General features: G+C 42.2%; 4 protein-coding genes, 1 long non-coding RNA gene and 1 pseudogene across 11 annotated transcripts in view; 3 read left to right on the top strand and 3 right to left on the bottom strand.

Annotated features, from left to right (window-relative positions):
* The first annotated feature begins 11,219 nt into the window (after positions 1-11,219).
* ptprna (protein tyrosine phosphatase receptor type Na) lies at positions 11,220-32,659 on the top strand. Of its 2 annotated transcripts, none has more exons than XM_089002004.1 (24): positions 11,220-11,563; positions 14,567-14,617; positions 20,895-21,005; positions 21,282-21,384; positions 21,521-21,653; positions 21,916-22,108; positions 22,195-22,344; positions 22,458-22,586; positions 23,270-23,304; positions 23,810-24,069; positions 24,534-24,620; positions 24,755-24,834; positions 24,977-25,041; positions 26,315-26,524; positions 27,424-27,636; positions 27,716-27,863; positions 27,984-28,057; positions 29,314-29,391; positions 29,611-29,730; positions 29,843-30,009; positions 31,101-31,154; positions 31,445-31,509; positions 31,765-31,838; positions 31,933-32,659. In XM_089002004.1, the coding sequence occupies exons 1-24, from the start codon at positions 11,488-11,490 to the stop codon at positions 32,002-32,004; spliced, it is 2,748 nt and encodes a 915-aa protein (XP_088858130.1). In that variant the 5' UTR covers positions 11,220-11,487; the 3' UTR covers positions 32,005-32,659. The 2 variants fall into 2 exon arrangements, with proteins under 2 accessions (XP_088858130.1, XP_088858129.1); XM_089002003.1 differs by having other exon boundaries at positions 11,221-11,563; positions 27,376-27,636; positions 31,933-32,657.
* Positions 32,660-33,285: 626 nt separating this feature from the next.
* On the bottom strand, positions 33,286-42,733 carry dnajb2 (DnaJ heat shock protein family (Hsp40) member B2). The gene is made up of 11 exons (XM_089002009.1): positions 42,490-42,733; positions 38,872-38,971; positions 38,553-38,662; positions 37,095-37,148; positions 36,841-36,957; positions 36,387-36,461; positions 36,156-36,279; positions 35,519-35,589; positions 35,114-35,410; positions 33,753-33,820; positions 33,286-33,632 (listed from the first exon to the last, which is right to left on the bottom strand). The coding sequence occupies exons 2-10, from the start codon at positions 38,934-38,936 to the stop codon at positions 33,792-33,794; spliced, it is 942 nt and encodes a 313-aa protein (XP_088858135.1). The 5' UTR covers positions 38,937-38,971; positions 42,490-42,733; the 3' UTR covers positions 33,286-33,632; positions 33,753-33,791.
* Positions 42,734-43,006: 273 nt separating this feature from the next.
* LOC148894700 (uncharacterized) lies at positions 43,007-48,491 on the top strand. Of its 5 annotated transcripts, none has more exons than XR_016115703.1 (5): positions 43,007-43,312; positions 43,506-43,518; positions 45,648-45,774; positions 46,479-46,606; positions 46,704-48,491. It is a non-coding gene; the product is annotated as an uncharacterized LOC148894700 (long non-coding RNA). The 5 variants fall into 5 exon arrangements; XR_016115702.1 differs by having other exon boundaries at positions 46,042-46,606; XR_016115701.1 differs by having other exon boundaries at positions 45,648-46,166.
* On the bottom strand, positions 43,526-46,180 carry LOC148894701 (tubulin alpha chain-like; annotated as a pseudogene). The gene is made up of 3 exons (XR_016115699.1): positions 45,932-46,180; positions 45,576-45,793; positions 43,526-45,516 (listed from the first exon to the last, which is right to left on the bottom strand). The product of XR_016115699.1 is annotated as a tubulin alpha chain-like (transcript).
* A 137-nt stretch (positions 48,492-48,628) lies between the features above and the next one.
* LOC148894699 (tubulin alpha chain) lies at positions 48,629-51,197 on the bottom strand. Its single transcript, XM_089002005.1, has 4 exons — positions 51,055-51,197; positions 50,028-50,250; positions 49,794-49,942; positions 48,629-49,698 (listed from the first exon to the last, which is right to left on the bottom strand). The coding sequence occupies exons 1-4, from the start codon at positions 51,055-51,057 to the stop codon at positions 48,721-48,723; spliced, it is 1,353 nt and encodes a 450-aa protein (XP_088858131.1). The 5' UTR covers positions 51,058-51,197; the 3' UTR covers positions 48,629-48,720.
* Positions 51,198-66,059: 14,862 nt separating this feature from the next.
* The window catches only part of LOC148894698 (tubulin alpha chain), an 11,911-nt gene continuing 6,597 nt past the window's right edge, over positions 66,060-71,373 (top strand). Inside the window, exon 1 of the mRNA XM_089001924.1 lies at positions 66,060-66,218. Coding sequence (XP_088858050.1) covers positions 66,216-66,218 — 3 coding nt within the window. The 5' untranslated portion in view covers positions 66,060-66,215. The remainder of the gene's footprint in view (positions 66,219-71,373) is intronic.

Raw genomic sequence — 71,373 nt, 5'->3', positions numbered from 1 at the left:
CAAGGACCTCTATATCACCTTCATTGACCTTACAAAGGCATTTGACACAGTTAACCGTGACATTCTCTGGACCATACTGCAGAAATTTATCCTTCGGCAGCATCCTGTGCGTCAGGGTCCGCACTGCTCACCCCTTATAGGGGAAGGGTCTAGAAAAGGTGACCTAAACATTGCTTGTTCCACCACACCTGGGTGGCCCACCGCAGCCACCAAGGCATCCCCCCTCTGCGGTCGAAAATGAAATATAATCAAACCCATGACTATGAACCTGGCTTCCTGGAATGTTCGCACCCTCCTCGATGCTCGAGACGGGATGGAGAGACCTCGAAGACGAACTGCCCTCATCGCACATGAGCTGAGAAGGTACAACATCGATATTGGCGCACTCAGTGAGACTCGGTTCTCAGACAAGGATTCACTCACAGAAGTTGGTGAAGGTTACACCTTCTTCTGGAAGGGTCTCCCAGAGAATGAGCGAAGACTCCATGGAGTTGGCTTTGCTGTGAAAAGCAGCTTACTCAGTAACATCCCTGAGTCCCCCCAAGGCATCAGTGAACGGCTTATGACCTGGCGTATTCCCCTGGTAAAAGGTCGCTTCGCAACTTTAATCAGCGCCTATGCTCCCACCTTGGATGGTGACGATAACACCAAAGATGCCTTCTACGAGTCCCTGGATGCTACCATATCCAAAATCCCTGCCTCTGATAAACTTGTTCTGATGGGTGACTTCAATGCCCGAGTAGGTACTGATGCCAGGCTCTGGAAACAAGTAATCGGAAGGCACGGGACGGGGAAAATAAACAGCAATGGCCTCCGACTCCTCACTCTGTGCTCTGAGCATCAGTTGATTGTAACTAACACCATCTTTCAGCTGAAAAAGAAATACATCACATCATGGATGCACCCCAGGTCCAAACATTGGCACTTACTGGACTACATTATCACAAGGCAACGAGACCAAAATGATGTCTGCATCACGCGGGCCATGCGTGGGGCTGAATGCTGGACTGATCATCGACTGATCAAGTCCAGGCTCAAGCTGAGAATTCGACCTCCTCATAAGAAACAGCAACCCCAAAGGCATCTTAACACCAGGGCCCTGGAGTCCCCAGAATATGCAGCCAGCTACCGCCACAAGCTGGCAGAGGGACTTGCCAGCCTGGACAACGACACCAGTAACGGTGACCTTGATGTTGAAAGCAGGTGGAAAAAATTGAAGACAACAATTCATCAAGCTGCCTCTGAGACCATCGGCTTCACTCAGAAACGTCATCAAGACTGGTTCGATAACAGCTCAGCTGCCATACAGGAGCTTCTGGAAGCCAAGCGCAAAGCCCATACCACACTTCTCTCCAACCCTCATTCTCCACTTCTCCTCTCTCACTACAAGGCCATCCATGGTGAAACACAGAAACAGCTGAGGATGATGGAGAACAAGTGGTGGCTCAGCAAGGCCCAAGAAATCCAGAGGCATGCAGACAACAACAACACACACGCCTTCTCTGATGCTGTAAAATCCCTGCACGGCCCACGAAGACAACACATTGTCCCAGTTAAATCTGCAGACGGTTCTGTACTACTGAAGGACAAACAGCTAATACTTGAGCGCTGGGCAGAGCACTTTGACTCCCTGCTCAACCAAGTAAACCCTTCAGACACATCTGTCCTTGACTCCCTCCCACAGCTTCCATCAGTTCCCTCCCTTGATGAACCTCCTCAGTTCACAGAGGTCCTCTCTGCAATCCGGAGCCTTAAAAACAACAAAAGCCCTGGACCTGATGGACTTCCAGCTGAGGTCTTCAAGAGCGGCGGTTACCTCCTGACACGGAAGCTTTACCACCTCATCTGCAACATCTGGCAAAACGGGACACTTCCTCAGGAATGGAAAGACAGCAACATTGTCACCATTTACAAAAGGAAGGGGGACAAGTCAGTCTGCGGCAACAGCCGTGGCATCTCCCTACTTTCTGTTGCTGGCAAGATTCTTGCAAAGGTAATGCTGTTCCGTCTTACATCGCACATTACCGAAGACATCCTCCCAGAGACACAATGCGGCTTCAGGAAGGATCGAAGCACTCTGGACATGATCTTCGCTGCGCGCCAAGTTCAGGAGAAATGCAAGGAACAAAACAAGGACCTCTATATCACCTTCATTGACCTTACAAAGGCATTTGACACAGTTAACCGTGACATTCTCTGGACCATACTGCAGAAATTTGGCGTCCCCTCCAAATTTCTCGGCATCCTAAAACAGTTCCACAGCGGCATGCAAGCAACTGTACTTGTTGGTGGCCAGCAATCTTCCCCGTTCCCTGTGGAAGTCGGGGTGAAGCAGGGCTGTGTACTGGCCCCTGCTATATTCAACCTGTTCCTGATGGCAGCTACGCTCCTCTTCCATAAGTCCATCCAGGAAGGTGGCGGCGTACAAATCCAATTCCGCCTGGATGGTAACCTGTTTAACATCAGACGCCTACAGGCCAAGACCAAGACCCTGATCAGCGGCATCCACGAGCTACAGTATGCAGATGATTGTGCTCTGCTGGCCCACAGCCCAGCTGCCATGCAAAATGCCCTTGATACCATGTCCTCCGTCTACCGATCACTCGGTCTCGTGATCAATGTAACCAAAACGGAGGTCATGGCAAAAGAGAGTTCTCCAACCCCAGCGTTCACCCTCAGTGGCACACCCCTCAAGGTTGTCCAACGATTCAGCTACCTCGGCAGCATTCTAACACCCTCCTGTCTAATTGATGATGACGTCCAGGCCCGCATCCATCAAGCCTCCAAAGCTTTTGGCAGATTGCGTACTCGTGTGTTCGAAAACAACCACTTAAGAACTCCAACAAAAGTCGCAGTCTACCAAGCAGTGTGTGTGTCCACGCTGCTATATGGCGCAGAAGCCTGGACCATCTATCGACGCCATGTGAGACGCCTTGATGCATTCGACATCAGGTGCCTCCAACGAATCCTTGGCATCACCTGGCAGGATCGTGTTCCACACACCGACATCCTTCAACGCACTGCCTCCACCAGTATCGAGGCCATACTGGCAAAGAGGCAACTTCGGTGGGTTGGACATGTCATCCGGATGCCTAGCTGCCGCTTGCCTCGACAGGTGCTTTATGGACAACTCTTGTCAGCGAAGAGGAAGCCTGGTGGTCCTAAGCTGCGATACAAAGACCAGCTTAAACAGACTCTAAAGAACTGCAACATCAAGCCCAGCGATCTGGAGTCTGCTGCAGCGAACAGGCCACTGTGGCGCTCCTTATGCCACGAAGGGGTGACACAACTTGAAGACAAGCGCACCCAGAGGAGGATCGTGCGGCACGAGCAAAGACACCTTTGTGCTGCTTCAGTACCGTCTCGCCAGCCCGGTCCTGGCCTCACATGTCCTGAATGTGGCAGGATTTGTGGCTCCAGAATCGGGCTTCATAGTCACCTACAGTGGCATCGCCGCCAGCGCCAATAACCACTGTCCAATACCCCACAAAGCAATGGAAGCGACGTCATCCTCGACTTCGATGGACTGCCAAGAGAGAGAGAGAGTGTGTGTGTGTGTGTGTGTGTGTGTGTGTGTGTGTGTGTGTGTGTGTGTGTGTGTGTGTGTGCGTGTGTGTGTGCGTGTGTGTGTGCGTGTGTGTGTGCGTGTGTGTGTGTGTGTGTGTGTGTGTGTGTGTGTGTGTGTGTGTGTGTGTGTGTGTGTGTGTGTGTGTGTGTGTGTGTGTGTGTGTGTGTGTGTCAGTGATTGCATACAAATGTGTAATGTGCAAAGCAGTTCCAATTCTATTTCAGTGTATCTCTGGGCCGTCGGCTACTCAGTCTGATGAGAAAAGCAAGCGGGGGACTTTAAAACAAACCCTGTGATCCATGAGTCACAAGAGCTTAGACCACATCCTCCGTTATTTCGGTGTAATTGCAACAGCTCAATGCACACAGTCAAAAAAAAAAACAACCTGGATCACGGGCTACAGTCTGTACGGTTTGCTGATATACAAAAACCAATATTTTTAAGCTATTTTATTAAGCAATTGAAACAATGCTTAAAATACATGTGCTTGTTTTGGATACCACGCCCACCTTCACATATAGTACATATGCATTTCGAAACCAAATTCCTCTTGCATGCATGCAATTCCATGATATAATAGGGCATTCATCATATAGTGCCTCTGGAAACCCTAAAATAGGACAACTGTGTGAAGAGCAGGCTCAACGCCAAGAATTCGGTGTTTGAAAAGGCAGGCTTTTCCTGGTTTTACACTGTTCTAAAATTAAAACGCAGTGACTGATTTTTTTGTTTAGAATCTCTCTAACACAAGAAGCAAGCTCTGTGTTACCTTAAAATACAGTAAAGTCTCATTATATCGATATCGGATATATCGATAGTCCCGGTTATATCGATACTATTTCTATGCACGCACGGAGAAAATTACATGCAAACAGGGTCGGATATATCGATTATTTATTTACTGTATACTCAATCCTTGCCAATGCCAGACATGTGTTGTCAGCTTCAACACAGAAGTATTTATCTGGATTTTATTTAATGATAAAGCTATGTCTCTTTTTCGTTTAACCTTTAATAGTTTCATAGTTCATCATGTATCATTTCTTACACAAGTCAAATTGACAGAATCAAAAAGAGAAAATTCTGTTGTGAGGAGGGACATAAATTTAGTCCACACTTTTTACATTTCAAAAACAGTCGTGGATTTCACTTTTCTCCACAACAAAGACGTTTGTCAATGTGGTTTCAATGTTCTTATTTCCCTTTGTTATGAAAAAAGTATTTATTTAAAGTTAAATTGGAATTTTAAACTACAACTATTATCATCATCATAAATTTAGGAACATACAACAACAAATGCAAGAACTCGAGAGTCAATTTTCACTCATTACAAATTACTGTAATTAGTCCTCTTCAATTAATGATTTATTTGAATTGATTTAAATGTACTGCTTTTTCTTTTTGGCCTGAAATTAATTATTCGTGATAATTACTTTGAAATGATTACATGACGACCGTTTATTTAACAACAATGTGGCACTCTGTCCACTAGATTGGACCCTCGCTGTCTTGCTGGTTCTCCGAAGCGCAAAGCTATTTCAGAATCATCTTTGACTGTATTGCCCATACTAGCACATCCCGAAAGTGCTCTATGGCATGATATCTGAGGAACATTGCCATTTTAAATGTGCCGTGTCATACTGCTGCTCTCAAACAGTGATACATTGTGGCCATAATGTACAATGACAGCGCAAATATACAAAACAAGACTGCCACGAATTTCACTTCATCGTTGCACGGAGACTAAATTCTGTTTTGTTGACCTTTCTAATGTAGTCAGACAAAAAAAATCTCAGTTCAAGTCTTTTTCTTCAACCCATGACCACCGGAACGCCTTCCTAAAACTCATATCTATTATGTATATTAGCTTGCCTGAGCGAGTTGCTTGTTCTGTAGCCACAAAGGGACATAAGTCTTCTTGTGCCGGTCCCAAGCCCGGATAAATACAGAGAGTTGTGTCAGGAAGGGCATCCGACACAACATTTGTCAATCAATATCCAGATTAATTTTAGGACATTTTCCAGAGGAACTTTCGTGAATATATTAAAACCCGGAGTGTCGGTCGACTTTCATCACCGCCTGATAAACACACTACACCATAGTTTTTGTATCTTGTTGTCTTTAATATGGTATGTCATGCTCTTCTTCAATTATTTTTTTACCACAAATCGGGATTGGGACTCCTCATGACTTTTAAAGGATTATTTCTGTTATGAGAGAAAATCCAAAAAGACAGTTCAGTTCTTGGACAGTTTGGTATGAACACCATTGTATGATTTTTTTAACCCAGTTAAAGTGGATTGTATACTGTATTCTCCACTGTCCCATTTGAATTTGCCAAAGTTTGGAGTGTTAGTATGATAATACTAACAGTACAAAGTAGTATCTCGACAGTGGATCACATCCGTATGTGTAAAACAAATGATTCACATGAAAGTAATGATTCAACTCATGCACTTTGATGAAGGAAAAGGGTACAGATCCTGAAATATGTTTTCCTTTGTCACTTTGTGTTGTGTGTCGTGTGGACCGGATGTGGATTGCTTTTCATCATTTTTGGCCACAATATTCATCAAGGAGGAGACTGTGCTGAACGGTTCCGCCTTCTCGGCAGCAAATATGCCAGCACTGTTTGTGATTGGGAGCAATGTCGGTGCCATTTGACTGTCATCGCAGGACAGCTTTGGGGCAATTGTGTTTTTTTCCGCCTGTAATGGGCAGCATTTTCACAGCCCCGCTTTGTTCAGCAGAAAGGTCGGTGCTGTTGGACAGTCAGCAGCGGGAGGGATGCATGGCTTGAGGGGCCCGCAATGAGAAGAAAGGAGTGTTAGCGCAGAGCGCCGATGCGTATGTTGGAAATGAAGTGGATTTACTTGGGACAGGAGATGTGAGACAATTTCTTTTCGTCAATAGATGCTACATCTTCGTGTTTACTTTCAAAATTTAGCTTGTAGCAAATGTGCACATTCCACCATGACACTTCTGATCCACTGGTGAAAATGAGGCTTTCTTCCTCTCCTCTTTCATCTAGAACTGCTTCATGTAACAATGAGGGTGCAGAAAGTGCTTAAGATTTGAAAAGGACACCACCATTTTCCCGGTCTGCCCACCATTACCAGAAACTACCGTATCTCCGCCCTCTGCCCTACAGATCCACGAACTGGACGTTAGACGGCTCTTCAAGCAGCAAAAGATCAAGAAAGCTGCAGGACCTGACAGAGTGTCCCCCTCCTGCCTGAGAGTCTGCGCTGACCAGCTGGCTCCGGTCTTCACACAAATCTTCAACAGATCCCTGGAGCAGTGTGAATTCCCATCCTGCTTCAAACAGTCTACTATCGTCCCAGTTCCAAAGAAACCAGCACCCTCGGGATTGAACGACTATAGACCTGTCGCTCTGACGTCTGTGGTCATGAAGTCCTTTGAACGCCTCGTGCTGAACCACCTAAAGAACATCACCGGACCTCTGCTCGATCCTCTTCAGTTTGCCTACCGGGCAAACAGGTCTGTGGAGGATGCAGTCAACATTGGACTGCATCACATCCTCGACCACCTTGACAACACAGGAACCTACGCAAGGATCCTGTTTGTGGACTACAGCTCTGCGTTCAATACCATCATCCCAGAACTCCTCATCCCCAAACTTCTCCAGCTTGGTGTGTCCCCCACGATCTGCCAGTGGACCCTCAGCTTCCTGACAGGACGGACACAACAGGTCAGACAGGGAAATATATCATCCACAACACGAACCACGAGCACTGGAGCCCCGCAGGGATGCGTCCTCTCTCCATTGCTCTTCTCTCTCTACACGAACGACTGCACCTCAACGCACCCAGCTGTCAAATTCATAAAGTTCGCAGACGACACCACGGTCATCGGTCTCATCAAAGACGGCGACGAGTCTGCGTACCGACAACAAGTGGAGCAGCTGGAGCTCTGGTGCAGCCGTCACAACCTGGAGCTGAACACGCTCAAGACAGTTGAGATGATGGTGGACTTCAGGAAACATCCATCACCACAGCTACCCCTCACACTATCCAACTGCCTGGTGTCAACCGTTGAGACCTTCAAGTTCCTGGGAATCACAGTCTCCCAGGACATGAAGTGGGAGGTCAACACCAACTCTATCCTGAAAAAGGCCCAACAGAGAATGTACTTCCTGAGGCTGCTAAAGAAGCATGGCCTGCCACAGGAGGTGCTGCAACATTTCTACACCGCTGTCATCGAATCCATCCTGTGTTCTTCCATCACCGTTTGGTTCGGGGCCGCCACAAAAATGGACAAAATCCGACTTCAACGGACAGTTAGGACGGCGGAAAAAAATCATTGGCACCGCCCTACCCACTCTCGAGGACTTGCACACTGCAAGAATCCAAACTAGGGCGCGGAAAATCTTACTGGACCCTCCGCACCCTGCCCACCACCTTTTCCAGCTACTCCCCTCAGGCAGGCGCTACCGATCCATGCGCACCAAATCCAGCAGACATTTAAACAGCTTCTTCCCCCAAGCCATTAACTCTTTGAACTCTTTCAACAGTAGCCAAAATGGAACTGTATAGTGCCACTTAGCAGTTTTTTTGACAACGATATTAGTGCAGCGTGTTCTACCGGAAACAAATTCCTTGTGTGTCCTACATACTTGGCAATAAAGATGATTCTGATTCTGATTCTGATTCTGAGATTTAATGACTGACTGTGTCCTTTGTGTTGTGTCACATTAGTAGTTTTTTTTGCTCTTAAACATCAAAGAGTATATGGGGAAAGTTGTTAATATTGCGCAACTGTCCATGTTTTTATGTTACTGTTGTGTCTATTATTTTGCTTTATGTTGTCTATTATTTAAAGGACAACCAACGTCACTTTTTTGTATTTTAACTGACACCAGAAAAACGTTTTATAGCATCTAAAATACTCAAAACAAGCAGTATGATATTTTTAGTCAAATGCAAAACACCAATAAAAATGACAGTGTCCAACATCTGCAAAAAAATTGAGCTGCGAATTGGGCATTTTCAGAAAATCCCGCCCCCAGTTCGTGACATCACGCCAAGACGTCTTCTATTGCTTGTGAATCAAAACAATGGCTTCAGATTCGGTGAATATGCTTTCTTGTTACACATCCAGTTATGAATATGGTTCAAATAGTTCTGAAAGCATACATGTTTGCAATCGAAAATGGAACTGTATAGTGCCACTTAGCAGTTTTTTTGACGACAATACTAGTGCAGCGTGTTCTACCGGAAACAAATTCCTTGTGTGTTCTACATACTTGGCAATAAAGATGATTCTGATTCTGATTCTGATTACAGAATTTATTTGTGCCATTTTGAGGCAACATTGGGGGAAAATCTCTCACACACAAAAAGAGGCACAAAATGGCGACCTCCTGTGGCCACCTCCGTTTCCACAGGCTAATAAATTCCTTATATGGCGCTTGGATGCCCTCTTCTGGCCTTTTGGCGGCTTTGGGGTGCAACACGAGGTCCCCAGACCAAACATGTACAGCAAAATACATTGACATGATGGAAGGACCGCTACAATGCGTCTTTTTATGGTCAAGGGCGGTCCTTTAGTGACGTCACGTACGGACTTGTCACCAACTCAAAAACAAGACTTCCTGTCGAGTCTTAAAACGTAAAATATAGCTATATGTGATGGAATATTTGAAAAATACACTCAGTAGAAGTCATTTGAAGCCATTTTACAAATTATGGACACAACTTGTCCGGAGACGTCGGTTGTCCTTTAAAGCTCTTTGTTGCATCTGCAGCTGTTGTGAAAGTGAGTATATAAATAAGGATGTGTTGTATTGCATTGTATTTCAATGTATTGTATTGTGTTGTATAAATGTAAAAGTCAGAAGTAAGTATGTTTCCTGCATACATGCAAGACTCGTCGTTCTGATAACTTGTCAAAATGTTCAAAAAAAATACACCACTCAAATAATTTTTATTAGCCTTTTGCCACTGATCAAGATGGGAAAAATCACATCCCATTCTTTGCATGATGGTTGAATTAATTCTGGTGTGACTTTTATTAATCGAAACAAGTTCCCACAGCGTTATAGTAACTGTTGTGAACTGCATTGCAAAAACTCCTATTTTACTGATGCTAGTCATCACAACTAAAAAAGTATATCTTGTCGATATGTGTTTTAAGAAAAGGCATAAGCTTGCTTTTTTCAGTTCTCCAGAGTCAGGTCATGAATGGGAAATATCTTCAGACTATATTGCTGTTTGTTGTTTTTAGAGGTGCCCATTTCACGGTAAGATCAGAGCATTGTCATCAAATGGTGAGTATAGTTTTGTTTTTTTTTTATGTTGCTGTGCGGATGACCATTTTGTGTTTGGGAGCCTTTTACTGAGAATCTTCATCTTTATTAAGTTCATAGAATTGCTTGCTCTGGAGTCATAAGGGGACATAAGCCAGTGGCTTCTTGTGCCGGTCCCAAGTCCGGATAAATACAGAGGGTTGTGTCAGGAAGAGCATCCGATGTAAAAGCTTAGCCAAAATAAACATGTGTTTCAAACTTCTGAAGATGGAGGACACTTATTCGCTGTGGCGACCCCTTGAAGGGAAAAGCCGAAAGGAAAAGAAGTTGTCTTTAATCTTTCCATGGTGCCTCTGTGTGGCTTGGTTTTCATTTTTTTTCACAGCATGAAACGATAAATTCTTCTTCTTCTTTTTCTTTGGGCTTTTCCCTTCAGGGGTCGCCATAGCGAATCAATGTCCTCCATCTATCCTGGTTTTGTGCATCCTCTTCTCTCACAACAGCTACCTCCATGTCCTCTTTGACCACAGCCATAAACCTCCTCTTCGGTCTTCCTCTCGGTCTCCTGCCTGGCAGTTCAAGGCTCTGCATTCTTCTCCCGATATAGTCACTCTCTCTCCTCTGGACATGTCCAAACCATCTCAGTCTGGCCTCTCTGACTTTCTCTCCTAAGCCTCTAATATGAGTTGCCCCTCTAGTGTACTCATTCCTGATCCTATCCAACCTGGTCACTCCCAAAGAAAACCTCAACATCTTCAGCTCTGCTACCTCCAGCTCTGCTTCATGCATAAAACACTAAATTATTAACCAATAAAGACATCACCCTCTACCTGTCTAATGTCTATAATTCTAGTGATCTCTCATCTCATCTCATTTTCCGTACCGCTTATTCCTCATTAGGGTCGCGGGGGTTGCTGGAGCCTATCTCAGCTGTCTTCGGGCACAAGGAGGGGGACACCCTGAATTGGTTGCCAGCCAATCGCAGGGCACACAAAGACGTACAACACTCACACCTAGGGATGATACATTTTTTTAAATGTTTAAAAAAGTTGAATGGTTGGAGTACAGGTAGTGTATTTTGACTAAATAAGGAGTCAGATGCTTTAGTAGGTCTATTTATTTTGGAATTGACGAATTGCATGAGGCTATTTGGTTACTTCTCACACATTGGAACACATGGGTTAATTTTCTCCTGTGTGTCGTCAAAAAATTGAAGGAAATTAGAAGTCTGTGGGTGTTGCCATGTAGACTGAGGTCCACGTCTTTTTTTTTTTTTTCACGTCTCCCTTGCTATTTCAGCCTTGGATGACGTACCTGCAGTTTCGTTCATGGTTCATTTGGTTTTACGTTATTTCCGCAATGAGGCTGATAGCCCCGCCCCTCGTCCTCATAAATTTCCACCTTCTCAACGGGATAAGATTTTACTTTTTAGAACAAGCCAGTCTTTCAGTCAGCCACTAGTCGCGCAGATAATCGAAAAATACAACTGCAGCCTGTTATAGTTTTGCATTTGGTTGCCCAGAAGAGGAGCTGTTCTCTAAATGTGAGCCATCCACACTGGCCCCGCAGCCCTTTCTGTACACAATGGGGATTTAACAGAGAAAAGAAATAGCAAGGATTTCTTCTGTTCTACGTGACAACTGAACGCACCATGCAACATCCGAGGGCATGGCGATCCGTGCTGTTCCTCACCGTCATTTTACACGCGGGACTATCAGACAGATACGGTAAGATGATGGAGATGATGGATAAACGCTAAACGTATGTATCGGTCGAGGTTATTTTAATTATTATGATAATAGCTGTATTTTTATCCTCAAATGTGAGTTGTGGCTTTCGTTGTCACCATCGAGCTTGTTTGATTTATTTCGCAAAACAAACAGTAGTTTGTGATCCCTAATCGATGATTAGCTTGACGATGTAAGTGAGAAGTCATAAGGAGTGCATTTTGTATTCATTGTGTCTTATTCATTTTTTTAAATCGATTATTATACTGTATTAAATTATACTGTAACAGCAACAATAAAATACACTTGTATTTTATTATGTTTGTTTTATCGGGGCTGGTAGCACGGTCATTTCCCCCAATCGTTGAATAAGTTATCGGACGGCTTTTCACCAATAAACAATTACAAATGTATCTTAGTACTGTATATATAAATACAACATTTCGTTTTTTTCTGACTGAGCAGAAATTACAAGCTATAAAAGTCATTTTTCCCTTTTATTTAATTCGTAGGAAAAACAGTAACCTTCCACAAGTTGAACATATTAGTCAGTCCCAAATGCTGTATAAATTTATTGAATGAGTAAGTGCTCATTTAGGTTTGTTTTGTAAACATTTTTTTACGTGTGGTTAACAATCTGTTCACTCTCATCACTATCACATACAGTCAGCAAAATATGAATAAGATTGGCAGGTTTCAAAAAATTGTTGACAATGAAAAGTGTGCCGTCACATTAATTGTAACACAGTTACAATTTTCACAATTTGTACAATACAATATAATACAACTGGTATATGATCTGGTTGGCGACCAACGGTGGGCGCTGTCGGCCCCGCCTGCACCTGCACAGGTGCTGGTCGTCCCGATCAGATTGGCGACCAACGGGTAGCGCCTGCAGCCTCGCAGGTGCTGGTCGTTTTAATCACTGACACTTAAAAGGACACCCGGCACGACCATCCGGTGTCGGTTCATTTTTTTGTTGCATGTTTGTTGTGTATGCTGTGCATGTGTTTGTTTAACCTTGGCGGACTTTTACTCTTGGTCTTCTTTTGATACGTTGTATTTTTTTCTGTTCAGTTGATTTTGATGTTTTACATTTTGTTCCTGCTGACCTTTATTTTAATACAATTTGTCAAACAACCTCCTGCTCCCTCTTGCCTGCTTTTTGGGATCCGCACTCACCATCACCACCTCGCAAAACGTGATAACATCCTGGTTTATATAGTGCTGCCACAACATCTGCAGCTGCAGAACATAAGTGATAAATAATAATAAATAATAAACACAAAACATAAAACAAGGACAGTCATGCAATCCAAAACAATTTGTCCCTCATACTTTTCCCTTTTCGTCTTTCGGGATTAAGCATAATTTAAAAGAGGTGAAAAGGTGTAATGGGAACTGAGCCAGAAATAATACAGCACTTTTACCCATTCATGCTGAAATATATTTTTTTTGTTTACTTCGAACAAGCATCTAAGCGGGCACATGCAACTTACTGTGAGGTTCGCGTAGAGGCATGTTTTGGCATAGATAATGACTGCTTTGACATATTGTTGGTATCGAATCAACCTGAAAGGGGCTCAACACCGTTGCAATTTATTTTACTTAATTCCTAACTACAGTTGGACACACATTGTTCAACATTGTCAATCAAACCTAAATACAGAATCTGTGTAGGTTTACAGTACAAATCATCTTTATTTATGTAGTACTGTCATCACAGCTGCAGCAGCAAGAAAGCACTTTATATAAATCGACTACAAGAGTGTTTTATTAAATGTATAGAAGTGCATTAATGTGTCTGAGAAGAACAAGCTGTGTCCATCAAAACATTATCTTTTTTTGCAAAAAGTGACTTTTTTATGTATTGTGATGCAAAAGCAACATTTTACCTTGTGATCCATTCATGTATTGATTTTTAGACAAACTCATACTTATTATTGACTTTGATGTCATTTTAATTTCTCTTGTACACGTCCAAATGGTGAGCAGGGAGCAAATAAGGCACACAGCGACAAGCACTCGTTACCTTAAAGGACAACCGACGTCACTTTTTTGTTTTTTAACTGACATCGGAAAAACCTTTTATAGCATCTAAAATACCCAAAACACGCAGTATGATATTTTTAATCAAATGCAAAACACCAATAAAAATGACTTAAAGTGTCCAAAATCTGCAAAAAATTGAGCTGCGAATTGGGCATTTTCAGAAAGTCCCGCCCCCAGTTGGTGACGTCATGACAAGACGTCTTGGCTTCAATGGCTTCAAAAACAATGGCTTCAGATTCGGAGAATATGCTTTCTTGTTACACATCCAGTTATGAATATGGTTCAAATAGTTCTGAAGAGGAAAGCATACATGTTTGCAATCGATTAAAGAATTATATGTGCCATTTTGAGCCAACATTGGGGGAAAATATCTCAGCCAAAAAAAAAGAGGCACAAAATGGCGACCTCCAGTGGCCACCTCCGCTCCCACAGGCTGATAAATTCCTTATATGGAGCTTGGATGCCCTCTTCTGGCAGCAAAATACATTGACGTGATGGAAGGACTGCTACAATATGTATTTTTTCGGTCAGGGGACGGTCCTTTCGTGACGTCACATACGGACTTGTCACCACCTCAAAAACAAGACTTCCTGCATATATAGAGCGAGTCTTAAAACGTAAAATATAGCTATATGCGGTGGAATCTTATTAAAATACGCTCAGTAGAAGTCATTTGAAGCCATTTTACAAATTATGGACACAACTTGTCCGGAGACGTCGGTTATCCTTTAAGCGTTTGCGTCCTATCTATTGCCAAATACCTTCTCATTCACACAAAATCAAAACCATATTCGAAATCTAATGAGAAACAATAGAAGAGATTTAAAAGTGAGTGTTGTGATTATTTGTTTTATTTAAATCACAGTGCATTTGAGTGAAGCTACCACTATGTCAAACGTTTTGAATTCACACATTTTACCTGTGGGTCTTGTTTGTTTTTGTCTGCATCAGGGTGCTTGTTTGAGAGAAAACTGTGCTCCAGGGATCAGTTTTGTTCAGATGGTAAGACACAAACACACACACAGAAACACTCAGAGTATCCATTTATCGTATTTTTGTGTTTCCAATAAATGTAGAGACACAAACCTTGTACAACAAAATTATGACAAATCCAGCAAAGGATTTTTTTCTCCTCCACAGCAGCCCTTGTGTCCGTCTCCCACTGTTACCTTCCCATCTCTTTCATTAGCTTTATCGAAGCCCCACCTCCCTTCTCTTGTGTCTCCATGGCAGCACTGACATCACATCGAGGTCAATACCCCCACAGTTGTTGTGCTAACACAGTGATGACTCACTGACAGAGGCTTACGTATGTCTCCATGTAAATCTTACTGATGTACACGCATAACATAACACAGAATACCAAATGTGACTACACTTGCAATCCAGAGGCAAACAAAATTGGAACATTTGTTACTCAAATGAGGATAATGCAGAAAAATGTTCATCAACACAGAATTCCTGAGACCATAAAGACATTTTCCACCGGAGTACTTTTGGTCTGAAGTGCACAGAGGTGCACAGTATATGCAGTCAATCTATATACACATAGGCAGACCGGTAGTTGAGTGGTTAGCATGCCGACTTAACAGTACAGGGGTCTTGAGTTCAAATCCTGCTCTGGTCTCCCTTTGTTTTTTTCCCCCTGGGCCCGGGTAGGCATTCTCCAGGTCTTCTTGTTCACTACTCCCACAATCCAAAAGCATACATGGCAGGCTGATTGAACACTTGAAATTGTCCCTATGTGTCAGAGTAGTTGTTGTTTGTTTTTGTGTGCCCTGTGATTGGCTGGCAACCAATTCAGAGTGTACCCGGCCAGGTGCCTGAATACGGCTGGGATAGGCTCCTGCACCTACCACGACCCTCAATTCATATGAATGAATGAATCTAACCACATACTGTAGAATCAAACTCTGGTTATCTAAATGTTGAGAGATAAACAGATAGAAAACATTTTCGTTTTTATAATGTTTTTTTTTGTAAAGTATAATTAATGAATAATTAATTATCTGAAAAATCTCCAGATATAATAACAATTAATTACAGGGCACTATTTATTGTACATTACAATTGAGTTGTTTAATTTAGTCTTTTATCATAAAGTTTGACATCAGTTTTTTTAAGTCTGAGCCACACGTCGAAGAAACGAAAATAATTTTGGCAAAATCGTACAGCATATCCATTTCTCAAGGTGGTAAAAAAAGATGTTCTCTTTGATTAGTATAAAGTATAAATAGAGGCTAAAAAATAGATTAATCCCTTTAATCTGCTCATTGTAAGAATTCACAGTGTCACCATAGCAGGCGGGCTTGTGTCAGATTTAGAGGGCGTATCGAAAGACTGCAGTGAGTCATCGCTGCGCCACAAAAATGTCCTCGTGGTTTGGTCATTCTCACACATTGCATTCCGAAAGTCAGTTTTTTATTTTTATTTTTTCTCGCTATATAATTATTTTTTCATGGTAACTCACCATTTCATATAGGTGTTTTAAAAACACACACACACGTATATATATATATATATATATATATAGATAGATAGATAGATAGATAGATAGATAGATAGATAGATAGATAGATAGATAGATAGATAGATAGATAGATAGATAGATAGATAGATAGATAGATAGATAGATAGATAGATAGATAGATATTCACGGTAATATCAGAGCATTGACATCAAATGCTGAGTATAGTTTTTGCTTTTTTGAATGTTGCTGTGCCGATGACTATTTTGTGCTTCGGAGCCTTTTACTAAGCGAGTTGCTTGTTCTGTAGCCACAAAGGGACATAAGTCTTCTTGTGCCGGTCCCAAGCCTGGATAAATACAGAGGGTTGTGTCAGGAAGGGCATCCGACGTAAATGCTTGGCCAAAACAAACATGCGGATATATATATATATAATAAATCCTCGTCTCACCCACCATGGGTGGTGTCTGTCCCCATTTCAGCTCGGGTCCTCTACCAGAGGCCAGGAAGCTTGAGGGTTCTGCACAGGATCCGTGCTGTTCCCAGCACTGCGCTTTTCTGGACCGAGATATCCGATGTTGTTCCCGGGATCTGTTGCAACCACTCGTCGAGTTTGGGGGTCACTGCCCCAAGTGCTCCGACCACCACAGGCACGACTGTCACCTTTACCTTCCAGGCTCTCTCCAGCTCCTCTCTGAGCCCTTGGTATTTCTCGATTTTCTCATGTTCCTTCTTTCTGATGTTCCCATCACTCGGGACCGCTACATCCACGACAACGGCTTTCCTTTCCCCTTTATCTATGACCACGATATCTGGTTGGTTGGCCATTACCATCTTGTCAGTCTGTATCTGGAAGTCCCACAGGATTTTTGCTCGGTCATTCTCCACCACCTTGGGAGGTGTTTCCCATTTTGACCTTGGAGTTTCCAGTCCATACTCCGCACAGATGTTTCGGTAGACTATGCCAGCCACCTGGTTATGGCGCTCCATGTAGGCTTTCCCTGCCAGCATCTTACACCCTGCAGTTACGTGTTGGATTGTCTCAGGTGCCTCTTTGCACAACCTACACCTTGGGTCTTGTCTGGTGTGGTATATCCCTGCCTCTATGGCTCTGGTGTTCAGGGCCTGCTCTTGGGCAGCCAGGATGAGTGCCTCTGTGCTGTCCTTTAGGCCAGCCCTCTCTAGCCACTGATAGGACTTCTTGAGATCAGCCACTTCTGCTATGGTTCGGTGGTACATCCCGTGTAGGGGCTTTTCCTCCCATGATTGTCCCTCTTCCAGCACCTCATCCTCTGTTCCCCATTGACTGAGACATTCTCTGAGTACATCATCCGTTGGAGCCTTCTCTTTGATGTATTCATGGAGCTTGGATGTTTCATCCTGGAAACTGGCTCTCACACTCACTAGTCCCCGGCCTCCTTCCTTACGGCTTGTGTACAGTCTCAGGGTGCTGGACTTGGGATGGAACCCTCCGTGCATGGTGAGGAGTTTTCGGGTCTTAATATCCGTGGTCTGAATCTCTTCCTTTGGCCACCTTATTATTCCTGCAGGGTATCTGATCACTGGCAGGGCATAGCTGTTTATTGCCCGGGTCTTGTTCTTGCCATTGAGCTGGCTTCCGAGGACTTGCCTCACCCGCTGGAGGTATTTGGTCGTAGCCGCTTTCCTTGTTGCTAATTCGAGGTTGCCATTGGCCTGTGGTATACCGAGGTACTTGTAGCTGTTTTCAATGTCTGCTATTGTTCCTTCAGGGAGTGAGACCCCTTCAGTGTGAACTACCTTGCCCCTCTTAGTCACCATCCGACTACATTTCTCCAGCCCGAATGACATTCCGATATCACTGCTGTAGATCCTGGTTGTGTGGATCAGGGAGTCTATGTCCCTTTCGCTCTTAGCATACAGCTTGATGTCATCCATGTAGAGGAGGTGACTGATCGTAGCTCCATTTCTGAGGCGGTATCCATAGCCTGTCTTGGCGATTATCTGGCTGAGGGGGTTCAGTCCTATGCAGAACAGCAGTGGGGAGAGTGCATCACCTTGGTATATGCCACATTTGATGGACACTTGCGTTAGTGGCTTGCCATTGGCTTCAAGTGTGGTTTTCCACATCCTCATCGAGTTTGCAACGAAGGCTCTCAGGGTCCTGTTGACCTTATACAACTCCAAGCATTCATTGATCCATGTGTGTGGCATCGAGTCATATGCTTTCTTGTAATCAATCCAGGCTGTGCACAGGTTGGTATGTCGGGACCTGCAGTCTTGAGCGACTGTTCTGTCAACCAGCAGCTGATGTTTGGCACCTCTAGTATCTCTACTAATGCCTTTCTGTGCTTTGCTCATGTATTGATCCATGTGTCCACTTATCTTAGCCGCAATGATGCCTGACATGAGCTTCCATGTTGTGGAGAGACAGGTTATTGGCCGATAGTTGGAAGGAACTGCACCCTTTGAGGAATCCTTCATGATCAGGATTGTTCGCCCTTCGGTTAGCCATCCTGGGTGAGTCCCATCCATCAGCAGCTGGTTCATTTGTGCTGCTAGGCGCTCGTGGAGAGCTGTGAGTTTCTTTAGCCAGTAGGTGTGGACCATATCCGGGCCTGGTGCCGTCCAGTTTTTCATACCTGAGACTCTTCCCTGTATATCTGCCGCTGTGATGGTAACTGGGTTCTGCTCAGGGAGGTTGCTGTGCTCCTCTTTCAGAGTCACCAGCCATTGTGCACTGCTGTTATGTGCGACCTCCTTCTCCCATATGCCTTTCCAGTATCTTTCAGTTTCCAGCCTTGGAGGGTCTGCTCTGCTGTTAGAACTCTGCCACTGAGCGTACACTTTCGCAGGTTGTGTTGCGAACAGCCTGTTTATTCTTCTGGCCTCATTCTCTTTCGTGTACCTCTTTAGGCGACTGGCCAAGGCCTGGAGCCTTTGTTTGGCAGTTTCGAGTGCTTCAGGTATGGTTATCTGCATGTACCTCTTGGGTATTGGCCTTTTATTCACACCTCTCTGGGTCTCCGTCAATTGACTCACATCTTTCCGAGCCGCCTTGATCTTGGCCTCCAACCGTCTTTTCCATGGTGGGTAATGAATCTCGTGGCTCTCATGGTTGCTCTTGTAGCCGAGCATCTCTAGGATCACTGATGCTGAGGTGTATATCAGCTCATTGGTTTCCGTGATCGTTCCGGTCGGGATCGTTCTCAGTGCTGCATTCACAGTTTCCATGAGACTTTCAGGTGGTACTTCAGATAGCCGTTGTAATCGGTGCCTTCGTTGCCCAGTTTTCATTCTTGCCATGATCTTATCTCTCAGGTCATTTGCTGCCTCGCTCAGCATTTCATTTATTGGGGCTGGCTTCCCAATCTCATTATTCATTGGGGCTTGCCTCCCAATCTCTGGTTGAACCTCTTACTGTGATGTGGCAGCCTGGGGCCCTTCACCTCGGAATTTGTGTTGTACCTCATCAATCTCAAGTTGTGATAGCAATTGCCGTTTGTGGATATTGGAACACTGAGCTACTCGTTGTTTCGTGGTCAACCGTAACTGTGGGTTTCGAAGTAACCATTCAGCCCCCATTCTCCGCATGTAACCCCTCTGACTAGGGTTGCTTGAGTAGTAGCATTCCAACAGAGCCATGTTATCGCATCTCGTCCATCTCCGCTTTGTTCCAGTAGCCCATTTTTCATCAGGGTGCTCTGGTTCCCCAGCACCTGACGCAGACCTTGTTTGGCCGGGCGACGTCTGAGCCGGCATGTCATTCCATTTATTGTCTCTCATCATTGTATGAGGTAGGCATTAGCGTGAAGGGTCTTGCCCAAGGACCCACACTGGATGATGTCATTGTGCTCATTTCTGCTCATTTTCTCTGCCACAAGTGGGATTCGAACCCTCGTCTCCCATATGCCAAACTGATGCCTTATCAACTGAGCTATATCTATCTATCTATCTATCTATCTATCTATATATATATATATATATATATATATATATATATATATATATATATATATATATATATATATGTATATATGTGTATATGTGTATATATGTATATAATATAAATTATTTTCAATAATCACATGTGATAAAAAAGCAAAAACTGGACACTTATACTGTAAATATGGGTTAATGCAATACAGGTACATATATCAATATGCCTTTCTTGATACTTGCACTATGTACAGTTTTTTTATGAAACGGTTTTGCACATTAACAGTATACAGTTGACATTTTTATTTTGCTATGCTTAGAATATCTTGTTTTCTATCCTTTCACCCCCCCCCCCCACTCCATCCCCTTTCAAATTGCTGCTGTGGACTGCAAATTTCCCCATTGTGGGACAAATAAAGGTTTTCTGATTCTTATATATATATATATATATATATATATATATATATATATATATATATATATATATATATATATATATATATATAGAGATAGATAGATAGTAAATGATCAAGTCAGTCCTAAATCCAGTCATGTTGCCATGAGGCTGCCTGTAGGTAAGTAGAGAGTGTCCACGAGGGCGGCTGGTGACAGCGAAAGGCCATCGTTAAGTACTCAATCGGCAATGCGGGATAAAATGTGTGGGCTGTTCTTCAATTGTATGACTCGTTTAAGTGCTACTGTGGTCACACAGGATAGAAAGGTTGCATCAGCAAAACTTTGCACATTTCACATTCTATGTTGAAGGCAGTATGTTGCATGGATTGAGAGAAGGTTCAGTTTGAATGAATATTAACCGAGTTATATATTTTTTACATATACTGTAATGCAGACTGGTGTATTTTCTTAATGAATGTGTACGTGTATGTTCAACAGATGGCCTGTTTGGTCAGTGTCAAAGTTCTAAGCAAGACCGGGTCCAGTTCCAAGTCACAGTTCCTGTCCTGAAGAGAATGCAGGAAGTTCTTAAACAGCTCATGTTGCAAGGTGAGTTTGTGACACTTTCTAACTGTGGAGACAGTCCATTAGTATCATAATAAATAAACAAACCAAATAAATAAATACATTTACGGAAGTGTGGAGCTAAGGAAGCGTTGAGTTGCCAATATTTTGACAGGCTAATAGGTTCAAATGGACTCATGAATACGTTTGAACTCATTTGTCTATCAAAATATATTTATTCCACATTGGCAGCTGCACACTTCCGTCATAGCTAAACAATACAGTGGTGGTCACTGAATGTCTGCGATTGCTTTGTTGTAGGGCTATCCTGGCAGGATGACATCACACAGTATATTCTATCAAAGGAACTGAAAAGAGTTCCTCACATCACCCAATCATCCAAACCAAATTCTTCGCATGCTCAGTAAGTTCTCCCCAGCTTCACTCATGTTTAATGATACACAACACAAGTTCATGGGAGGTGTCCAATAAACACGTCTTTCCCGAAATCTACCATTCTGCGTCCATTCTAATCCTTTTTTTTCTGGCTGGTACGCAAGGTCCAAACAGCATGTCTTCAAATCAGGATCTGCAGCACCTGCTGGCAACTATGCGGACTACATGATTGTTGAGCCTCCTCGGTCGCAAATACAAGTGCAGGGAGTCTCCATCAACCCTTACACATACCAGCAGGTTTGACTCTCACATAGACGTACAGTATTTAACTGAACGTCACAAAACATTCGTCATTTCTGACAGTTACTCGAAAACCCACTGAATCCTTTAAAATCCTTAATGGTTACTCCTATTAACTAATGCATGTATTCATGGCACACAAAGTAGTAATTCATAAAACCTTTGGCTGTTATCGGCCCGATAGTGGACCACAAACTTATGTTCACCACAAATTTCAATAAAAGAAACAAACTGCCAAATATATCTTTTTCAATAACAGCACAGGCACCAAGATGAAGCAACAATACCTCTGATGAGAGGAGAAAGTTATGGTCGCACCACCAAATGGTCGCAAGCCAATCAGAAAGAGAGAGAGCGAGACAGGCACCTCCTTCAGCAGGCATTGTCTGTCTATTTGGCGTCTGCGCCATCCTCTTATCGCCACCGTAGACCAAACTCCTTAGCTTCTGCAGGTACAAACATGCCGATATTAGGCATACAAATATCTACAGACATACTGTACCTTGCAATTTGGTTTGATGTCATAACATATTCTCAGGACTGCCTTATTATGATGACTTTCAAATGGAGTTACCAGTGGACTATGCAGAAGATTATACCCTAGAGGAGAGACTTGGATCTACAAACAGGCAACCGCCGCTCCAAAATAAGGTCTCTCAGGTGTCTAGCACCCGGTCTGGAAACAATGGTGAGGGGAAAAAACAAGTTAAGACGCTCATAAACGACACTTTTTAGATGATCTAATGTGCATCACTGTAAATATATGGCTCTTTGTAAAGATGATGCTCTATGCTTTGTTAGATGGCTTGCTGCAAAAAATGTCTGGCGTCCTACAAAGGTACGGAGTCGACCCAAAAGAGCTCAGCCAAGAACAGCTCTACAAATTAGCCCTCATATTGCAACTGCTACAAGCCCAAGACAAGACACCAGGTATTATATGCAAAGTCCTACTGGACCCTTCGCACCCTGCCCACAAACTTTTCCAGCTACGCTCCTCAGCCAGGCGCTATCGGGCTATGCGCACCAAATCCAGCAGACTTTTAAACAGCTTCTTCCCCCGAGCCATTAACTTTTTAGTAACCCAAAAATAACTGCATCGTGCATCTTTGCAATTTTGCACAACCCTGTGAAACAGCTTCCCGTTCTAATCATTATAGCTCTAGTTCTGTACTCACTTGAACCACTGTTACTGACCTATATAATCTCCAGTACTTTGAGCCACTGAAGGACATCTGCATAATAGCACACTTATTTTACTACAAATATGACGACTGATCATTTAAAATAGTTCACTGATTTTCTGCACCAACAGTATAACTGTTATCTGATTTTTTGTTTCTGTTGTTCTTGAGAGGTACCATTTACAATACATTAAGGAATTAGATCAGATCAGATCAGATTAGATTAGATTAGATTAGATTAGATTAGATTAGATTAGATTAGATTAGATTAGATTAGCCTTTATGAGTGTCCTCCATAATTTCTGGCACAGTCCCATTGATATATTCAGTGATTTTTCTCCACAAAGTGTGTGCAACCTGTTTTTCCATCCAGATACTTTCAATTTGAGTTGAATAAACGTAATTTGCTTTGTGTCTCTTTTATCAACACAGATCTAAACGAGAAGGACTTTGTCACTCTCAAGGAGGTATGTCACCGTCTGTAAAAAGAGTTTTATAAAAGGATAGAAATGGCACTTAATACATTTGAGTTGAGTTTACAACTGGAACATAACTGTAAAAGGCACTCTCAGCTTTTGTGTTGTGTTATATTATTTGTTTTGTTTTTTCTTGTTTTGACGTCAGGATGGCACTGCGACAGTGGCTGTCTTTACAGCAGCTTCTATATGTTGTGTTTCTACTTGTTGTTCTATTGTACTTGTTGTTCAGCTTCTATATGTTGATTTCCCTTTCTCTTCCTTTCATAACTTTGCTGCTATGAATTAGGAATGTCTCCAATGTGACACAAATAAAGGTTATCTCCTCTCATCTCATAGAATACTTGAATTCACTTTTAATTATGGGAATGTACTAAAGCATCTTTATGCGTAGTATGCGCACTTTCAAAAGTCACAACAACGAAAGCTTTCCTCTGCGTTGACTTGAGGCAGCCAGTCTCTCCTAATAAAGTTATCCTGTCTGCTTTCTAAATAGATTGAGCTGTTAAAAACAGACAGCGTGCCTATGAAGCCAGAGAAGCTTGCGTCTGTCCCTATTGCACCTGATGCCCCTGAAGCCCCACAACCTGTGCCAACTGTAACCATGCCTACGACGAAGAGCACAGGAGGCACTCCAGCAGTCTCCCAACCATTAACGGTGACTCCTGACGAAAGAGAAAGTTTGAAGGAAGGCGTACCACAAATTGAGGCCACAGGAGCCAAAGAGGAGTATGGCTACATTGTCACGAACCAGAGGTCAGTATTTACTCTAGATCGAATATAAAAAAAAATACGAGTAAGACGTTTTATTCCAAAAAGGTGTAGCTGTATTTATTCTTGAAAGGCACTGTAACATGAAGCACACTTTGAACAATTCTACTTTCATGATTCATTTAAAATTCAGTATAAAGAAAAGTTACTATAATAATAATATAATAAACAGTTCCGAAAGATTAAATACAATTGAAATTGGATTATATTAAAAAGTTAAATACAACTAAACTGTACTAAAAATGTGCCATACAACATTCCAGTCTTGATTGAATGTATTGATCATTTGTTTATATTTGAAACATACTCGCCTTTATCTGTAGATCATTTTACATAAGAGTTCAACATGGAATATTTTTATATTTTTTTGGAAAACTATTTATTTATCTGGGGGCCGGGAGGGATATTGACATTGTGATGCAAAAGCACAATAAAGGCTTTTTTTCCAGCCCTCTAAGTTTATATGATGCTGTGAAGCTTCTGGAGCTACTGGCTGAGAAAATACACTTGACAATTAGCAGCTTCATCAATATAAGGTGTGACTATTTCGATGTCTGTGTTTTACAATGCATGCTAGCATATTTTAACCGTCAATACAAACAACTCGCTCTTTTGACAGTTTGTGTGTGTGTGTGTGTGTGTTTTTTTTTTTTTTGTTGTTGTTTTTTAGCGTGGTGGGACCTGCGTTGACATTTCGTATCCGCCAGAACGAGCACAATATGACAGCTGCAGAGGTGGCAGCAAAAGCTGGTGAGACTAAGATAATAAACATAGTCATGCAGCTTTATAGCCACGCAAGTTGTATTTTCTCACATTCAAAGAGAATCTCACCAAGCTTTCTTTGAGTCCTCTCACAGTGGATATTGATACACTTGTTTGTTTCCCACAATAGTGTCTGAAAGGAACTTTTTGGAGTCAGAGACAAGCTTGAAAATTGTACAGACTGGTGTGGGAGAGGTATGGCACGTACACGCAAATACATGCTGCGCTCAACAAATGAGGTATATTAAGCCGCCTGTCATGAAAAAAAGAGAAGAGCCCATCCGACATTCCACACTACGATGTGCTAATTAATAACCCTTATCTTTTTTTTCCTTTGAAATATCACGAATCTCTTGACAGTTTTCCACCATATCAGGTGTGGAATAATTTTTACACCCAAATTTGAGCTCGGTCATTTGGACTTTTCTGAGAAGTCTGAAATTAAAATTAATTTTCAACTAGTAAAACATTTTTTTCCAGTTCAGAAAGGCAAGTGAATTACTATGGATTTATTGCATAGTTTATGCATCTTTTTTTCCTTTAAAACACCAAATATAACAAGAACAATTATATTGTTGCATCAAAAATATACTCATCTTTATTTTTGTATAACATTAGAAAGATAATTATTGTAATAACACTTTTACATACTGATCTACAATGCCAATTCAGAATCAATAAAAATGCTTTTCCAGCTACCAATACTGTTAATTTTAGTCTGTTGTGTGTGTGGCACCAAGAGACTGTTGAATTATGGTGAAGAGAGCCATTTATGTTCTGCCCTTGCCCTTTAGTTTTTACGGAACACTAGAGTAGAACTTCACTGCATCACACTGAGAGATGTTTTCATCTTCTATTTTTTTTTATACCTTTTTCATGTTTTGTGAAATAACACTATTATAGAACAGTGCTACAACACTGCAAACTACACCTCCAGTAATAGGTATTTACATAAGTTTAATACCTTTCTGGGCTACGTCAAATCAAAACGTATCAGTGGCAACTACTGTTGGGAAGACGTTATTTTTAATTCAGCTCATATATTGACTGTCATTCGACTTCATTTTGAATGGAACTAAGACTAAATTTTTCTTTCTGGTAACCCACAGCCCTCATACCCACTGTGCTTGCCTTAATGTTCTTGAGTGAATGAGTGACAACATTGCTAACAGAGCAATGCCGTGCGTTGCCATGGTGCTTTGTCTCCACTCGTGGACTGTGGCGCCCAGATCCGAGGTGCTATGACAACAAGTGTCATTAACCTATTCCCCTGTTCCCACTGACTGGCTTCATTAGTCATCACCAGTATTTTCCCCCTAAATAATGGATTATCAACAAAAGGCCATTTTAATATGAATGTCACTTTAGAGTGCCTATACATCAGTGTGGGCGGAAGTGATGTTATAATATTGCAGATATGTACAGTGTAAAACGGAATGCATTTCTGTGTCGGTTTGTATTTTTCCAGAGGACAAATGCACAGGGTCTCCCTCAGGTAACCAGGGTCTCCCAGGGCTCCAGTGGGACGGTCATCACACTAGTTTCCATGGCAGTGGTAGGGGGAGTATTGATGCTGGCTGTGGCCATTGCTTGCCTCAGACACTACGCACATCAAGTGGCCAATGGCAAGCTTGGTCTGGGGCCAGAGGGAGGTGCTGTAACACACTTTGATTATCAGGTGCGTAGTTTACTTTCAGACACTCTTTCACGACAATGCTAACGTCTAACACATCCTCAATATTCTGTCTGCATCACCGACTTAAGTATATGCACAACTGCGTTATTTGGGCCAATATATTTACACCACTGTTAAATCCTACTTATATCCTGTTTACTTTATACTGTAATATCAATGCATGGGCCAACACATATCTTCTGCATAAAAACATTTTTTCTCCTTCAGTAAATGCTGTTTGCACTGGCCTCGGCCTAGTACACTCCATGTTTACGTCTCATTTTGTTTAACAGTAAAGTGACCCTGTCTGTTACTCAAGATTGTGGTCATAAAATGTTCCATAACATTTTGACATCTACGAATTTATGTACCACATTATGCACTGCAGGATTTGCAATGAGTAAAAGTGGTCAGTCGAATTGCGAAAATATGCAAGTAATTGGAGCCTCTCAGATGACTTTGTGCCAAAGTCAGGGTAATCCTTGAACTGATTGAGATCCAATCACAGGACACACATTCAACTCATCAGAACTCATTCACACCTAAATAATATTTAGAGACTTCAATTAACTTTCCATGCATGTTTTGGGAATGCGAGTGGTGATGGTCTTGGGGGAAAAAAATATTCCTAGTATGATACTGTCGGTTCTACAAATGCACTTGAGTCATTCTACTTGTTGAATTCTCACTGGTCAAAATAAATCGCATAATAGTACACAGCATAAAAGTACTCAGACTCTAACTGACTATCAAGGATATTAAATCACTATTTTGGGCTGTCAGCATTCACAAAAACCGTGGGCTGAGTTTTGTATGAGTGGTCCAACTCTTCCTTGTCTTTATCGCACATTCAGGAGTTATGTCGACAGCACATGGCATCCAAATCATCTCTATGCCGCCAGGACTGTGCGGGAGCAGCGAGCAGTGGCATGGCAGGCCCTGCAACGAGTGCCGGCGGGCGACGGGGAACGGATACATCGCGAGTGAGCAGCGTTTCCTCCCAATTCAGCGATGGACCACAGCACAGCCCGTCCTCCACCCACAGCTCCACTCCATCTTGGAGTGAGGAGCCCGCCCAGTCAAATATGGACATCTCCACTGGTCACATGATTCTGGTATCTGAGCACACCCTCTGATGTTCCAGCATATAACCGTGAAAACCTTATAGTTATGTCCTGCATCTCTCTCTGTCAGTCCTATATGGAGGATCACCTTCGTAACAAGGATCGTCTTCAGAAGGAGTGGGAAGCGCTTTGCTCCTACCAGGCTGACCCTAGTTCAGTGGCTGCAGCTCAAACTCCAAGCAACATGGCCAAAAACAGACAAGCTGAATCACTCCCATGTCAGTTCATCTATGTGTTGTTTCTTTACCAGCACATCATATTAGTGATCCACGTGGGTTTATGTATCACTTCTCTATTTCCTTAGTTTTATTGAACAGTCTCCACTTTTTTATTCGCAGATGACCACTCACGCGTGAAGCTGAAAAGGGAGCTGAACCCCAGAAAACAAGATTACATCAATGCCAGCTTCATTGTAAATGTGTTTTTAATAATTCATTCACTGCAAGACGTGCAAAAATGTATCCACTCCAGTGCCAGGGTTTTTGTCATTTTCACTCAAATTCGAGGACCCACAGAATATTGAGTTTTAGGACTACATGAATATTCAATGCAGCGTAAGAAAGCTTAGACTCTCTTCTTTCATCAGAAAAAAAGAGTTAATTCCCAAGTTATATGGGTCTGAGCTTGAAATGGAAGTGGTTTTACGAAAGGTAAATGCTACCCCCTCGTGGGAGGGAAAACATTGAGGTCTGACCAGCGGTTTATCCTCCCCCCGCAAGAAAAACCAAGACCCCAAAAAATTCATCTTATTTTCAATTCCCAACTAAATTTGGGAATGACAGTAAATGATAATGATAATATAATGTGCCTTACAATCAAATGTGCCTTATGTATGGATCCATATTGTACAGTAATTGCTTGTACATCATATTTTGAATGCATCTGAAGCACTTTGTTACATTTGTTGAAGTGGTCGCAAAAGCACTACAGTATATGAATCAGGATGTAACGCAATGGCAAGCCACAATTGCAGCTTCTATTCTATGCACCTTACAATAGGGTGCACCCTATACGGTATATGAAAACTGTTTTAAAATTGTCCATCCACCAAAGGTACACCTCATACAGAGTGACCCAAAAAGATGCCTACCCATGAAAATGTCAATTGTGGCTTTGACTAAAAAGCTATTTATTTCAAATTACAACCACACTTGATTCGGTTTATGGAAGACCATTCACCAGAGTTTCAGCTATTTCTGTCAATTTTAGCCAATTTATGGCTTTCCCAAGATGTGTTCCAAATCTCCACCATTTTGTTGCAAGCAAACCTGTACTCGTCTGACAAAGTTGTCAATCACTTTTACATACTCATCTTTCGCAAGAAAACATTGCTGCAGTGAGGAACTCAGTAGGACACATCTTTTTGGGTCATGCTCCAGAAAGGGTCACCCTGTACTTCAAAACGCTTTACGGTGCGAACATTTTGGAACCAAATTTGTCATGACTCAGTGCTTCATTCACCCAGTTGTTAAATTGACACTGTAAACATGTAAAATACATATACATGTACAGTATATGTGTGATCTATCATACTATTTTTTTTTGTTTCTGTTCTGAATATCATAAAGCAGAAATTATTATCATCTGTTCTAAGTTTTTGATCAGGAGAGAATCAGCTCGAGTTTTATGCGCACTAACCCTGCTTTCTTATTCCATTTCAATCAATAGTTTGATCATGACCCGCGCCAGCCAGCATATATCGCCACTCAGGGACCTCTGCCTCACACAGTGGCTGATTTTTGGCAGGTTAGTACTTCACTGAATGCAGTTGAAGCATTAGATCTTTTGACGTGTACAAAATAACTTGTGTCATGGTGATTGTGAAACCGAAAATAAATGATCACTGTCGCATGCATATGAAAGGGGATGTGTGAGCTCAATATTTTTTTGCAGCTCGTAAAAAGCTTGACAACTGCCGATTAGTGTTGTCATTGGATGTGTAAACAGTGATGCATGTGACTTCAGATGGTTTGGGAAAATGGCTGCACGGTGATCGTGATGATGTCAGCTTTGGCGGAGGATGGACAGAAACAGAGCGAAAGATATTGGCCTGATGAGGGTTCTTCACTCTACCACATTTATGAGGCAAGTTTTTAAAGTTATGGTACTCATTGCGGGTGCAGTCTGGATATATCTTAAATGAAACAGAATGATGTCGTCAGTTTTGGTAACTTTCTGCCTCCTCTGCCCTCTATAGGTAAACCTGGTGTCAGAGCACATCTGGTGCAAGGACTTCCTGGTGCGTAGCTTCTACTTAAAGAATGTCCAAACACAAGAGACAAGAACCTTAACGCAGTTTCACCTCCTGAGCTGGCCGGTTGACGGAATCCCCACCTCAACACGACCACTGCTTGACTTCCGCAGGTGTGAAAGCAAGCAGACATAAATGAGCATGAACCCAGTTTTTGCACAAACTGGAAAAGAAAATATTTCCCAGTTGAGAAGCCATTTACTCCCACCTCAAGTTTTCATCTTTGACTTGCACGTGATACGGCATTTCGCTTTTATATTTTGTCATGTCCCACACACATCATCAATAGTTACCAGAAAACAATGACTAAAACAATTTAGGAGAAAGATAAAATGTACAATGGGCGGCCCGGTAGTCGAGTGGTTAGCACACCGCCTTCACAGTGCAGAGGTCGCCGGTTCGTGTCCCGGTCCGGCCTCCCTGTGTGGAGGTTGCATGTTCTCCCCGGACCCGCGTGGGTCTTCTCCGGCTCCTCAGGTTTCCTCCCACACTCCAAAAACATGTATGGCAGGCAGATTGACCACTTCAAATTGTCCCTCGGTGTGAGTGTGAGAGTGACTGTTGTACGTCTTTGCGTGCCCTGCGATTGACTGGCAACCAATTCAGGGTGTCCCCCGCCTCGTGCCCGAAGACAGCAGAGATAGGCTCCAGCACCCCCCGCGACCCTAATGAGAATAAGCGGAACAGAAAATGGATGGATGGATAAAACAGTACAGTGTGTCTGAAGCGCTTCTAAACTTCATCCTTATTACTGTTCTCCATTTTGTGTTGTGCCCATTCCATTCACTGCTCCTCGTCTCTCTCCCTCTATCCCAGTGCACATCTAGATGTGCAGGTTTGTACTCGAACATCTACCAGTGTCATTTTTGCGGTTTGCAGCTAGTAGTCTGGCTCCAGTTGCATAGTCACAAAAATGAGCATTGGCAGGTGTGACTGGCTACTGCAAGAGGGACAGTGAATCCGGAGCTTTCTACTATTTTACCACCTCATAGAGCTCATCTTGTCATCCTTGACTGCATAATTCATTTCATTCTTCTTTTTGCTCTGCTTTCAAATTGCTTTTAATTCATCTTCGAGTCACAACTAACTGTGGCTCCATAATTCTGTGTTTGTAGCCATAAATCTCCTTCTCAAAACACTCGCGGTTACAATTTGGGAGAGGCACTCATTTTTTTTCTTCCATTCCCTTTTTGATGCTTTTCAGGAAGGTGAATAAATGCTACCGAGGTCGCTCCTGCCCTATTATTGTTCACTGCAGGTAAAAAAATATATATCAATAAATGAAATTATGAATACTCTGACAAAAATATCAAAATTACAGGAAAACTAAGTTTGAAAGTTTTAAACACAAGCCACGTGCTTTTTGATCATGGTGATCCCTGTTATTTGCTTTATTACGTAAGTTAATTCTAACAGTAAGTTAACAATTTAACAATGTATTTTGACAGCAACTACTGAAAGAACAATTGATTTACACAGTACTGTACATTGACAAATAGTGGATGCTATCTATACACTAAACTTTCTTTTTCTGGGCTGCAACCGCAGTGACGGCACTGGCAGGACTGGCACCTACATCCTCATTGACATGGTGCTGAACCGCATGGCCAAAGGTGAGTCTGCTCATTCATTCATTAGAATGCTTGACTGCATGCTTACGTTTCTAGGATTCTTTAGTGGTTATAAAACTGAAAAAAAAATTGGTCCACAAATGTAACAACTATAATTGGGGATATACCAGGAAGTGTGAGAGCACCAGTGTTAAAAAAAAAAAGTTTGATCTCACCTTCATGTCATTCTGTCAATTATTAGAGCACGATCAGTTTCTTTCTATGTAAGAAAATACAAAATGTGTGATCTTGTTTTAGGAGTGAAGGAAATTGACATTGCTGCCACACTGGAACACGTAAGAGACCAGAGACCCGGCCTGGTCAGCACCAAGGTACCATTCGTGTAATTAATTTGCAAATATTAAATGATTCCTACGTGCCCCATGTTTTGTCCTCACTGCTCATATTCTCATTTCGCCCACTCAGGACCAGTTTGAATTTGCACTGACAGCCGTTGCTGAGGAAGTGAATGCCATCTTGAAAGCATTGCCACAGTGAAAAGCAGCACCAAATAACACACCCGCCCAAAAATATTGTGAGACAACCACATTCGCCAGCAAATTCACTTGAACGAAGCAGTCATGTTAGGATTTCAATCACTAAAGGTATCTGACATCATAATGAAACACTTTCTCATCAAAAGTTTTAATTATGTTTTAATGTGCTTAATTTTCGGGGGTAGTTGATTGCATTCCGACCTTGGATATGTGATTAAGAATAATTTAGTGGTTATCAGACAGACGAGTAAATATACAGTGCCTGTGCGACTTTTGAATTTCTGTGGACCAGAATACTGTATGGTACTGTCTTGTTTGTGTCAAATTGGAGATGTTTTTATCGTGAAGCTTGACTTTGCCATTACAATGATTGTCTACATTCATGTGTTACCCTGTAACAAAGGTATGTACTTTAAAAAGTGCACATCACAGTGTTTCTCCAAGTCATTGTCAGTGTAAATTGTTTCATTTCTGTGCAGCAGTGTGATTAATGTAAATAATTCCCACTTGATAATTGTATTTATTTCATGTAGGAGGCAGATAAAATATCGATAAAAATGTATTTTTGACTTATTAAATGAATAAATGTGTGATGTGATGCAGCAAAACAACAAAAGCGGACATGCAATTGTCATTTTGTTCACTGAGGGCTCTCAGAACCATACAAGTCAGTGCAACATGCCACAATTTGCGAAAGGGCGTTTGGCGCCGGTGCATGAATACAGCCGATTTGTTTGGCTACTGAAGGGCTTTCTCATAATTCCCTTTTAATTCATCAATTGAGTCCTAATCTGATTCACAGGGTTTGATGCATACTTTTGTCATATTTATGAATGAAATATATAATCCAGAGTTTAGAATCTCTGACGGCACCCTGAGCAAATACAATAAAATTGTGTTACACTAAATGCGCCAAGTTAGACCTCGTCCAAGTGGAGTAAAGTTTAGTCTACTTTCAATGGAAATGGCATAGTAAGTAAGTCAGTTTGCTTTCAAGTCTTTCATTTTTATAATGGGAAATGATTTTGCATTCCCAGAATGAAAAGACGAGTCTGCATTCAGCAACTGTCTATTTTGATTCTTCTATTCCTTTCAGCTTTTCCCTTCAAGGGGTCGCCAGAGCGAATCAGTGTCCAGTGTTCAGAGGTTTGATCCGCATGATTGTTTTGGCCAAGCTTTTACATTTGATGCCCTTGCTGACACAACCCCCTGTATTATTCGGGCTTGAAACCGACAGTCTGTTTTGAATATTCATGAAAAAGGTTTATACAAAAGACTCAACGCTGGAAGGAAATGCTTTATTTCATTGCTTTAAATAATACGTTATGTCAACAATTACATCCATTTCCAATTGTTGGGATAATTGCGCTTTCCTATTTATCTTGGACATTACTATTCTTCTAATTACAACTCAGTACAAACTTCCTCTTTTCCTTTCGGCTTTTCCCTTCAAGGGGTCAGTACAAACAAAGCTGATTAATCCAGAGCCATTTTTGTTTCCACCCAGTATGGGGAATACTCATTCACAGTCAACCACACAAAGCACACTTCTGGAACAAGAATCATTCATCATTGTCAAAGCTTTGTTGGGCAAAGAGACAAGTGCATCATTAGATCTTGAACTCTGACCTGTAAAGTGAGAAATTAAATGTTATCTGCGAATTAAAACAAGCGAGACATGAAACATTAGACATGATCTGAGCTACACAGGGTACCAACTTGGCACATGGAATACAGTGCACACTTTACCGGAAGATGAGGGCATGGTCAGAGCACAGCAACAGATGGCTAGCTGGTGAAGGCCTCAAAGTCTGAGTCTGCAATGGCAAGCAAGATATTTCAAAAACAACAGTACTGCATAATTTTAGTAAGTATAAATTATGTTTGCAGGCCAAAAAAAAAAAATCCTAAAATTATCTGCAGCAGCGTCAAATCAAATATTGCAACTCTTTTGGTTCAAACCTGTATTTAATATTTTATCTTGAACAATCTGGATTATAAAGGACAAGAAAGCATAAAAATACACAATACCTATTAATGGGGTGGGGTTATCCCTTCATTCTGTCGCAACAATTCTTCAGTGGTGATTGTCAGGCAATTGTCAATAGAGTAAGCAGTAAATACAATCAATACTTATGGTTTGTTGGATGCACTTTACAGATGTTTTTTTTCTTGAAGAAACCTTTAACTCACTGGATATGAATACATTGCCTGTTTTATTTTGGATTTCTTTTCAGGTGTTTTGGCATATCTACAAGGTCATTGTCAGTTTAACATTTCTATCTATCCAAACTTACATTGTTTAAACCAAGGATGGCGTCAAAACTGCTTGACACGGCACAAAGACACATTGTTGGAACTGATGAGTTGCCCTTTGTTTATTTATTTAGTTTTTTAAGAAGGCGCGCATCAACAGTAAATGTTCTGTGGTCAACTTTTGGATTATGATCCTGAGGGCTCTGCTGGACTCAGTGAGTCACACTTCTTTCTGACCTGTTCCCTTTAAAAATGACTGAATGAGGTAAATATTATGGCATAGCCTACATTGACCGGAAACACACAAAAAAAGGATTATTCTTTACACGCACACACCCAACCTCCACATCTTCTTCAGGGAAGTGGGGGGTTATTTCACTCACTCAGGAACTGATCACAATGAAAAATCCTGTTATTGATTCTTTTAAATCATGTTGTGTTAAATGGCATAGTTGCACATCCATATTCATGAAAATGTTTTATGGTCACTTGCATGCAATCCATCTTCGCTGCCAAAAAATATATATATATAAATAAACACAAACCCTCAGCTTTATGTGATTTCTGTCATAAATGTAAAGGCTAATGCCACTAAATGAAATTAGGACGTATGCAACATTAACACACAATGCAGAAACACTTATTATTATTCTTCAAAACACTGTGACTACTTTGCACGGCAGAGTCTTGCGCCACTGTATCTCGAGGCCCTGAATTCTCTCTAAGCGCACTTTCGTTTTCGACTGGAGCGACATTACCACTGGTGCCTGTGTGTGAATGTTCCGTCTCAACAACCTCACTTCCTCCATGACCTTCATTTCTATCTATCACAGCTCTGACCCCCCTTCGGGCACCTGATAAGAAGTCAGGAGCGGTTGCTCTCTGCTGGGCTTCCATTTCTGACAAGCTGCAAGCCAACGCCATCTGTAGATCTTCATCGTCCTCATCTTGCTCGTGTCCCGTCACACCCCCGTAGTGATAGAAAGGGGCGGCACTAAAGGAGCGTTGTGTGCCAGTGGAATACGGGTTGGACCAGGTTCTCCCGGTTTCATTCCGTAATCGGTTTTGGATTGAGCGATTTGGAGGTGGTTGATGAGGTTGTCCATCTCGTCGACTGAGTTCAAGTGCAAGAGCCATTTCATCTTGTACGCCTAGCGGAGGTGCAAAGGGTACAAAAACAAAACACTTTGAAATTTGTCCCCCTAAGATAAATATTTATCTTCATAAAAAATATTCAACAAAATAATATATATCCTTACCATTAATAAGCACAGTCTTTAAGACACCATCTTCTTCAATCTCTGTTCTTTCCTCTCCATTCTCTTTGATCCTAAAAAAAAGTGTAAAAAAAATGAATGCAATTCAAAAAAATATTTCAACATGTTATGTGATGCTTGTGCTCCGCTGTTAAAATGTCTTCTTGATAACAAATAACATTTCTTCATGATGACTATGAAAAAAGGCCATACCTAGCATAGAAAACACATTTTGGTGTCATTCAAGCAGTCATAAGGCCATCAACCTTTGACAGTTTATACTTTGCACGTTTTGTTAGCATATCTTTTTTTTTGCAAATTGGCCAATAAAATTCTCGCCTGGCATGATTTTTTTCTTGCTTGGAACAGGTGTGAAAAGATGGCCATTGATGGCCATCATACTGCCTAGCACAATATGTATTATAAGTCCATACAATACATATTGATTTGTATAGCGCTTTAACAACAGCTGGAGCTGAAACAAAGCGCTTAATGTGGACAACTATCATACACAGGAAATAAAGCAGTCATCAAGAAGTACTGCTTTTACTCTGGTCTTTTTTTTTGCTAGAAAAAAAGTGTCATTTTGACTTCATATACAGTATGTGTCATTGAAATGGTAACAAAGGAAGGCACTTACTTCTTAGTGGTTGTGCGTTTGCCATTTATAACGCGCGTGGAAGTTGACACAGATTTGAAATTACCACCGCCAATGTTTCCCATGTCATCAAAACCACCCATAGATGAAAAAGATGTAAATTCAGCTGTCAAAGAATAAAAACAAAAGAACAAAGAGGTACTCATTTTTAATTGTATGCATTCTTAATTCAATAAGTGTCGTTGGATGTGTCATCGTGTATGAAGATTTTACCTCCCGCTGAAGGGAACGAGAAAAACCTGCTCGGCCCCAGGCGGGAGGTCGAACCCCCGAATAATGAGAAGTCATCTAATGGCAAGGAGACAAAAGGTCAGGGTTGAGTATAGTTTACAGACAATATGTTTGGGTCTTTGTTCTGAAGAACAATAATCGAAACGCCAAATGTCACTGAATAAAATAAAATGTAACTGAATAAAAAAAAAAGTACTTTTTACCTGATGACCAAAGTTTTATGAATACGTATTATTTTATCCTTTTCGTTTAGATGGTACTGATGTAAATCATACACTTACAAAGAAGGGAGGCATTCCTTGACTCAATCTATAAATTAATTACAGGTTGTTTCTTCATTCATATTCTATGTACAAAATCTAATGTACTGATTGTAATGATGCCTATTTTTGAACAACCTGCAATCAACCATTCAATCCTACTGTGCATGATTTACCAAAGAAGCTTGCGAAAGGATCCTGCCCACCAAAAAACTCCTTAAAAACCTCATCTGGACTGCGGAATGTGAAGGTGAACCCTGGGAAATCTGAAGAGAAGTCTGAGTTGGAAGAGCCTGCAGAGAGAATAAAATTAGCAGACAATTTAAGGTAATAAGAGAGAAGGTGGAGGGTGAGCTATGGGATTCTGTGAGGAAAAAAAACTCAAAAAGGAAAGCAGCTTGAGGGAGACAAAAAATGTTCTTTTCTATACCTGAGTGTCTCATTCCTTCACTTCCATATCTGTCATAGGCGTCCCGTTTACTCTCTGTACAAAACAACAGAAATGATCATATACAAGGCTAGGCAACTCTATTCATATAGAAAAACAGTGTGTTTCATACAAGCAAAGACCTATTACAGTTAATAAGGTTGAGAAGCAAACGTCTGTGTAAGCTCTCAGTCGTACAGGAGTGGTCCATCGATGAGAAGGTTTCTTCAGCCGTCATCTGTACAAAAAATTTGTACAGATGACGGCTGAAGAAACCTTCTCATCGATGTTTAGAAGCAAAGCAGAGTAAACCAAAGTAGCTTACATATAAAAAAAATACAGTGCCATTATTGAAACGTCGGATCACAAAACTGAGTACAGTATCATGAGAAAGCATGATAACAAACAGAGTTAGTTCAGAAGCCTTCAACGTAATGATAACCTGGATTTAAAAGTGTACTTGTATTCACATTCAACTGACTGACTTCACTTCTATTGGTCTGTGTAAGCTCTCAGTCGTACAGGAGTGGTCCATCGATGAGAAGGTTTCTTCAGCCGTCATCTGTACAAAAGTGAAGGTTTCGGACGTTTCGCCTCCTATCCAAGAGGCTTCGTCAGCGAACTAAAGTCTGACTGGTCGTATCGGCCCCATTTATATATCCCTAATGTCCAGACCTGGTGGCGCCGGACACAGCTATGATAGGTCCCTACTCTCAGGTTGGGGGGGGGGGGGCGGGACCCCCCCCTGTGGCCCCACTGATTGTTCCTACATTCCTGACTAACGATTGGCCTATTACACCCACTCCCCCCGGTATCACCTCATCAGCATAACGACCCTCATCAGCATTGTGAAAGTTGCCTAACCTGTTTTGCCTGAGCAGGCTATTGTATGAACGATCCAAATTGAACCTCACACCACCAGACCGGTTTAATGAAGGATTTTGTTGTTTTATAAGTATCGCCTCTTTTACCCCCCTTTCAAACCATCTATGTTCTTTGCTAAGATTTGTCCCCGATACGACCAGTCAGACTTTAGTTCGCTGACGAAGCCTCTTGGATAGGAGGCGAAACGTCCGAAACCTTCACTTTTGTACAGATGACGGCTGAAGAAACCTTCTCATCGATTCACTTCTATTGGTAACTTTTTTTTTCTCCATTTGTTGCAGCCGAACAGCAAAATGCAGCTGCACATTGTTTAAGTCCAAAATTGACCCAAGTCGATAGGTCTCTGAGCTCTATTGGGTTTAAAATCAATTAGCGTTTCTTAATTATGTTCAGGACACCAATCATTCAGTGAGTCATAAACCAGCAGCAGAATTTTCAAATCTATTTGATCAGCCGATAGGTAGCCAGTGACAAATCTTTAAGACTGCAGTAAAATGACAATGAAATAAAATGTCACAAAACGATTCCCCGTCACAGACGAAGTGCCATGACAAGTCAACCTGGACCGAGACTTACGGTCAGAGAGAACTTCGTATGCCTCCGCAACTTCTTTGAACCTCATTTCTGCTTCCTCTTTGTTATCTGGATTTTTGTCAGGGTGCCATTTCAGCGCCAGTTTCCTGTATCTGAGTTGAAACAAAAACACAAATCTGGCACCAAATGAATTGAACAACAGTACCATGTTTAATACTTGAATGTGAATAAATAGGATAAATATAACATAAAAACAAACATAAGAAACATCAGGGCATACTACAAGGAAAATAATGAGGCACTTTGTCACGGGCTGAAGCATTGACTTTGCTGTCATATTTGGGAAAACAACACTACTCACGCCTTCTTGATGTCATCATGAGTTGCCGTTTTGGATACTCCTAGGATGTTGTAGTAATCCACCATGACGCCTCCTCCTGTCACCTCTCTACACCACTTCGCTGGGAACAAAATGGCACTTTATTAAAGTGTGCAAGGTCAGATGGAAATTCATAGGCCAGACAAATATTCTGCAATTTCCAAAAAAAGAGTGTCGCAAAGGAAAACAAATTGATTTAGGTAGTAGTTAAATAATGAACAATTTAATGAATTGGTTACATTGCATGTTAAGTGGGCACGCCTCCAAGATAAAGGGAGCTTGACTAATACATCGGGGCACTGAAACAATAATTTGCAAATATATTTTAGAGTATGAAATAAAATGCTGGAGTGACTGAGCTGGGGCTACACATATTTCTAATGGGGCTGTAGAACCCTCTAACTCTGATATGGTGCTATAAGTTATATAAACTGGAATTCAACTTTTTTTGTAGAAGAAAAAGAAAGTAGTTTCAAGCAAAGCGATGAAGGATGCAAACTAAAAGGAAGTTCTGAGGGAATGTAGGATTGGGAAATTAAGAAAAAGAGAAGGAGAAAAAGCAAAGACTACGTATAAATACAAATCGGTGAGGCAGTACAAAGGAAGGAGGGATGGAATGAAGGAAGGCAGAAAAGTGGATTCCAGTGAAGTGAGTTTAGAAGAACACAAAACTAAAAACTCCATGGGAAGGAAGGAAAGAACGAAAGTGAGAGTTCTTAAAATCTAGGGTACACATTGAACCAACCCAAACTCTTATAATAGAGAGTTTTTTTTCTTTTTTCCCAAGGTTTTTTTGACATTTTGCTTTTCAGAGGGGTGTTGTATTTTTCCGTTTTCCCTGTGTTTCATGGGAAAAGCTGAATTGCTTCTCGGTTTTTTTTTTAATATTTTTCCCCAACCCCAATGCATTTCACTTGCTGTCTGTAACACATGTAGTTTCTCTATTTGCGGTCCGGCCCGATACCTGTATCCCGGGAATAGCAGGTGTCTACTGCACTACCTTTTTGCCCACCCCGGATAGTCCATTGTGACAGCCAATCAAAAGTGATTATTATCTTTCTCAGGGAAAGCCTTTTACTGAGCGAGTTGCTTGTTCTGTAGCCACAAAGGGACACAAGTCTTCTTGTGCCGGTCCTAAATACAGAAGGTTATGTCAGGAAGGGCATCAGACGTAAAAGCTTGGCCAAAACAAACATGCGGATCAAACCTCTAAAGATGGAGGACACTGATTTACTGTGGCGACCCCTTGAAGGGAAAAGCCGAGAGGAAAAGAAGAAGATTACAGTGAATGGCATGAGTACTGAAGGGATCTAGCAATGTAAATCCACGAAAGTTGGCCAGTTTAGTACCCACACGCTTTTCCTACAAAGCCACGCTGTTATACCAAGTGCAAAGAACATGGTTTGGCATTCTTTTGATGAAATTAGCAAGCGAGTTTCTCCAAAATCTGTACTTTTCAGCATTAATGGTGCCTTCACAGATTAAAACTGAATCCAAAACCACCAAGATGGTTTCTTCGCACTTCGGCTCGCTGTCTAAAAAAGTGTGGATTTGTCATACCACAGACTACTTTTCAACTTTGCATCAGTCCGTCTGAAATGACCTGGGGTGCAGAGAAGCTGGCAAAGTGCTGCACCTATATGGCGTTTTCTTTGTGCATAGTCGAGTTTTAAATTACATTTGTCAAAGTCAGCTTTATTGTTAAATATGCTAATATGCATGACATACAGCACAGATTAAATTACAGTCCTCTCGGACCCAGCGTGCAAGGCACTTATAATGTGGCTAAAAAAGACAGACAATTGACAACAGACAATACATGTAAATTATAAATGTAAAGTGATGTAGTGTAGTAATGCAAAAAACAAAAAAAGGTTGAAGTGAGGCCATGCAGAAGAGAAAAAAATAAAAAATAGAGTTTGGGATGATTGTACAGCGTGTTGTGTGTAGTCAGAGTTCAGTGAGTGTGGCAGTGGGTAGGGGCTATAGTATCAAACAGCATTTACTGACATCGGTTTTTTTAAGTGTTCCTGAGGCCTTGTCCTCAAACTAGTCAGCTTTTTCTCATGCAGGTGTTCCCAAATTGAACCTGACCCCATTGTTGGTTGTGAATGACTGAGCAATTTGGGGAAGCTCTTTTGATTCCCAATTACAGCACCCAACTGTTCCCAGCTATCCTGTACATTTGTTCCAAAAAGGTGTTTGATGAGCATTCCTAAACTCTCTCAGTCCTTCTCGCCAACCGTCCCACCATTTTTGGAACATGTTGCAACCAATACAAACTCCATTAACAATTATTTGCTAAAAACAATAGTTAACAGTTTAAACATTAAATATTTTATGTCTGCAGTTAACAAGATTTGCAAATTCATTGTATTCTGTTTTTACTTGTGTTTTACACAATAACCCAACTCCAATGGAAATGGGTTTCTATTGTAATCTAATCATGTCTCTTGTGACTGTATTTTAACATTAAGGAATGCCACCATTCTGAAATACAGTAATAATATGTATTTTAGGATTGGGGCGATGACACAAATAGTAAAAAAAATATGATATTCTGTGAATGTGAATACAGTATGAGCTTATTCATGTGTGCATACATTTTATTTCCATGTGAGCAATGAAGAAATTGCTATGCTGTTTTTTAGTCAATGTAATGAATTGGATTGGATTGGGTTTGCCTTTATTAGTCTCGCAGTGGAGAAATTTATACTTCACAGCAGCAAGGTGATGAAAGGAATGAAAGTAGAAAAACAAAATACACGAGCTGCTGGAAAGGCAGCCACTCTCGCGGCGCCATCTTGAAGTCAAAAGAACAAAAGGAATGAAAGTAGAAAAACACAATACATGAGCTGCTGGAAAGGCAGCCACTCTCGCGGCGCCGTCTTGAAGTCAAAAGAACAAAGAAAAACAACAAAATAACAAATAATATGACAACACCAAGACAATACGACACCACAAAGCTGTGAAATGTAAATTTCTCCACTGCGAGACAAATAAAGGCAAATCCAATCCAATCCAAAAACACAGAGAGTCATTCATTCTTAATCATTTTCTGTACCCTCCTTGTTACATGAAGCCGTTCTAGATTAAAAAAGGAGAGGATAAAAGTGTCTTTCCACCAGTGGATAAGGGACATCATGGTGGAATGTGCACCTCGACTACAAGCTAAATGTTGAAAGCAAACACGCAGCAGTAGCACCCATTGAGGAAAAGAGATTTACAAAACACTATAATAATATATTAATTCCTCAAATAATTAGTAGTTGACCTATCGTTTGACTATTTTAGCCCGTATGACTATTTTAGCCTCTGGCTCACGTGTCATCCTATAGTTGTGGACTGCCACAAGTGTCAGCACTGACAGGAGGTGGGGGTGGGGGGGATTTCCATATTGATGCAAAAACGCCACACGAGGCTTTTGGAAGCAGCAATAAGTGTATTTCGAGAGCATTGGGATCCCACTCGCAGGCAGTGGTATTGAACAAACCTGTACACATTGCCTACTGAAGCGTAACGACCTCATTTGAATGTCTTGTGTTTGTTGGACAAGATCGACTATCATACAAAATAGTCTGATCGTGTAACTTGACCTACCTTAGGAGTGTGACAGAAGATGAGGTGGTCGTTGACAGAGATAGCCGTGTTTCTAGAATTGTCTCTTCTTCCCGGTGTGTCTCCGGCGTCCCTTCGCAACAGCGGAGAGCCTCCACCTCTGCGATTCACAACGCGGGTGTCAAAACTTGCAGGTTTCTGGCCCTGTTAGCCTCGTTGTTGTGAATATTACGTCACAATCAGCTGAGAGAAGAAATAGAGTCGAGAACATGCCAGAGTTCGCAGACGTCATTGGACACGCCCATTCATGCTGCATTCATGTCACCCGTAAAATATTACTTCTAGCCATCGAAGGAAAAATAACGCCAAGGGCTACAGTATACTTCGGTGTATTTTTAGAAATATCAAATGAAATGAAATTTTAACATTTTTAAATCATAATTGTTTGTTGGAACACATAAAAGACTGTAGTAATCATCCATCCCGCTTTTGACTTGTGATAAGCGCAACGTAAGTCTTCTTCACGGTTGCCTTTTGTACTTCTTTTCCTTACGGTTTTTCTCGACAGGGGTCGCCACAGCGACTCAGTGTCCTCCTTCTAACACGGTTTTGTGCATCCTCTTCTCTCACGCCAGCGACCTTCATATCCTCTTTGACAACATCCATAAACCTCCTCTTGGGCCTTCCTTTCGGTCTCCTGCCTGGCAGTTCAAGGCCTATACGTACTCTTGGCGATCCATTTCTCTCTTTTCCGACAGGCACACCTCTCCTCTCCTTCGACCAGTAGCAGTCCATTTTCCACCGGTACCCTGAAGGTCAACAGCGCCAATGGCAGTTGTTGTTAACCCGGGCCTCGACCGATCCGGTATGAGATTCAGAGGTTTGATTCCCATATTTGTTTTAGCAAAAAAAAAAAAAAAAAAAAAATACGACGGATGCCCTTCCTGACACAACCCTCTGTATTTATCCGGGCTTGGGACCTGCACAATGTCCCCTTGTGGCTACATTTTCTTCACGGCTGCCTGATGATGTGGGATAAAACGTCTCTCACCACATAGACACCGATTGGAGGTAAAGTACTGTATCTAATAATAATAATAACAATAATAAAAACAACACTATATTAATAATATTAATCGTCTTCTATTCCTTTCGGCATTTCCCTTCAAGGGGTCGCCACAGCAAATTAGTGTCCTCCATCTTTAGAGGTTTGATCCGCATGTTGTTTTGGCCAAGTTTTTACGTCGGATGCCCTTCCTGACACAACCCTCTGCATTTATCCGGGCTTGGGACCGGCACAAGAAGACTTATGTCCCTTTGTGGCTACAGAACAAGCAACTCGCACAGTAAAAGGCTCTCAAACACAAAATGATCATCGGCACAGCAAAAACTATACTCACCACTTGATGACAATGCTTTCATCTTACCGCGAAATGGGCATCTCTTAATAATAATAATAATAATAATAATAATAATAATAATTAATAATGAGGAAAAGACAAATACAAATTTAACAAAACTCAACTCGTTTTCTTCAATTGTAGTTTGGGGAATCACTCGTCACTAGCAGGCACCCCTTAAAAATTGGAGCCATAAACGATGACTCAGAAATAGGTCCAGGAAACACACAATTATTTTGTACATTAACATTGTGCCTATATCAACAAGTTGTTGTGAGTTATATATCTATATCTATAGCTATGTGTGTGTGGGGGGGGGTGTAAAAAAGAATGAAAGAATGGCTCTTAGTCTGTGATTGGTTGGCCACCCCTGACCTAGATGAACAAAAAAAGGTTAAAAAAAAACAAGAGATTGGATTTACCTTTATCATTTGAGTGTGTGGGGTAAAGAATGCATGCTTTGTCAAATCAAGAAAACGATTAAGGAAACCAATGTTGTGACTTTACCCTGGATAGAATATGGGAAAAAAAATATTTATTTCATCTACTGCCACACAAAATCACAAATACATGAAATTATTGTTTATTAATTGCCAGCAATAACCACCACACGAGGTGCCTGTCATATTATATCGAAAAATGTATTTAAGCCTCTGTGATGGTACTCCTCAGTATGCCTTGTTATCTTGATCTTCATCTCCAGTGCTGTCAGCACCTAACTCTTCATAATCCTTCTCAAGAACTGCCATATCCTCTCTGGCCTCTGAGAACTCTCCTTCTTCCATTCCCTCTCCCACGTACCAGTGTACAAAGGCCCTCTTGGCATACATGAGATCAAACTTGTGATACAGGCGAGCCCAGGCCTCGGCAAAGGCTGTTGTGTTGCTCAGCATGCACACAGCCCTTGGCACCTTTGCTAGATTTCCTCCAGGAACCACTGTTGGAGGATGGTAATCGATACCCACTTTGAAGCCAATGGGACACCAGTCCACAAACTGGATGCTGCGTTTTGTCTTGATAGCAGTGATGGCAGAGGTGACATCTTTTGTTGCTACATCACCAAAATATAACAACAAACAACAGGCCATGTATTTACCATTGTGAGGATTACACTTGACCATCTGGTTGGCTGGCTCAAAGCAGGCATTGGTGATGTCTGCCACAGACAGGCGTTCATGATACGCCTTCTCAGAAGAAATGAATGGGGCATATGTGGCTAGAGGGAAATGGATTCGAGGGTAGGGCACCAAGTGGTCTGGAACTCTGTTAGGTCAACTTTCTGGTTGCTGTCAAACCGAAGAGAGGCTGTAATCGATGATACAACCTGCCCAATCAGCCTGTTCAGGTTTATGTAGTTTGGGCTTTCAATGTTGAGGTTCCTGCGACATATATCAAAGATTGCATCATTGTCCACCATGAAGGCACAATCAAAGTGCTCAAGGGTGCTGTGAGTGGTGAGAATAGAATTGTAAGGTTCTACCACTGATGTGGACAGCTGAGGGCTGGGGTAGACAGCAAACTGAAGTTTGAATTTCTTCCCAAAATCAACCGACAGTCTCTCCATGAGCAGGGAGGTGAAACCAGAGCCAGTTCCACCCCCATATGAGTGAAAGATGAGGAAACTTTGTAACCCAGTGCACTGATCAGCCTGGAAAAGGATCAAGTCTTTCTTGTTTTTAATCAGCTCTCTGTGTAGACCAATAGTCCTAACCAAGATAACATATTAACCAGTTACCTTGATAACAAACTGCATGCATAAAAGTTCTGTATTTTTAATACAATATTTTCAACTCTCACCAGCTTGCGAATCCTGTCCAGGACGAGTTCAATGATCGCCTTGCCATTGGTGTAATGACCTCGGGCGTAGTTACTGGCTGCATCCTCTTTCCCTGCGATCATCTGTTCTGGGTGGAACAGCTCCCGATAGGTACCTGTACGAACCTCATCTTTGTAAAACAAAGATCAACATTTAAGAGATATTCACATCACAATACGATGTGTATTTGTATTGAAGCTGCAAGTAGCGCTCACTTCATGAAAAATTAGCAAAAGAGTGCCTGACCTAGGAGTCAGCAGTTACTGACCGATGACAGTTGGCTCCAAATCAACAAAAATGGCCCTGGGAAATTGCTTCCCAGTTCCAATCTCACTGAAGAAAGTATTGAGTCATCCCCTCCACCAATACTTTTGTCAGACGCTATCCGTCCATCTGGCTGAATACCATGTTCCAGGCAGTAAAGCTCCCAGCAGGCACTGCCCATATGAACTCCAGCTTGGCTGATGTGCATTGAGATACATTCACGCTGGATGGAAGAGAAGGTATAAATATCATAGTAATGTCATATAATGCGAGTGTTACGCACCACTCTGTCTGTCTACAGTTTTTGTCTGTCTACATACCTGTCTATCTACAGAACTGGTGTCAAACATACGGCCCGCGGGTCTGAACACTCCCCCAAGGAGGGTTAATCATTTTAAAAGTGGAAAAATGCACAAACGACATGGCATTCATATTTTTAGTGAGGTGCAATTCAAGTATTGTCCACTATGGGGCAGAGTGGTGCTGTTTCGATAAACGTAGAAGAAAACAGCGTTTTTTTTCCAACCGCGGTTTCCACACGCAACTGGCAGGTGTGTGTGTCAACCCGGCTCATTTCCCCTGTCTGAGAGACGTGTGTGTGACCAGACCTGATGCGGACGTAAGGCGGTACAAAGACAAGATTGCAGGATTACTGTGGGAGTTTGAGAAACTTTTTCAGGTATTTGGTGAACTTGAGACAGAATTTTCAGTTTTTCGCTCAGATTTCACAGTTAAAGCTTCTGATCTCTTATTTTCCTTTCGGCTTTTCCCCTCAGGGGTCGCCACAGTGAATCAATGTCCTCCATCTATCCCGGTTTTGTGCATCCTCTTCTCTCACACCAGCTACCTTCATGTCCTCTTTGACCACATCCATAAACCTCCTCTTCGGTCTTCCTCTCGGTCTCCTGCCTGGCAGTTCAAGGCTCAGCACCCTTCTCCCGATATAGTCTCTCTCCTCTGGACATGTCCAAACCATCTCAGTCTGGCCTCTCTGACTTTCTCTGCAAAGCCTCTAATATGAGTTGTCCCTCTAATGTACTCATTCCTGATCCTGTCCAACCTGGTCACTCCCAAAGAGAACCTCAACATCTTTAGCTCTGCTACCTGTCTTTTCTTCAGTGGCACTGTCTCCAGTCCAAACATCATGGCTGGTCTCACCACTGTTTTATACACTTTTCCTATCATCCTAGCTGAAACCCTTCTATCACACATCACGCCTGACATTTTTCTCCAGCCGCTCCAGCCTGCCTGGACACGCTTCTTCACCTCTTTTCCACAGTCTCCATTGCTCTGGACAGTTGACCCCAAGTACTTAAAATCATCCACCTTCTTTATCTGTTCTCCCTGTAGCATCACTCAAACAAACAAATGGAACATTTGTTCATGAAACAAAATGTTGTGTAAAAGGAATGCTCATTAAATGTCATTTCCCTAATGTTATTGTGCGTCTTTACACTAAAACTAATGAAAGACATGATATTTCCTTTGGTTATGTATAGCATGTATGGTATATCGATGAAAAGGTTTCTTCAGCCGTCATCTTTACTTTGAAGGTGTCGGACGTTTCACTTCTTATCCAAGATGCTTCGTCAGCGAACTAAAGTCTTTCTGGTAGTTTCGGCCCATATATATCCCTACTGTCCAGACATGGCAGTGCCAGATTCTGCTATGATTTGTTTATTTACAGGGATAATACTATTTGGCATCAATCGGCAGTACATATGCACCTAAAAGCTAGCAACCATTCAGCCCTGGACCAAATAAACACTTGGGGAAACTAGAACACCTCAGCTTTTTTTTTAAACGTCCCCCTTTTACTAAGTGGGTGACTTTCTTTGGCAAGAACACAATTTATCTTCACATTCGTGGTGAGTGAACAACAATATGATATTGTAGTACACTCACCGCAGACTACTGTAATGCAGTGTTGTCAATCGTAGTCAATTGACTTGCACGCCTGGGGGCTATGAGACCTGTAACTGGCAACACCCTAGCGTAAAATCTAGTAAACGCAGTTGGCATACTGTCAACGGTATAAGTTGGCGAACAAAGACTGCCACCTATTGGACTAACGAAGAACGAGCAGGGGGTTTATTAACATGACAACGTCCTTCGGTGTTGGTTGCGAATCGATGAGGAGCGGAGGGGAAAACCCACAAAAAGCTTCCAGATGACACATTCAAGGAATGAAGACACTCACCATTTTGTCTGCTTGTTCTTAACGATGAAATGCCGTACTACGCAGTCTTCAGATAAGGCAGGAATAAAGGGAAGCCGACCAGGACCTCCACACTTGAGGCAGCATACGCAATGCTCAGACAGAAAGATGTGCGTGTGGAGGGAGTTTGTTGGCGAAGCAAACCGCACCTCCACTTTAATGTGAAACTGTATTGTGGCCACAGCATTTTAAGCGAAATATTTCATTTTATGAGCATGGTTTTGATTTGTGACCAAGTGCAAAGTTCATAAATGAGATTTGACCTATTTCTGCAAGTTATTCATGTCGAACTCGGCAGTCAGACTAAATTCATTAGTCAGGAATTCTCCACCTGGGAAATGAGCAATGTCAATGTCATTTGTCAGCAATGGGCTTACCTTTAACGATTGTGTAAATCCACTCTCATTTGTGCAATGACTTACCTAGATAGAAATAAAATAAAACATTGGAGAAAGTTAAATTCTTGAAATAATCACAAAGGCATTCAAGCAGTTTTATTCTTTATTGTCTAAGCAATGACTGCCAAGACTGGCTTTATGGCTCATGTAACCTCAAAGACTGAGCATTCTGAATCATTAGTACTCTTCTCCCTCTTCATCCTCATCGCCAACGCTGTCGGTACCAACTTCCTCATAGTCCTTTTCCAGGGCTGCCATATCCTCTCTGGCCTCCGAGAACTCTCCTTCCTCCATTCCTTCTCCGACATACCAGTGAACAAAGGCCCTCTTTGCATACATGAGATCAAACTTGTGGTCCAGGCGGGCCCAAGCCTCAGCAATGGCTGTTGTGTTGCTCAGCATGCACACAGCCCTCTGTACCTTGGCCAGATCTCCCCCAGGAACCACTGTTGGAGGCTGATAGTTGATGCCCACTTTGAAACCAGTGGGACACCAGTCCACAAACTGGATGGTGCGTTTGGTCTTGATGGCAGCAATAGCAGAGTTGACATCTTTAGGCACCACATCACCACGATAGAGCAGACAACATGCCATGTATTTGCCATGACGAGGATCACACTTAACCATCTGGTTGGCTGGCTCAAAGCAGGCATTGGTAATGTCAGCCACAGACAGTTGTTCATGATAGGCCTTCTCCGCAGAGATGACTGGGGCATATGTGGCCAGAGGGAAGTGGATACGAGGGTAAGGCACCAAGTTGGTCTGGAACTCAGTCAGGTCAACATTCAGGGCGCCGTCAAAGCGAAGTGAGGCCGTGATAGAGGACACAATTTGGCCAATCAATCTGTTGAGGTTAGTGTAGGTTGGCCTTTCTATGTCAAGGTTCCTGCGACAGATGTCATAGATTGCTTCATTGTCCACCATGAAGGCGCAGTCGGAGTGCTCAAGGGTGGTGTGTGTGGTCAGAATTGAATTGTAGGGCTCTACCACTGCTGTGGACACTTGAGGGGCAGGGTAGACAGCAAACTCAAGTTTGGACTTCTTCCCATAATCTACAGAAAGTCGCTCCATGAGCAGAGAGGTGAAACCAGAACCAGTGCCACCACCAAAGGAATGAAAAATGAGGAATCCTTGCAAGCCGGTGCACTGATCAGCCTAAAAGATGAAAGAATATCATTGTTATATTACATCATCGCAGAATGTCACTTTATTTTTAAATAAATAGTGAATCTGCGCCCAAAAAAATGTACCAGTTTGCGAGTTCTGTCCAGAACAAGATCAATGATCTCCTTGCCAATGGTATAGTGCCCACGGGCATAGTTGTTTGCGGCATCTTCCTTCCCTGTAATTAACTGCTCTGGGTGGAACAGCTGACGATAGGTGCCGGTACGAACCTCATCTGTAGAAAACAAAGTTTTAGGATTTAGGTTACAGCATTAAAGATTAAAATTTTAATTAGGCAATAGGAGTCATCTGTTACTCACCAATGACAGTGGGCTCCAGATCAACAAAGATTGCTCTAGGCACATGTTTCCCAGCTCCAGTCTCACTGAAGAAGGTATTGAAAGAGTCATCGCCTCCTCCAATCGTCTTGTCAGAGGGCATCTGTCCATCTGGCTGAATACCATGTTCCAGACAGTAAAGCTCCCAACAGGCATTGCCCATTTGGGCACCGGCTTGGCCGACATGCATAGAGATACATTCACGCTAGATGGGCGACAAAGGTACAATGTGTTACAACATTTCCGCGGATAAATCCGTTGCAATGTGCGCCACATGAACACTTTTTCCCTTTGAATTAAAACATCCTGAATTGTACCGAGCCCTACAACAATAGAGAATGGCTGGATGAGTAAAAAGGTTCTGGAAAACTACATTCCACTCAGTGTGAGATGTAAGCACAAGTCGATGAAGCCCACCCCCAAATGGAGGCATCTCCCTTCCCCCATTCTTTCCAGATGCATAGTGCTGTGTAATGCCGGGGACAGCCCCTCCCCACACTAAGAAAAAAACCGCCCAAAGGCCGAAAAAATGGCGGCTGAAACTGGGGGAGGGGGATCTTGTGACCACGGACCACTCCTTTTACCCGCTTTGATAGAGCACACCACACGTACGCTAACTTTTACATGAATAACTTCGACAAAATTTTGAATTTTACAAAGGTATGTATATACAGTAACAGAAAACAACTTCTGGCAAATTTCGTTGATGCGCTCAATTTTATAGCGTTAATAAAATTTTTAATCGGTAGCTTTATTTTTTTAGCTCGACTTCTTTTTTTGCACACATTTGAAAAAAAACCCTCTTCGCTACTCGTCGGTGAACAACCACGGCTATCTAACGTATGAACGATACTTTTTTCGCCTCCCGCCAAACTCACGAACTGAATACTCGCTAGAGTGACGCAGATTTCGTAAACGTCGGTTACGAATTAGTACGGCGAGAATAGATGAGCAAAATGAAACAACTAAAACTCGAAGGCGACGTCACCAGGAGACGTCGATTACTCACCATTTTGTCTGGTTGTCCTTTGAGCAACGAAGAGGATTCAGAGACAAGGCAATGGACGGTTAGAGGGGGACTCGTGTTTATATAGGGACGGGAAGTGGAGGCGGGTCGTCCGCAGGAAACTTCGAACGACAGCTCAAACGCTCGTTGGTCGAAGAGGGGGAGACGTGTCACGGAAAAAAACGGATCTCGCATAAATTCGGCGTTAACACGTTTACGCTGACCAGCCACAGTTAAGACTTTAAGCCTGACTTTGACCTACATAAATGTATTATGTGTACGTATGACTCAATACCTTGAGGTGAAATAACGTACTATCGAATAATGTACGACTAGAGTGGTTTGCATTCACTTTGGGGACGGGTGGACGACGACTATCTTGGGTCATTTACACCCGGACCTTAACTCTCAAAAAGTTTGAACGATTTGGCTTTCAGGTGAAATTTCAGGATGATCGTAAAATGAATTTAAACCTGTAGAGGTCTACTTAATGTGTCCCTCTTCAAGCATTTTAATGCAGATATCCAAGTGTTACAGTAATTACTTGTTTTTGTAAAAGTTGTTGTTCTTGAACAGGGATCTTACCGGTAAATTTAACAACATGCGTTTGATGTTTCAATCGACCACCACATGCCCCTTTCTTGTTTTATTGGATTTAACTGCGGCATTTGATACAGTGGATCACGGAACAGTAATCCCTCGTTTTACGAGGTCAATAAGGACCAGGATCAAGTTGAGTTATACTATCTCGAATATTTTGTTCGAACACCGATTTGTTCGAACAGTGAGGCGTTCGAGAACCGAGGTACCACTGTATAATAATAACCCACGTGATAAGACAGAGGGGATGCTGGGCTGAGAAAATGCACAGCCAATCCACATGGGTGTAAACCATGATATATTGTGCTGTCATTGGGTGATGTCAGCGTGGGAACCAATCAAGCTACAGCCACACACAAAACCCCTGAGTCCTTTGCCATTCTGTAAAATATAAAAACAATCAAAATAAATATGTGATGCACTGTAACAGCGATAAGTGAACCGCGAAGTCGAAAGTGATCACTGTATTCTGTTGACTCTTGCAGCACTTGGTGACGATTGGCATCAGCACTCTTAAGTGGTTTAAGTCCGATTTAGCTGATAGAACCACAATTGTATGTTAGCCTAGGCTGCTCTGAGTCACATACCGTCTCTCTGTCATGTTGTTTTGACCAGCGCCCAATTCCCCGGCCTCTGCTGTCCTCATCTACCTGCTCCCATTGGTTCCATTTTAAGCAAACATGGTTGTCAGATCTATGTCCTCCTGAGCAAAAAATAGATGGTTTCTCGTTAAGACCACTTTTATCCTGCTTGTAGGAAATCAAAACCTGGATGCATGGCATACAATTTCTTGAATTTCAATAAAAAGAAGACTGAAGTGATACTGTTTTGTCGCAGTGGCCCTTGTACATCCCATCTTGTAGACTTGGGCCCTTTCTGTTGCTGGTCCCTCTCTGGAATGATCTCCCGCTGAACATTTGGAAAGGCCCCCTCGCTGCCCATCTTTAAACCCTGCCTCAACACTCACTTGTACTCTTTGGAATTTGACTCAGCATGACTCAGACTTGATCTTAGTTTCACTGCTTGGTACTTTCTAAAGCAGTCTTTGTTACTGATTTATTGCTTTATTGTTGTGTGTATGATAGTTGTTCCGTGTACAGCACTTTATATGTAGTGATAGCTGTTTGAAAGTGTTCTATGAATACAGTTGAGTTGAGTCCTGGTTATATTAGCGCTGATCAGATTGAGACAAAGCAAGTCTGTCTAGTATTTCAGCTTCGAGAGGACTTAATGAACAAATTCATTTCTGACAAAATATGGCCCTGATTTTGGCTTAAGCAAAATAATTTTGAACAAAGGATGTTTTTTTTTATTTTTCAAGATGTTCGTTTATGGCAAGATTATAACACAGTCAACCGTATTCACGTGGAAAAACACTGCATGTAGACCTGTTTGCGTGGTGAAGTCCAAACAGCTTGGAAGCAATGCCACTAATGCTGATAAAACCGTTGAACAGCAGTTACATTAGTGCTGGTGTTTATACAGTTGTTCTCATCATGTTCGCATTATCTTATCTCATATGACTATGAGAAATTCGAATTGGCGATTTTAATAAATGAGTTTAGAGATACAGTGGGGCCTTGGCTTACGAACTTAATTGGTTCCCAGACAGAGTGTGTAAGGCGAAAAGTGTGTATCCCAAAACCGTTGAGACCTTCAAGTTCCTGGGAATCACAGTCTCCCAGGACATGAAGTGGGAGGTCAACACCAACTCTATTCTGAAAAAGGCCCAACAGAGAATGTACTTCCTGAGGCTGCTAAAGAAGCATGGCCTGCCACAGGAGGTGCTGCAACATTTCTACACGGCTGTCATCGAATCCATCCTGTGTTCTTCCATCACCGTTTGGTTCGGGGCCGCCACAAAAATGGACAAAATCCGACTTCAACGGACAGTTAGGGCGGCGGAAAAAATCATTGGCACCGCCCTACCCACTCTCGAGGACTTGCACACTGCAAGAATCCGAACAAGGGCGCGGAAAATCCTACTGGACCCTCCGCACCCTGCCCACCACCTTTTCCAGCTACTCCCCTCAGGCAGGCGCTACCGATCCATGCGCACCAAATCCAGCAGACATTTAAATAGCTTCTTCCCCCAAGCCATTAACTCTTTGAACTCTTCAACAGTAGCCAAAATGGAACTGTATAGTGCCACTTAGCAGTTTTTTTTGACGACGATACTAGTGCAGCGTGTTCTACCGGAAACAAATTCCTTGTGTGTTCTACATACTTGGCAATAAAGATGATTCTGATTAATTTCCCATAGGAAACCATTAAAATGGGAATACTCCGTTCCCAGGTCTCCATAAAATGTAATTTTCAACTAAATAAGCCTTAAAACTACACACAAATACATTATTCTATGTATAATAAATGTGCTATTGTATTGTAATGAAATAAATACACTGCACTGTATAATAAAGTCACTTTATTTACATGTGTGATGGTCGTTGATGGCTCTTAATTGACACCTGTTGCTTTCTGACTTGTAAGGTCTTACGAAACTGAGGCATCCCATTATCATTCATCATGTTGATGATTCTCATAGCCACAGTCCTTTCTGGATGGAACTGTTCAATAAAAGCCTGCACATCGCAAATTATTCCATGCTGCTTTCAAGGATCGAAAGGTAACATCATGCCAAGCCTTTTCTTTCAGCTGAACACAATGATACTGTCACGTTCCGAGCGTGACAGGGATAGCTGACTCGTCGGAACGTTAATAAAATGGGTTGGATCCCTAAGCAGGCGGCAGAGACGTAGGTGCTGGCAGAGATTTTATTACAACAAAAGGTCCAATGATTCCACGCCCCAGCTGTCAACTCACACGTGACAAATTCGGTGTCATTAGTCACGTGAAAGCATCGACGAAACGCCTTTGTGTAAAGCTTTGTTGCGAAGGATGGTAGCAATTGTGGACTTAGCATATCGGTACCGGGCTCTTTATTTGTAGAATGGTAGTAGAAAGTTACTTTCAGGGAAGTGACACACAGCGTGGGAAATGTGTCAGGCTGAGATTCACATGAAAGCCGCGGTGCGCACATGTGACGCCACAAACGCATACCTCGTTCGTGTTTCTCAATGATCTTCTCCTCGACTGTAATTTTGTTTTGTGTCGTCGGCTGAACACGAGCCTGTGGTGGGGTATTTTTTGGTCCCATAACAGCAAAAGTATCATTGAAGACAATCGACGTGTGCACTCATCAGTGACGTGCGGTGAGGTTCATGGCTGGTGAGGCACGGACGTCATCAATGACGTCACCGCTCGTCTCTACTTAGAATTTGAACGGTAAATTCAGCGATTTTGAAAAAAATCCCAAAACGGTGAAGTTAAATGGACAAGAACTTTAAAGTACAAATCACTAAATACATCTAATTGTTTAATTCATTTTTTAATTTGATATTTCCATGACAGCTTTCCACTGACTGCACGTCACTGGCACTCATAGAAAGGGGGTGTGGAAAGGTAGGCCGGCTGGGGTGCTGTTCGGTCGTGTGCTTTGGTGTTCTTCCGCCGAAGATTACTCAGCCAGCCGTTGTGGGCGGTGTCTATCGCGAAAAGTAGTGCTTAATCCAAGGTTTAATTTTCATAAATGTAACGTTTGTAAACCGAAAAGTTCGTAAGGCAAGGTGTTCGTAAACCGAGGCCCCACTGTACAATAATACAACATGACTGTGCAAGAACATCAGTCATGTATTTTCCTTTCAGTTATGAAGGTTTGTTAACTTGAACCATGAAAGACCTGCTTCTAAACCACCCCTTCAATTTATGCTGCCTGCAGAAAAATGAACTTTGTAGATGATGCACATACAGCAAATACACCAAGCAGGAAAGTGAATGAAATCAGAATGAGACAGAATCCATGTACAGCAAATCCAGCAGACATTTAAAAACAGCTTCTTCCCCCAAGCCATTAACTCTCTAAACAGTAACCCAAATATAACTATAGTGCCTCTTGTGCTATTTTCTACAATGATACTAGTGCAGCGTGGTCCACTGTAGACAAATTCCTTGTGTGTTCTACATACTTGGCAATAAACATTCTGATTTTGATTCTGAAAAAGGAAAAAAAAAAACACGTTCAGTGGGTGCAGGACAGGAATAGATTTGTTACAACTGTCTGGTTGTGTGTGAGTATGAACTACACAAACAACAGATTCATTGTCTGTTGGTTATCTACAATTCTATCAGGGTCACAGCTGAACAGTCTCGAGGAACTAATACTGGAGCCCTTTAATAACTTACATTCCACACGGGAGCAAGTGTGGGCGTGGTCCACAAAAGAGAGTCCGACACTGCAAAGTAAAGATCTCTGTGGAAGTTTCAAACAAGAAATATGTATTATATTAATACACAGTCATAGAATAAGCAATAATTTTCGAACTTTTTGTGGCATGCAATAGTTTTAAAGAGTCTCACCAGTTTGCGGGTCCTGTCTAGAACCAGATCAATGATCTCCTTGCCAATGGTGTAGTGACCACGGGCATAGTTGTTGGCAGCATCTTCCTTCCCTGTGATTAACTGTTCTGGATGGAACAGCTGACGGTAGGTACCTGTGCGCACTTCATCTTGAGAAAAACAAAACAAAAAGACTCGTACTGTACATTACATTATTTCGCAATGAGTTCCCAATGTTCTGTTCAAGCAAATAATCAACCACTGACCAATAACAGTGGGCTCCAGGTCCACAAAGATGTTCTTGGGACATGTTTTCCTGCTCCTGTCTCACTAAAAAAAGGTGTTAAAGGACTCATCGCCACCACCGACTTTTGTACCAAAGGACATCTGGCCATCTGGTTGAATGCTATGTTCCAGACAGTACAGCTCCCAACAAGTGTTGCCAATCTGAGCCCCAGCTTGGCCCACGTGTATGAAGATGCATTCACGCTGTGAAAAGGGAAAGCAATTTGTTTCAAATACACATATTTCCTGTCAATGCCTTCCTGATCCATGTGCCGAACATATCACAATGCAGTGACGTGCGGTGAGGTTCATGGCTGGTGAGGCACTGACGTCATCAATGACGTCACCACTCGTCTCTACTTAGTATTTGAACGGTAAATTCAGCGATTTTGAAAAAAATCCTAAAACGGTGAAGTTAAATGGACAAGAACTTTAAAGTACAAATCACTAAATACATCTAACTGTTTAATTTATTTTTTCATTTGATATTTCCATGACAGCTTTCCATGATGACAGGTGAGGCACTGCCTCACCTGCCTCCACTGACTGCACGTCACTGTCACAATGTATCTCATGACATAGTTTTTAGCGAATCCACTCTCACCATTGTTGATCTCTCTTTTCTAACATTCAGGTGCTAGTAAGAAGATGCAGGTTTTGTTTCATGAGTGTTGCTCGACTTATATACCTGCACTTTGAGGTGATCAGTGATTTGATATGAGCTGTAATCATAGAACCTGCTGATGGACAATGATACATTCATTCACTCAATAGAGAAAACAATACAGAAGAATGTCACCACCCAAAGCTTTGTGTGCGTTGGTGTATATGTATGGGGAATTGGAGTGAGTTATTGCAGCTCTTACTTTGGGGTGAGAGGAAGATAATATATCAGTTTCACACAGCTAGTTTCAGAAGATTGACCTGAAAGCCTGGGATATACAGTACACTTTCTCCAGTTGTAAGATGACATAGCAAAAAAATAGCAATCAAAAGCAACTTCCTGGTCGTTGGCAATCGTGACTAAATCACAGAATAATATTTGATTTGTATTTGTTATGCATTATTTGAGCATATAAAACACTTTCTCACACTCTTCTATCCAGATGGAAAGAATAGTAAGCAACAATGCAAAGTATACAATGTGTTTTTTTTTACTCTCAAGTGTCTTCAGGTCCCTTTGGGAAAGAAAAGAAGCACAAGAGCCTTAACATGGTTCATCCCATATTGATAGTACTGAATCTCATACAAAGCAACTGTTTGAGTGCAGCTTAGTTACATAAACCTCACATTGAACTGAAGTGTAGTCCATTTACAATGTACCAGTGGTGGGCCGTCAGGGCGTTCAAGGCCTTCTCTGTTCGCCTAAAAATATCCTAATCACAGACTGATGTTAATTATATTTTGTCCGTATATTCTTATAAAACAATTCCAAATTGTATTTCACCTTCCTTTCATTACTATTCCCCTGTTGCGTTGCTTCCAGATGTGTGTTTTTATATTTAAGCATTTAACCAATCACATTTCAGACACTTACACAATCAGTTCTGTAGGCCCTGTCACATTAAATTTGGTCTCGATGACTCTGTTGCTTTAACTAATGTATGTTGCTTGAACATTTCGATTTTGAGTTGGTGACGAGCAGGGCCTGCTCGCAGGCCTGGGTAACGTCAGAGGTTTCGCAAACCATGATCGGCCAGTCATCAGTCAATCATAGTATCACTTACCGCTAGTGACAACAGCATACTGACCAGAGCTAGCACACTGTATCTGGAACGAGCTGCATAATCAAATACATTGTTGTGTTGATTTAGTTGTGGTTTTAGCAACCCACAATAGCTGAAGGAGGAGAAGAAATTGATTTGGTTGCCGATTTACTGTTAAAGTTGTTTACAAGGAAAAATTGACATCATTAACAAAGGTCGGACAGATCCGAATGTCAGAAAATAGCAAATAATATTGAAATGTTATGAAGCTAATATTGATTCTTCGCCTGTTATTCATTCTCTGCTGTGTGAAAGAGCGACTTCTGACCCCATATCATGAATTCACACGTTCATGGTAAAAACTCAAACAGTTTATTGACAGTATTTCTTTCTTCACGTTATTTCCTGGCTAACGGGACTCTAGTAAATCACACCACACTTTCTATTTCCAGTCGCAGTTGTGGATTGATTAAGACGCAGCACTACTGAAGCCCCAGGGGTGATCTGCACGGCCCTCCACTGTCATGAACAAAAGATAACCAAAACTTATTGTTACTAAAGTCTCCATTATTTTTATTTGTGTCAGTATTTCCGTGGCTATCATTTGAGGGTTTTGCATGATTAAAAAAAGACCATGCATTGTTGGGTTTTATTTGTCTCCCACTGTTTTCACTGTCTGTTCAGCTGACTGAGATAAAAGAAACTGTTGATACAGCGCATAACTCAGAGGCAAAGGACTCGACGAACATCAGGAACTTTTCAAACAAGAATAATTGCTCCTTTCTTATAAGGTCATCCAACAATGTGCATTTATTTTCTACACATAATAGCTTCTGGGCGAAACATTCTTACAGTGTACACCACCTGTCATCCCTGGATACAAACAATGTATTATTCACTAATGAGATAAACTAGGTGTAATGATCAAACAGCAGGTTTTTTTTACCTATATATGTAGATAATACCAGGTAGATAATACTGGGAAGTAAATGTCCTCCTTTTGACACAGAGCAATGACCCATGTCTGTTATTTGAGTTCTCTGAGGCCAACGCCCAAATACTCAAAATCAAGTTATGTCAAGTTTGTTTAAAGCACCAATAAATGAGTACAGTACTTGAATGAATGCTGTACTGTGTTGCTCAAAAGGAGGCAGTTAAATAAATGCAAGAAGAATCCCCCCACCTTTTTTTGTTGCATGTTTCATCTTATAAGATTCTTCTCTTTTGGCTTTTTTTTTTGTCATGCTACAAAATAAAATGCAGCACGGTGAAACCTCTCTTTTACGCCGTTCAACCTTTCACGGCTTTGTTGTTGCACATTTTTTATATCATTTGTTGTCACAGTGAAAGGGACCAAGGGCGTGTACAGTCCCTGCACATGGTCTCGGTGTAAATTTGGGTTGGCAAAAACCACATCGTTAGATCTTTTCGATCTTTTGTTTTACTTTGCAGTATTGTATTGGATTGTATTATATCATAATTGTAAGTAAAAGAGCCCAATGTAACTCGTGATTCTGAGTTTGTGATAATAGTAAATTAATGTACCATTCCCCAAGATAGTAAAATGACGACTCCACAGTTATTTGGGTTATTATGCCCCCTGCTGTTATAATTGCGGATTGCATTGAGTGGCAGAAAGTGGTTGTTGATTTGGACTTATGTCTCTTTTCGGAAAGAAAGCATTAGTTGCACACCACAAGAGATTCGATTTATTCTAATTACTGCAAAATACGCGTTAAGATACGAGGCCATTACTGATGTCTGTTTTTTGTTGTTGTAGAAATGCAGATTGGAATCTTGTACTTCAGGTAATTGTCTATTTTTATCACAATTTTTCACCGAAAATTGTGTTAATCAGTGATAGACGTGTAGACAATAAATGCTGTTTTACATTTTCGACTCGTCAAGTCTTCCTAAATGCTTGAGTGCAGCTTAGTAACATAAACCCAGCATTGAACAGAAATGTAGTCCATTTACAATGTGCCAGTGGTGGGCCGTCAGGGCCTGCAAGGCCTTCTCTGCTGGCCTAAAAATATCAGAATCACAGACTGGTGTTAATTATATTTAGTCAATAAATTCTTATTAAACAATTCCAAATTGTATTTCAGCTTCCTTTCATTACGATTCCCCGGTTGTGTCACGGCTTGCAAGGTGGTGATGGCGGGTGCGGATCCCAAAAAGCAGGTAGGAGGCAGCAGGAGGTTGTGTTTGAAAAATTGCATTAAAATAAAGTCAGCAGGAACAAAATCTAAAACATCAAAATCATCTGAATGGAAAAAATACAAAGTATCAAAAGAAAACCAAGATATGATCCAAGATGGCGCCGCGGATGGCAGCCTCGGTGACACGCTCCCTAGTATTGTTCCTGGTTTTGTCATTTTCATTTGTTTTTTGCGATCCTACGCGACTCAGTTACACGAGGGAAGAGTTACTGAGCATTGGGGAATCCACTCTTGGACTATTTTCACCGACACACCAAAATCTACAAGGTTTTTCGGGGCTGCTCGCGAGCGGCGTAGCAGCTCTGTACGGAGCTTTGAGACGCCGACGTAGGAGGGGGAAGCGAGCCGGCGTTCTCGTCAAGCTTCGGCAGCGTGGATTTCGAACGCCGCTCCCATCGATCCACCTCGCTAATCTACGCTCACTACCAAACAAGATGGACGAACTTCTGCTTCTCACAAAGACCAATAAAACGTTCGCCCGCTCTGCTGCGCTGTGCTTCACTGAGACTTGGCTCAGTGACCGCCACCCGGATTCCGCACTACACCTACCCGGATTCCGTCTCCTTCGGGCCGACCGTGATACGGAGCAATCGGGGAAATCCAAAGGCGGTGGACTATGCTTCTACATCAACGAAGAATGGTGCACCGATGTCACGATGCTCGACGCACACTGCAGCCCTGGTTTGGAATCGCTGTCTCTCAACTGCAAGCCATTCTACTCGCCACGTGAGTTCGCTTCCTTTATTCTCGTTGCCGTGTACATCGCGCCACAAGCTAATGCTAACGCGTGTATACAAACGCTAGCGGACCATGTAAACCATCTCGAAATAAAATATCCAGAATCACCCCTGATCATTTTGGGCGATTTTAATCAAACACGTTTAAACCGTGAACTTCCCAAATATAAGCAGCATATTGACTGTTTCACCAGAGGAGAAAACATTCTAGATCATTGTTACACAGCACTCAAAGGCGCATACCGGTCTGTTGCGCATGCAGCATTGGGTCTTTCTGACCACTATTTAATCCACTTAATTCCCACATACAAACAGAAACTCAAATGTGTAAAACCGGTAGTCAAGACAGTTAAAACATGGACAGATGAAGCAAAGTTATCGCTACAAGAATGCTTAGACTGCACTGATTGGAGCGTCTTTGAAACTTCAACGGGCACATTGGATGAATACACAGACACTGTAACATCATACATCAGTTTCTGTGAGGACATGTGTGTACCAACAAAGTCCTTCCGCTCATTCAACAACAACAAGCCATGGTTCACTCCCAAACTCAGGCAGCTTAGGAAAGAGAAAGAATCCGCATTTAAAAGCGGCGATCGAGCAGTTTACAAACTCGCCCGAAACAGGCTGACGAAGGAAATTAACATCGCAAAGAAAAGTTATGCGGAGAGGCTTAACAAACAGTTCTCCGCTAACGACTCAGCATCGGTGTGGAATGGCCTGAAAGCAATAACAAATTATCGTTTACCTTCCCCCCAAGCAGTGTACAACAATGGTATGGCTGATGAGTTAAATACACACTTTTGCCGATTTGAAAAGGACACCACCATTTCCCCTGTCTGCCCACCATTACCAGAAACTACCGTATCTCCGCCCTCTGCCCTACAGATCCACGAACTGGACGTTAGACGGCTCTTCAAGCAGCAAAAGATCAAGAAAGCTGCAGGACCTGACAGAGTGTCCCCCTCCTGCCTGAGAGTCTGCGCTGACCAGCTGGCTCCGGTCTTCACACAAATCTTCAACAGATCCCTGGAGCAGTGTGAAGTCCCATCCTGCTTCAAACAGTCTACTATCGTCCCAGTTCCAAAGAAACCAGCACCCTCGGGATTGAACGACTATAGACCTGTCGCTCTGACGTCTGTGGTCATGAAGTCCTTTGAACGCCTCGTGCTGAACCACCTAAAGAACATCACCGGACCTCTGCTAGATCCTCTTCAGTTTGCCTACCGGGCAAACAGGTCTGTGGAGGATGCAGTCAACATTGGACTGCATCACATCCTCGACCACCTTGACAACACAGGAACCTACGCAAGGATCCTGTTTGTGGACTACAGCTCTGCGTTCAATACCATCATCCCAGAACTCCTCATCCCCAAACTTCTCCAGCTTGGTGTGTCCCCCACGATCTGCCAGTGGACCCTCAGCTTCCTGACAGGACGGACACAACAGGTCAGACTGGGAAATATATCATCCACAACACGAACCACGAGCACTGGAGCCCCGCAGGGATGCGTCCTCTCTCCATTGCTCTTCTCTCTCTACACGAACGACTGCACCTCAACGCACCCAGCTGTCAAATTCATAAAGTTCGCAGACGACACCACGGTCATCGGTCTCATCAAAGACGGCGACGAGTCTGCGTACCGACAACAAGTGGAGCAGCTGGAGCTCTGGTGCAGCCGTCACAACCTGGAGCTGAACACGCTCAAGACAGTTGAGATGATGGTGGACTTCAGGAAACATCCATCACCACAGCTACCCCTCACACTATCCAACTGCCTGGTGTCAACCGTTGAGACCTTCAAGTTCCTGGGAATCACAGTCTCCCAGGACATGAAGTGGGAGGTCAACACCAACTCTATCCTGAAAAAGGCCCAACAGAGAATGTACTTCCTGAGGCTGCTAAAGAAGCATGGCCTGCCACAGGAGGTGCTGCAACATTTCTACACGGCTGTCATCGAATCCATTCTGTGTTCTTCCATCACCGTTTGGTTCGGGGCAGCCACAAAAATGGACAAAATCCGACTTCAACGGACAGTTAGGACGGCGGAAAAAATCATTGGCACCGCCCTACCCACTCTCGAGGACTTGCACACTGCAAGAATCCAAACTAGGGCGCGGAAAATCCTACTGGACCCTCCGCACCCTGCCCACCACCTTTTCCAGCTACTCCCCTCAGGCAGGCGCTACCGATCCATGCGCACCAAATCCAGCAGACATTTAAACAGCTTCTTCCCCCAAGCCATTAACTCTTTGAACTCTTTCAACAGTAGCCAAAATGGAACTGTATCGTGCCACTTAGCAGTTTTTTTGACAACGATACTAGTGCAGCGTGTTCTACCGGAAACAAATTCCTTGTGTGTTCTACATACTTGGCAATAAAGATGATTCTGATTCTGATTCTGATTCTGATTAAAAGTCCGCCAAGGTTAAACAAACACATGCACCGCACACAATGCATACAATTGCATACAACAGCATACAATGCGTTCAACAGCATACATTGGCATTTAATAATTACCCGACACCGAATGGTCGTGCCGGGAGTCCTTTTAAGTGTCACTGATTGTAACGACCAGCACCTGTGCAGGTGCAGACGGGGCCGACAGCGCCACCCGTTGGTCGCCAACTAGATCATGACAGGTTGTGCTACTTCCAGATGTGTGTTTTCGTATTTTAGCATTTAACCATTGATAATAATAATAATAATAATAATAATAATAATAATAATAATAATAATACATTTCATTTATAAGTGCCTTTCAAAACTCTCAAGGACACTTTACAGCAGGGGTGTCCAAAGTCGGTCCTCGAGGGCCGCCGTCCTGCCTGTTTTCCAGCTCTCCCAGGAGCAATGCACCTGATTCAAATCATCAGGACCATTTTGATGCTGCTTTACAGCTGCCTGATGAGCTGATCATTTCAATCAGGTGCGTTGCTCCTGGGTGAGCTGGAAAACAGGCAGGACAGCGATATTTTTTCTGCCAATCACATTTCCACCATCATTTGTAACCAGGGAAAGAAATCTACCTGGACGCCTTCTCAGTCAGTTCTGTTGAGGAAGAAAACTTTTAGGAGTAGTCACACTGACTACTTCAGTTATTGCGGGAGCTTTTTGGGAAGCAATCGCAGAGATAAACGAGGGTTCACTGTATTCATTGTGTCCAACTATGACCTCTACCTGTCAAAGAATGTAAGGACATCTGAAACTATAAACCTGCAGTCAATTCCATCCATCCATCCATTTTCCGTACCGATTATTCCTCATTAGGGTCGCGGGGGGTGCTGGAGCCTATCTCAGCTGTCTTCGGGCACGAGGCGGGGGACACCCTGAATTGGTTGCCAGCCAATCGCAGGGCACACAAAGACGTACAACAGTCACTCTCACACTCACACCTAGGGACAATTTGGAGTGGTCAATCTGCCTGCCATGCATGTTTTTGGAGTGTGGGAGGAAACCGGAGGACCCGGAGAACATGCAAACTCCACACAGGGAGGCCGGACTGGGATGTGAACCGGTGACCTCTGCACTGTGAAGCCGGTGTGCTAACCATTCGACTACCGGGCCGCCCTGCAGTCAATTCAAAAGATATATTTTCTTCCAGATTTTTCTCCAACCATCTGTTTTATCGTTGTACTAAGTTCATCCTGTCTACTTGATATCTAATTTTAAGCAGATTCTTTACTTACAGACAGTGTAGGTGTTCAAATACCTGACATGTTGCATCTGTTTTATGATCGGTTTATCTTAACAAGGTTCACATGTGTTCTGGAGTATATCCCGGCTGTACTTGGGGTACACCCAACCAATCACAGGGCAGGCATTGACAAGCGACCATCTGCAATCACTTTCACACATTGGGGCAATTTAAACTGATTCATTAACCTGCCACACATGTTTTTGGAATGTGAGAGGAAACCGGAGTATGTAGAGAAAACCCACAGAGACACGGGGAAAACGTGAAAAGTCCTCACAAGAAGGCCGTAGCAGGAATCAACCCATCCATCCATCTACCCACTTCTTCCAACCCATCCATTCATCCATCGTCCCACTCCATCCATCCATCCATCCATGCATCCATCCATCCATCCATCCATCCATCCATCCATCCATCCATCCACCCACCCAGCCAGCCAGCCAGCCAGCCAACCCAGCCAAACTATTATCTGAAACGTGTGCTAGAGCCAATCCCAGCTGTCTTCGGGTAGTAGGTGAGGTACATTCTAAACTGGTTGCCAACCAAAGGCACAATGACATACAACCAGTCGCACTCATAATCAAACTTATGATTTTTTTTTCCTCTCTGAATATTTAATTAACCTACAATGCATGTTTTTGGAACATGGGAGGACACCAGAGTGCATTGAGAAACACCACTCAAGCACAAGCACAAGTTAAATGTAGGCCCATGAGTGACATACAAAGCGAATGATAATGAAACTTGTTACATTTATATGGACAGTAATTAAAATGATAAAATATTCAGCAATGCCAGAGCACAGAGCAACATTCATGGAATGGATTTTAGTCGTAAACTCTAAAAAAATCAGAAAGCATTGCTAAAATTGCAAAAATCACACCAACAACATTCAGATCACATATTTTTGCTTCATTTTTTTACGGTTGGGAACGGTTGCTGGCTCAAGCACACACTGAGATGAGCCAATTAACCGGTTGGACTTGTTATTCGGCCATTTTTTTCCCAACTGTTGAGTAGATTAACCGTGGCAACTATTTTTCCTCCTAGCATGAGTAAGATGTTAGTTTTGAGCAAAAAGATCGACATTTATCTTTACTTGTGTTTTTTTTGCCAACGGATGAAGACAACCCACTGAATGTATTTCAAGTAAATGTAATCAAAGACTGAGCTTGTATCATGCCTGTTTACCAGAAATCATATTGCACTCAAAAGCAAGTGAATTTCAGCAAATTCCATTGTGTGAAAAGTCAAACATTTCATGAGTGTTGGAGGTCTGTTTGTCAGTCATGACAGTTTCCACCTCTGCTGCAAGATCAGTTTACCGTGTGAAAAAATATATTGGCGGCACAGTTCTTGTCAAGAAGACAGGTGGGAGTGGTTTGAAGTTGAATATAGCTTGAAGTCTCCGATGCATTTGGCAGTTAAACTCACTCAGACCACATTGAGGACTGCTGTGAGAAGCACCGTAGAAATTAAACCCAGTTTGTGACGAGGACCCACCATTTGGCAGGCATAATGGTAAGTATGTTTACTTACTGCACAAAGTTTTTGTCATACCTGCTGTTTATTTTTCACGGGTAAACGTTTCGACTATCATCACCTGCTCATTTAGGTCAGCTGCCAAATTCAGAGCAGCTTTTCTGCCTATCACTAGAACAATGATCTATTTATGACACAAGCAGCCACGGGACAAAACAGAGGAGGGCAAGTTGAAGTTTCATTTCACATGGGCCAATTTTTAGACGTTTTTAATACACAAAGATATTGTGAGTTGGTGAAATATCTATTTGGTAGAAAGTAGTGATGGCTTGTGTGTTTTTTTTTTATTTCATTGCATTTTAGAGTTTTTATTGTTGATGCTCAAAATCTTTAGTTTCAGTGTGTTGTTGTCTGACAAAGTACATGACAGCCAGAAATGTAGGTGTGTCGTAAAACATGCAGGCAGCAACAAGTCAGATCAGATTGAGACAAAGCAAGTACAGTCCAGTATTTCAACTTTGAGAGGACTTTTTGACCCAATTAATGTCCGACAAAATTTGGCCACGATTTTGCCATCAGCAAAACAATGTAGAACACAGCGATGCTTCCCCCTGACCCCAAGATTGTAGTTTACGGCGAGGTTGTAACACAGTCAGCCTTATTCACGTGGAAATACATGGCATGTAGACAGACTTGTTTGCACAGTGAAGCACAAATATAGCTTGGAAGCAATGCCACTAATGCTGATAAAACCATTGAACAGCAGGACACACACCTTTGACAAATAGACCCTAAGCATTCACATGGCAAGGAACAAGATTCAATGACACTCTCAATTGAATCAAAATACTGATGTTGAATTTCTTACAGATGCCAGTTTAATGTAAAAGCCATAATAGCATTTTCCTTGTGATTCTTATTGTAACTGTAGATATCTACTTGAACTGACGGGGACTATTTCGGTAGCTGCCATTCAGTGTTTATGCAAACATTCGCTCCCACATTGCTACTGGGTGTCATCTCTCAAATTGAGCACCCAAAAATAGCTGCGATGCACTGACCTGCATACCTGGAAATTGAGATGATGTCACATTAGCCAGGCTCACTAAAGAGGACACCGCAGAGGTGAACTGATCTCAACGTGGATTCAATGAGGTCTAACGCAGTTTGAAATGACAGCAGTTAATTCCCTGCTGTTCTCAATTGAATGCTGTCCTTTCTGGCTAAATGTCAGCATGTTTCAGTGAGAAGGGGAAGACGGTGAACAAAAGAGATAGAGATGGAAAGAAAGAGGGAGACAGAAGTGGGGGGGCAATACAACATTATAGTTTGTTTTGGGCTGCATCTCCTCAGGATCAGATTTTTTTTCCTCATTTTAGAGTAATCTATGCGACATTTAGTAAATGTCATTATATTGGCAATATAGCCTGGTTTAAACAATTGAATGTATATCCTTGCATAGCTTCAGCTCTTTTTAAAGCGCTATATAAATCAATATGTATTGTATGTGTAGTAGATAGATTAGCTTTCATATTATGCTCGATTTGCATCTCTTTGTTCCTTAAAAGCAAGGGTGTCAAACTAATTTTTGTTGTGTGTCACAATGCAGTTACGGTTTGACTTGGAGGGTCGTTATGGTAACCATATAAATGTTTCATGACCTCCCCATATATTAGGGGTGTCAAAGTCATTTTTTTTGCCACGGGCCACATTGTAGTTATGGTTTCCTATCGAGGGCCATTATGAATTTGCGGAAGCCATTAGAATGTTTAATCCCCTCCGCATATTACATATAGAGCACACAACAAATTAATGAATAACTAGTTTTCAAATCTGAAGTCAAGAATAATGACTGTTATTGTGGTTTACATCCAAAAATAGGAAATTTTGGTTAGGATTTTAGCAAGCATCATGGAATTTCACAAGGTTGATATGCTTTCGCGGGCCGAAAAAAAATGATGTGGCGGGCCGGATTTTGCCCCCGGGCATTGACTATGTCAAAGTCATAGTGTGCCATATATCATATAGACAGAACACAACAAATTGATGAATATCCGGTAGTTTGCTTTAAAATATGAAGTCAGGGATAATGACGTATATGAATGACATATGAAATTTGACATTTTGGGTCAGAATTTAGCTAGCGTCATCGAACTTGATATGGTTGATGCTCTTTTCCGGGCCACATGAAATGATTTGGTAGGCCACATCTAGCCCCCGAGCCTTAACTTTGTCACCTGAGTTTTAAAGATTCAGGGAGGGAGCAAAAGCAATATACAGAATCATACTCAACATGTCTAATGTTATGTTGTCTTAACCAGTGCGACAAAACACCCCAGAATTTATCACACTCAATTCCAAATTCAACTTGCAATTCAGTTCTAAAAATTGTAATCTTAAATTCCCATAGACTGTTATAAGATCTACACATTACTACAAATTTGTCTGTGTAAGCTCTCAGTCGTACAGGAGTGGTCCATCGATGAGAAGGTTTCTTCAGCCGTCATCTGTACAAAAGTGAAGGTTTCGGACGTTTCGCCTCCTATCCAAGAGGCTTCGTCAGCGAACTAAAGTCTGACTGGTCGTATCGGCCCCATTTATAAGTTTCACCCATAGTGGCTAATCTTTACATGGAAGAGATGGAGAAACAGGCCCTCGCATCCTTCCCGGGGACAAAACCTAGACACTGGTTTAGATATGTGGACGATACTTTTGTCATAATTAAGAAACAAGAAATTCAATCCTTCACAGACCACCTCAACTCTGTAGACTTCAACATTAAATTTACTCGTGAGGACATTCAAGAGAACCAACTAGCCTTCTTGGATTGTAAAGTAATTATAAAAGAGGACAGAGCGCTAAAAACAGAAGTCTTTAGGAAGGCTACGCACACTGACCAATACTTACTTTTTGACTCTAACCACCCTTTACAACATAAACTAGGAGTTATCAGAACCCTCCAGCATAGGGCTAAACTAATACCAACTAGCACTGAAGGTAGAGAAAAGGAGTCAAAACATATCAGGAGAGCACTCACTAACTGTGGGTACCCTCAGTGGTCATTCAACAAATGTCAGAAAGAAAGAATAGCGAACGAAACCAATAATTCTCAAGATTCAAAAAGGAGAGGAGTAGCAGTACCGTACATTGCAGGAGTTTCCGAAAAATTACAAAGAGTCCTTTGGCAACATAAAATTCCTACTTATTTCAAACCGATAAACACGTTAAGGCAAAGATTAGTGCATCCAAAAGATAGGCTACCAAATGAAAAACAAAGTAATGTAGTTTATTCCATACATTGTAAGAATGAAAATTGTAAAGAGCAGTACATTGGGGAGACTCAACAAATTCTCAAAAAAAGACTTTATCAACATCGCAGGGATAATACTAGTGGGCAGTACATTTGCACCTAAAAGCTAGCAACCACTCATTTGACGACAATGAGGTTAAAATCTTAGCGAAAGAACATAGATGGTTTGAAAGGGGGGTAAAAGAAGCGATTCTTATAAAACAACAAAATCCTTCATTAAACCGGTCTGGTGGGGTGAGGTTCAATTTGGATCGTTCATACAATAGCCTGCTTAGGCAAAACAGGTTAGGCAACTTTCGCAATGCTGATGAGGGTCGTTATGCTGATGAGGTGATACCAGGGGGAGTGGGGGTAATAGGCCAGTCGTTAGTCAGGAATGTAGGAACAATCAGTGGGGCCACAGGGAGGGTTCCCCTGCCCCCCCCCCCCCCCAACCTGAGAGTAGGGACCTATCATAGCTGTGTCCGGCGCCACCATGTCTGGACATTAGGGATATATAAATGGGGCCGATACGACCAGTCAGACTTTAGTTCGCTGACGAAGCCTCTTGGATAGGAGGCGAAACGTCCGAAACCTTCACTTTTGTACAGATGACGGCTGAAGAAACCTTCTCATCGATTACTACAAATTGTCTCTCAGCGTTGTCCAGGCACAAGTGTCGTGAGGCTTAAATGTTTTAACGGTTACATTTGCATGAGCCACATTGGAGGGATAAAAAGGATGAAGGTGTTTCTCTTGCTAATCTAGTCCAACAGGATGATGACAATATGGTACGAGGAAGTTTTATCTGGGGGTGTGCTGAGGATTGTGTCACTAAACAAGGTCATCAACAGTCAATTTTGATCCAGTAGGGGAAACACAAACGAGCTCATTCCTTTTTTATCGAGTGTGAATACCCTATAGATAAAACATAATACTTTTAACCCATTCACTGCCAGACGTGCAAAAATGTGTCCACTCCAGTGGCAGGGTTTTTGTCTTTGTCACTGGAATTCCAGGACGCATAGAATATTGAGTTTTAGGATGACATCAACATTCAATGCAGCGTAAGAAATCTTAGACTCTCTTCTTTCATCAGAAAAAAAATGAGTTCATTCCTAAATTATATGGGTCTGGAGTTATATGAGCATGAAATGAGGGCGGCTGTCCAACATACAATGCAATACAAACATATTGGTTTATATAGCATGTTAACATCAGCTGAAGCTGGAACAAAGCGTTAACATGCACAAAAAGGGAAATGCTGCCCCCTTGTGAAAGGGGAAAAAACATTGCCAGAGGCCATAGCCTGTGCGTTATCTGCACCCAAACAAGAAAAAACAAAACCCGAACAAATTCGGGAATGGCGGTCTAAGCGATATTTTCAATACCCAAATAAATTTGTGAAAGGCAGTGAATGAGTCTATATTTGTATTTTTTAATAGGTTTCAAAGATAAATCCACATAATTATATGAGCGCAAATTCTAATCGGATAACATCAAATAATTTTGGTTGAAACCTGTTACGCTACTCGAGGCAAGGACGCCGGGCTCGAGTGGCGAGGGAAGGAGGGAAGGCTTGGATCCGAAATGCAACGGCGAGACAGAGATCAGGGTAAAGTCTTTTACTGAAACACGCATGCAAAACAACAAACTCATAAAGTGGGGAATGTGCGTAAAGGCAATGGAAGAAATAGCGAACCTGACAGCAAGGTAGTAATGGGGGTGACTTCCGAAATATTCCGACGGAGACTGGATAGCGCAATCGGTAGATATAGTCAGAAGGCACAATCACGGGAATGACAAACAGCTGTGGGAACCCAGGTGCGTGATGATGGGAGGGGCCGTCTCCAGGGAGCAGCGGAGGAGATGACAGGAGGGGCGGGGCGCGCCCAGGACGGCGAC

Source organism: Hippocampus bargibanti, linkage group LG08 (genome assembly GCF_051943395.1).
Source record: "Hippocampus bargibanti isolate YZ-2025 linkage group LG08, ASM5194339v1, whole genome shotgun sequence".
Classification (NCBI taxonomy): domain Eukaryota; kingdom Metazoa; phylum Chordata; class Actinopteri; order Syngnathiformes; family Syngnathidae; genus Hippocampus; species Hippocampus bargibanti.
Note: the sequence above shows the minus strand (reverse complement) of the source record. Positions and strands in the feature narration are given on the sequence as shown.

What these genes read in the sequence shown, in the direction of transcription:
- ptprna (XM_089002003.1), top strand. Translation starts at nt 11,488, where the DNA reads ATGCAACATCCGAGGGCATGGCGATCCGTGCTGTTCCTCACCGTCATT. An exon ending in TAAACAGCTCATGTTGCAAG is followed by an intron (nt 21,006 to 21,281) that starts GTGAGTTTGTGA and finishes GCTTTGTTGTAG; the next exon opens with GGCTATCCTGGCAGGATGAC. An exon ending in CACTCTACCACATTTATGAG is followed by an intron (nt 29,731 to 29,842) that starts GCAAGTTTTTAA and finishes TGCCCTCTATAG; the next exon opens with GTAAACCTGGTGTCAGAGCA.
- dnajb2 (XM_089002009.1), bottom strand. Translation starts at nt 38,936, where the DNA reads ATGGTGGATTACTACAACATCCTAGGAGTATCCAAAACGGCAACTCAT. An exon ending in CATGATGACATCAAGAAGGC is followed by an intron (nt 38,663 to 38,871) that starts GTGAGTAGTGTT and finishes GTTTCAACTCAG; the next exon opens with ATACAGGAAACTGGCGCTGA. An exon ending in AAAGACTGTGCTTATTAATG is followed by an intron (nt 35,411 to 35,518) that starts GTAAGGATATAT and finishes CACCTCCGCTAG; the next exon opens with GCGTACAAGATGAAATGGCT.
- LOC148894699 (XM_089002005.1), bottom strand. An exon ending in TCTGGAGCCCACTGTCATTG is followed by an intron (nt 49,943 to 50,027) that starts GTGAGTAACAGA and finishes TGTTTTCTACAG; the next exon opens with ATGAGGTTCGTACCGGCACC. An exon ending in TGGACAGAACTCGCAAACTG is followed by an intron (nt 49,699 to 49,793) that starts GTACATTTTTTT and finishes TTCATCTTTTAG; the next exon opens with GCTGATCAGTGCACCGGCTT.